The following is a 72089-nucleotide window of genomic DNA, read 5'->3' on the forward strand; positions in this document are numbered from 1 at the left end:
TGGTTGGAAACCAGAATAAATTCCAATACAATTATGACTCCATCAGGAGTTTGCCGAGTAAGTATACACAACTAGGCCTGCTAATATGCACGTTTGGTTGAAAACCAGACTAAATTGCAATGAAATTGACTCCATTAGGATTTTGCCGAGTAAGTTTCATAGTACTAACTGAAGGGGAGGAGAATACAATAAATGTTTGGGCGTGTAGATAGTCAAACCTCATACCTGCAGCATTGCCAAGTAATACACGCTGTCGCTGTTGAGGTAAATTTGGAACGGTTCTAATGTGGCCTCATTAAATTGCACTTTAAATTAGTGTAACAGTGTTCTGATTAATGTACACATTTAGCGACACTATATTTAGTATTTATTATATATAATTGCCTTGTAATGAAATGCTCATTACTCAATTCGTTAAGGAAAATTTCGCATTTCTCTAACAATTTTATAGATTTCTCTGTTCCAAGTTCTTGTTACTTATTTTACTTGAATTTGCAACTATGAAATGTTGTCTGCAGCCAAGAATTGGGAGGTGACATCCAGAAACATACTGTAGTGACAGTGGGCGACAGCATCTTTCAGTTGTCTGAAATAATTTCAGTAAAACAGATACAGGTACACACCATATTGTGTTGTTTTAACATTTGTGCTGATTATTAGAAATTTAAACTATGAAAAAAAGTATACCTGTTTCGAAAAAAACTGTGTTAAATTATATTCTTTGTTCAATTTATTTTTTACCATAAGGATTATGGAGGTAACTGAATGATAATTCAGTGAACGAAAATCAATATCACTACGTATCGAAATCTGCAGTTGTCTGTAGTTGGTTATTGCCTGTAAGTTGCCTTTGATCGGTTATTGCCTGCAAATTGTTTTCGGTTAGTTATTGTCTGCAAGTTGTCTTTGGTTAGTTATTGTCTGAAATTTGTGTTTGGTTATTGCCTGCTGGTTGTGTCAGGTCAATTATTGTCTACAACTAGTCTTTGGTTATTTATTGCCTGAAAGTTGTCTTTGGTAGTTAACATGCAAGTTAACATTAAGTGTATTAATATTGTTATGTATAAAACTTAAGATATCTAATTTTTAAAAATCACATCCTTATCTTCAGCCGATTTTCCGTCGTCTTAATTTAAAGATTAGTATTATTACCAAAATTATTATATTTTCCGGACTTCACGCTACGTGTCTTTAAAAAAGAGAGCTGCGACTACAAAATATTTTTTTTAATGAAACCCAACTACACCATCTTAATGACGTAGTTACACCTCACGTAACAATGATGTTTTAGCAACACTTGAGATACCTAGTGGCATAGTTGCAAAACAACGTTTTGTTTGCAAACAGAACTTTAGAAAACTCAACTGTCTGCGTCAATGTTAGTTTATTCTAGGAAATTTGCTCCGCTTGACTAAGAGAAACAACGTACTTGGATTTAGTTTCGAAACCGTATAAAGTAACATTGCAAAATATCATATAAGAATGATTTAATAATTCATCAAATACATTGTCAATAATATCTTACAATATTTCTCAATGTGTATATAGAAATAAATAAGCTAATACACATACTTATTTATTAAAAAAAAAAAATATCTACTTTTTCATTTATTTCTATAGATACATATTAAGGAGTATTTTAAATTGCAATGTTCTCTAAGATTGAACAAAATTTATAGATGCTCATTTTATAAATATGTTTTCAGTTGTTTGCTAATAACTTATTATGTTCTTATTAAGAAAAATTGTATTCTTATTTAAGAGAATCTAATAAACAAGTTTTCGAACGTTTGTAATAGCATAAAGTGATGGTAATTCCATTTAACTAAAGTTTAACCGTTGTAATTGATTTGCAGATGTATACTTTTTTACCAACAAGTACTGTTGGTTTTTGTAAATCAATTCATATTAACAACATTAAATTGTAGAAATGTTAAATGTCCCCTACATGATTAGCTTATGAATATATGTCGGTTACATTCAAAATCTTTAATATTAATGATATTGTTTTTCACCAAAATTATATAAAACATTCCTTAAAACCATTTCCTATAAAAACTGTACCCTGTTACAAGTCACTTATTGTTTACTATAATTTAATTAGGATTTCATTCAGAACCGAACTTTCTTTCTCTCTCGGAGCGTTTGGGAAATTCTATGAAGTTTTAAAAGAGATTTGGAACAAAAGCAATTTTATTTTAGGATTTTCTGAGAGCTGTCATTTTTAAGTTGACAGTGGACGAACGTCATATATCTAAAACCTTCAGAATAGCTAAGGGCATCCGTCACTAACCCAGGTAAGCTTCCTTCTAACAAAAGTCCTCTCTAATAAATGAAGTCTGAGTTCTAGTCGTAACTTATTTTCTGTAAATTATACAAAATAATTACTTATTGAGAACCTTGCATGGATAGCGGCAAGTTATAAACGGAGTTTCATGTACAGAAATACGTAAAGATTACACTTTATGAAAGAGAATACTGTTACTATTTCATTGAAAGAGTTTTAATAGTACAAACAGGTGTAACGTGACTGGACATCACCAGGTTAATAATAAAGTAACGTGTTATACGGATGTATGTTACACATACATAGTTCAAGATTGCACACACCATATGTAACTGTTTGTCCTGGATAATGAATGAATGGGCAGTGACGCATTTCAATCGGAAACATAACATCTATTCCGGGCGATTGTAAAACAAACTTTATCTACACACAACAAACATTAACGTTAACGTCACCATCGATGAGGTATTGGCCTACGTAAATGGCACTTAAATTTATCGACTCGTTATTAGATATGCCTTCCAATAAAGAAACTTTTTATTGAGATGTAAAATGAGCATTTCCTGAACCGATAAGAGTAGCTTATGGTTTAAAAACATTCGTTATTGCATTTACGCTATAATGACTGACTGTAATCATCCAAATGTTATTTATACCTCTTTGCAAAAACTCATTACATTAATAACGTGAAATATAACGAATATAAATTCATTATAAAAATAATGTTTATGTGTGAATTTACAAGCAAAGCCTTGTTTAAAAATTGCGTTTTAGGAGTTAGCAAAAAATTAATTCATATTACTTTACCTACAGTTTTGAAAATACATCAAACGAGATATAAAGTTTTAGTATTTTTATAAACTCACTACGAAGAAACCTCCTGTTAGTAGGTAAATTTGGTCAGTACGTTGTCCAGCGGTAATGCTGGTAAAATAGCTGCATGAATCACCTTCTGAATTTTGTTCAGTACTGTTTTCCTGTATCGATAGATTTATACTCATTTTAGATCAATTCTACTAACATTTAAACTCGTATTTGTCCATAATTCTATTATTGGGTAGCAGGAAACTAAAAAAGTACCCGGTTCTTGTTCTTGGGTTTATACGGGTTAACCCGTTACTTTAACATGTATCTCTGTTAATACATCATCCTGACTATGACTACACTAAATGAAGTCCCACACCTACTAACGCATAGTTCGTGGCTAAAGAAATGTAGGATGAGTACAAAACATATATCCCTGTAAATACATCATCCTGACTATGACTGCACTGAATGAAGTCCCACACCTACTAACGCATAGTTCGTGGCTAAAGAAATGTAGGATGAGTACAAAACATATATCCCTGTAAATACATCATCCTGACTATGACTGCACTGAATGAAGTCCCACATAACGCATAGTTCGTGGCTAAAGAAATGTAGGATGAGTACAAAACATATATCCCTGTAAATACATCATCCTGACTATGACTGCACTGAATGAAGTCCCACACCTACTAACGCATAGTTCGTGGCTAAAGAAATGTAGGATGAGTACAAAAACATATATCCCTGTAAATACATCATCCTGACTATGACTGCACTGAATGAAGTCCCACACCTACTAACGCATAGTTCGTGGCTAAAGAAATGTAGGATGAGTACAAGAAAAGAGAGATGAAATTGGTTATATATTTTATTAGTTATAAGCCTTAAGTTTCAAAGCGATATACAGTTACCGTCTCATACTATGATTCTTCTCAGAGTTAGATGTTAATCCATGTAATCGGATTGTGTTTTGAGCCTTTTAAACCAAGGTCAATAGATATTATTTTGATTATAGCCTTGCTGAACTCGAGTAGATCATTCACCGGATTAAGGTCTGCTTTTATAACTTATTATAATACATATACGGGTGAATAACTATGGTATTCGTACACCATTGGAAACATAATTAAATGCTACGTGAGGCCTGTATGTGTTTCTTTATATTAACGTAAAGTACTGTATATAGCAAAGTTGATGTAAGTAAAAAAAAGAACGTAAAGAGCAAGAGGTTGCAATTAGAATTTTTGTTGTAAAAGTTTTCATCACCTACCAAAAAAACATATAAACAAAAACATGAACAGTATACTTTATCATTATTAGTGTATAATTTATTTGTACATTTATTACGACGACATTTTGTTTTACCTAAAGACTATGAAGCTGAAGGATTAAATGTATGCACTTTGGAGACGAAGTTTCTATTTTAATTTTAGTACATTTTAGAACACTTATACACCGTGTATCGTGAATTTGAGAATCTCGCGTGTTCGTTGTAATCAATAATGAGTTTCGAGTACTACTTTAAGTTTACTCAGTAGTGCAAAGTGTTTATTTGAAATTACCACATAAAACTTTACATTTTTTTTTAAATAGACTTAATTTTCGTTATTGTAGCTGTCTTGAAATTTTAAATTTATTTTCTTAGGGTGAAACAATTCTTTCCTACTTACACTCTCAATCCATTTTTGGGACAGCCGCTTTTAAAAACCTTCGAGTTACCAGAGCAAATTTATAATATTTTTCATATAAGGTTTTGTTTAATGAGATACTTGTGCAAGGATATTATCAAATAGAATAAGTAGGAAGGTAGATACAGTGGAAAGTCTATGGAACTGAAAAAAATCGTTACTTGAAGGTTTTGAGCCTGCGCTGACCCTAACTCAATTTCTAAGTTAGACGTCTTTGGCATGAAATGACAAGAGGATGGAAAATATTGTACTCTAATTCATAACACCAAATATAAAACATATTTAAATAAATATTTTTTGCACATCTTATATTAAATTTGGCATTGTAAAACCACTTACCCGGATAGTACGTAACGTTAACTGTTAGTACATGACTATGATAGGGTGGAGAGAGTTATGAAAAGGCTCTATAGTGAGATTGTAAAATCACTTACCCGGATAGTACGTAATGTTAACTGTTAGTACATGACTATGGTGGGGTAGAGAATTATGAGAAGGCTCTATAGTGAGATTGTAAAATCACTTACCCGGATAGTACGTAACGTTAACAGTAGTACATGGACTATGGTGGGGTAGAGAGTTTATGAGAAAGGCTCTATAGTGAGATTGTAAAATCACTAGCCCGGATAGTACGTAACGTTAACAGTACATGACTGTGGTGGGGTAGAGAGTTTTATGAGAAGGCTCTATAGTGAGATTGTAAAATCACTTGCCCGAATTAGTACGTTAACGTTAACAGTACATGGACTATTGTAGGGTAGAGAATTATGAGAAGGCTCTATAGTGAGATTGTAAAATCACTTGCCCGAATAGTACGTAACGTTAACAGTACATGACTGTGGTGGGTAAAGAATTATGAGAAGGCTCTATAGTGAGATTGTAAAATCACTTACCCGGATAGTACGTAACGTTAACTGTTAGTACATGACTATGGTGGGGTTGAGAATTATGAGAAGGCTCTATAGTGAGATTGTAAAAATCACTTACCCGGATAGTACGTAATGTTAACTGTTAGTACATGACTATGGTGGGGTAGAGAATTATGAGAAGGCTCTATAGTGAGATTGTAAAATCACTTGCCCCAATAGTACGTAAAGTTAACTGTTAGTACATGACTATGGTGGGGTAGAGAATTATGAGAAGGCTCTATAGTGAGATTGTTAAATCACTTGCCCGAATAGTTCGTAACGTTAACAAGTACATGACTATGGTGGGGTTGAGAATTATGAGAAGGCTCTATAGTGAGATTGTAAAATCACTTGCCCGAATAGTACGTAACGTTAACAGTACATGACTATGGTGGGGTTGAGAATTATGAGAAGGCTCTATAGTGAGATTGTTAAAATCACTTGCCCGAATAGTTCGTAACGTTAACAGTACATGACTATGGTGGGGTTGAGAATTATGAGAAGGCTCTATAGTGAGATTGTAAAAATCACTTGCCCGAATAGTACGTAACGTTAACAGTACATGACTATGGTGGGGTTGAGAATTATGAGAAGGCCTCTATTAGTGAGATTGTAAAATCACTTGCCCCAATAGTACGTAATGTTAACTGTTTAGTACATGACTATGGTGGGGTAGAGAATTATGAGAAGGCTCTATAGTGAGATTGTTAAATCACTTGCCCGAATAGTTCGTAACGTTAACAGTACATGACTATGGTGGGGTAAGAGAATTATGAGAAGGCTCTATAGTGAGATTGTAAAATCACTTGCCCGAATAGTTCGTAACGTTAACAGTACATGACTATGGTGGGGTAGAGAATTATGAGAGGCTCTATAGTGAGATTGTAAAAATCACTTACCCGGATAGTACGTAATGTTAAACTGTTAGTACATGACTATGGTGGGGTAAAGAATTATGAGAAGGCTCTATATTGAGATTGTAAAATCACTTGCCCCAATAGTACGTAAAGTTAACTGTTAGTACATGACTATGGTGGGGTAGAGAATTATGAGAAGGCTCTATAGTGAGATTGTAAAATCACTTGTCCGGATTAGTACGTTAACGTTAACTGTTATCCAACAGTTCCCAGCCAGTGGGCTCGAGACGCGGCGGTCTATTGTGATTACAAGGTCGTCGATTTTGCCCATTATTTGTCGTACGATTGCATGTTTTTACTCTGCGTTTTCTCCACCGAAATGAGTCAAAAACATTAATTAGAATCGCTAGACACAGTTTGTCATCGCTTCTCTTGTTCTACTCAGAAATCTCGGAGATTTTGTTTTTTATGTATAACTTCGTAATAGACAAACTGAGTGTAAAAATAATTTAGTGCGTATTTGTACAACATATTGTTGGATGATGTTGTTCAATGTGATACGAATTCTAAGTTTCGTAGAGCCAATCGCAGTGTTAGTTTGGAATCGGCAGTGCTGCACGGTTTCAAGTTCTCTCATGTAAGAAATTAGCGTTGCATTAAGATAACTATAAACAGTTATATGAGGGGTTTACAGTGTGTTGCCTTCCTTGTGGTTTTTCAACTTTTATGGTAAATTGAGTCTTTACAACTACTGATATCCACCTGAACTCTAGGTGGTGCATGGATTCAGTAAGTCTTACAAAGATTAGAGGCGCGATTCTAGTTCCGTGGATTGGACTACAGGAATACTTTGTTTGAGATTATTCTACATGTAATACATGCAATATAAATATTTCGAATGGGATTAGAATCACACTTCTGGGTGTACCTATAGTGTGTTCCATCTACTATGATTGGACTGCATGATTAATTATTCATGCACAATCAGAGCAGTGACGACACCAACGATCAGCATGGCCGATTGTTAATTACGATACACTACATTTTATTTTTGAAGATAATTTGATAAAAATTAGTAGATATGTTAGAATAAAGTATTTCTTTTGTATGCTTAGTTTCATGACTGCAGCAGTTTTTTCAGTACTTCCTTGAACGTCAACGCTCAAAATATGTAAACTAATCTTATATATTTATGTTATGTTTTTATATTTTATCTTAAAAAAAAACATTAAAATATACACAATACTAAATTTTTAATTATAAAATTCGGAAATAAATAACAAAGTTATGACAGATTTATAACAGTACTCAAATTGCTAAATATGGCTCGACATGTTTATACATTAATTAAAATATATTAGACACTTATGGTTATAGAAACAGTTTTTCGATGAAGGGGAGACATTTTTATTAATTGGTCTTATTTTATTTCCACCTATAGTAATCAGAATTGCTGTCTTGGGCGACTTCTTTTCCGGAAGCGATGGACGACACGCGAGGTTCCTGAGTGCTGAAAGCCCTGAGATAAAAGCATCATCTCCTAAGGGCGACATCTGCACTGCTGCATCCCTCACCATCAATCCTCCCCCTCCACCCCTCCCACCTAGCAGTAACTCGCTGTTCGCCCTCTTCTCGTGAGAGTATGCCGCCCGCCCTTCGGTCAACGTCTTTTTAATTCCACTTCCGAGATGAATCCCCGCAGTTTCGTGGCCGTAATCGCATTTTTCGGAGTCCGCCCATTTTATCACCCGCCCCCTTTATAACTCCACGTTTGGGTTTCGTCGTAATCTTGAATGTTTCATCGAAAAGGGCTTCCGGTTCTGGTTTTCCACGACTCATTTCATCTCAGGCCCTGAGGTCATTTTCTCAATCCCGAAAAGAAGTGTCCATTATTTTCTAATTTGGCTTTTCATGGAAATTGAGGTGATTCTAGCAGTGGTTGAATGTGCCTTTATAATGCAATCTTGTTGAATCACGTCTTATCTTTAAGCTGGATGTTTCAATATTAAATTAGCTTATAAAATCGTTTATAGTAGATTTACGAGCCAAATTCAGAGCAAATCATTTCGCATTACAATTTGAGTTGTTACAATGGATGTGTTATCCATTTTTAACTGTATATAGAATTAAAAAACTAGATTTCTTATCAAATTCGAGCTTAATTTAAAATAGTCCCAAGGAAGACGCTTCGTAGAGACACCAACACAGGATTACCTATCCTATTTACGTCTCTGCACTCGTAATGCCAAATTTACTATTGTTTAGATCAGTAGTACCAGGTTGAAATTTGAAATTATGGAACACCCCAGGTGAAATTTGATATAATTTTGAAACAATGCGTTGATAATATACACTTCATTAAGATTGATTCACCAAAACCATGGTCGACAAGGGTTGATCAGGTTAGGACTTAAGTAAGTTTTACTAGGCCTCATGAAAGATTTCAATGTGGGAAACTAATTATTTTCCTTCTGGACGAGTAATTCAAAATATTACACTGAAGAGAAAAGTGCCTAGTAAGTCCTACACACGTTTAGATGGACAGTAAACTCTGACACTCTCTAATTGGGGGAAGCCTCACAGAGTATAACAGTAATTCGAGCACTCCCTCGCTTTTACAATTAATTAGTAATCTTGTGCTGTTTACCAGAATAGGGACATGTTGCGACTACACCCCCTTGTACTTATCTTGGGTGTTCAGTTCACTCCCACAAAATCCATTGTATAATATTCTGAGCGCTCAGATTTTGCACTTTCGCACTTATTAATTCTTAACATTCTTTTCTCCGGCAAACGCCAACTAGATTTTGTAACGATGAGGTTGACTCTATTCGGCGATAATTTACGAAGTAATTTTCAGACGTGTTTGTTATCACTTCATTTGGTACAGTAACTGAATCTCGATTACAATTTGGGGCATTAGTCTGTGTGTGTCTCTTCCCATATCGTGCATTGAACAGCAATCGAGTGATTTCGATCTACGGTGATACGATTATTGTTCTCGTATGTGTAGTTCTACTGTAATACTTTACAACAGCTTAAAGAGTGTAAACCATTTGCGCCGATGGTCAGAATTTTAATTAGGGTACCTTAAAGGCCGATTCAATCGATATAGCAAAGTGCGCCGATTAGGCAGTTAGTTTCTATTGTTATCGTTAGTTTCTATTGTTATCGTTATAAAAGGCGCAGGAAGAACCCGTATCTCTAGACCCGGGCGGCGCGGCTCTCCAGAACTGATGATCTAGCTCTGAGCAACGATCATTATTAAAATTTCTTACACCACGTATGAATGATGTATTTTAAGCGTGAAATATTTTAACTATCAATCAATGGTTTGCTCTGTTCGGAGTAAATTCGAAAAGAATATTTACGTAGCTCTGAAATAAAATCCTGAAAAATATGAGCGAAATTAAAATTTAATCTAAATTTATTTAGTAATTACTATATGAATAATTTCGCTGTAGTAAAATTCGATTATTTATCTTACTCATACAATTATTCCTTTTGTTACTAATTTGAAATTTAATGCATAATTAATAAAAGGTTATATTATCGTTATTACATATATTTTGGTATATAGAGTGGTTTTCCCATGATCACATTTATTTAGCGGAAGACAACGTGCAGGTCATAAGTAAAGTATAAAGCTCAGTACAGTGAATTTTTCGATCAATGTATCATGATAAACAAATAAACCTTGGTCTAACCTTATAACTGAATGGTACTTTTCATACAACTCATGTTAATCATTATTAGGATAATGTTTGATTAAATAACTCTTTTCCAAACATAACTGCTTCGTAACTGTCACTACAATTACTGTGCAGAGAACGATTATTTTACTAAATGGTTGAACAATAGATACAAAGTTAAGGATCCTCTGTAAACATTAGAGTTGGTAATAGAGCCTTTAACCCACTATGTGGTATTATAAGTCAAAATACATTGTAATTTGCTTGAATGTAAATAATAATCATAGTTTAGCTGTTATATTATATTAAATCAATTTTCAGATTTTTCAAATAATAAATAATTTATTTCTGCAATACCTAACAGGATAACAATATTTCGGACTTTTTCATATTTAGCTAGAAACATATACAATTATAACTCATATAAAACCTTCTTAATAAATACTACCCATCATCAACATAATGTAAACACATCGTTTAATACATAATTTATGGCGAAATCAATGAAATTAACAATAAATAATTATTTATTTAACTGTGAAATCTCCCTGAGATAGTCATAAAAAACAAGTAGAGTGTATTCATGTTTTGGAATATAATACTAAAGAAGTAAAATTTACTTTATACTTAAAAACATGGAATTACCAGTATTTGAATTATAATTTATTTTTAAATTGATACATTTCAACGTTTTAAATTTCTTATGCAAATTAAATACTATACGTTATATTTTATGAAGTAATATATTACTGAAAAGAACCTTGTTGCTGTCAACCGTTCTTTGTACAAAATTATATTAATTTGGCGGAACGTTTGCATGACATCAGTGAAGGGCCTCACCTTCCCCCGTACCTGAGATGTCATCAAATGTCACCCTGGTCCAGACTCTAATGGGGTAGCAGGTAGACGTCCTTCTTAGAAGGTTTCAGGTCCGTCTTTGTCACATGCCCATATAAACATATTTTTATGACTTGGCACTTAGAAAGTTAACAAAGCTTATTTTTAACAACTTAGCAACTTGTATACAATAATTAAAAGAACAGTATTCAGTTATATAATAAATCATTTTTCACACAATGTAACATTGTAATCATTGTCGACACTAACAATGGCGGCGGTATGTGTCGTCAAAGTATAAGGGACTGTCAGTTTCAGCAGTTATACTGAATTTACCTTATCATTTTATATACATAAAAATTTATTGTTTGTAAAGCAATTTTGTATTTTTTAATTTTTAACTTTCAGTGTGAATATCCCTTTCCATTCGTAATTTTGTATGTTGCAAAAGCATTTCATGTAAGTGATAAAAATATACGAAATGCAAACGTAAATAATAAATATAAGACTGATTGAATTGTACTATTTTTTTTATTAGATGTTCTTTTAGATATACGGGATGGGATGTAATAACGAAATCCGAAAATCCGAATAACGAACAAACCAATAAATAATAATTGTTATTTTGTTAACCCTTTCAACAACGGAGCCCTTCATTAGAAACTTTGGCGTCAAAAAGCCTCAGAAAATAAAAAGTATAATTATTGGTTTGTTTGTTATTCTTAACTAAATTATATTTACAAATTAGGTACTCAATAGAAGCTCGATCTTCTAGATTTCTTGTACTTTCACTACGTTATCTTCCAGTGCCCTTTCAGGTGTCTGCGGTTGTTGAGGCAAAGATCTGACAGCTTTTGAGATCCATTTATGCGGGAGTCAAAAATAACACCGAGTTAACAGATGTGGGAGCGGTGGATTGGCAGCAGTCCCGGTACACTTGGGACAAACAACCCTTTCACATGTGTGAGGGAGGAGGGCGTGGGAATCGCGGGATGGGATGGAATAACAACATGGGGGGCACGGGTTTCTGGAACAACATCGCAGTCGTCGTTATTGTATACTCCTATTAATAGAAATTGATTACAAGAACTAGATAAATGTACTCAACAAAATGGGGTGAATAAATCTAAATAGTATCGATTTAAATAGTTGACATCCCCCCTCTACACAGACGCACACATATACCACACACTACAGATATTTCTATATCTTTAGTCATTGCATATACACACACATTATTAACAGCTTAGGACATAATTAAGATATTTATTACACTATATAGGTTATAAGAATTGAAAACTTACTTAGGTTTCAAAATAATTTTACACTCGCAAATAATAATTTGTCTACTTAAAAGTAAACACGTTAGGCATTGGTAATTAAAAAGTATTTACGCAAAGACATTAACTATTAAAATTAAAGTTATTCAGAAACTTAGAACAATCTATCACACCTATTCGTAGGCTTAAATAAGATATATTGAGCTAAGCTAAGTCAAATTAATTATTTTACATATTTAAGTAGATATATGCTTAGTTACTTACCGAACAAGAGTATTTTAATTACGTAACATTGTAAAAACGTAATAAACGACAACGTTTATCATTCCAGGCATGATTATGATTCTTGAATAATTCTTTGTAAATTAAAGTCAGTGATTAGAAGTTAATTTATTCATTTCAGATTAACTGCGTTGTAATTACAGAGAAACTAAGGTTTGTTAAGATGTTGTCTGATTTTCACATATTATTATTAAATCCCATCTGGTGTATATAAAAATTTATAAAAAGATGTATTAAAATTTAATTAGTCATATAATAATTATATTTCACATAAAAATTAAATATGCTTGTATTTTATACATGTTGATTATTTACAGGGACTCTTTTACAACATAGAAAATATAAATAGAAAGGTATCTTCAACCTGAAATGAAAATATACGACTTTGCTTCACAAACAAAATTATTTTTTTATTATCAAATTATAAGCTCAATTCAGTGTATGTTTTAAAGCCGGAACTGGCAGTTCTTTATACTTTCATGACGTATTGTAAATGTCGGAAATCAAATTACATAACGCGGTACAGTTATTTACTTTTTAGAGAACTGAATATTGTTCTTTTAATTACTGTATACAAGTTGCTAAGTTGTTCTTTGAAATAAGATGTGTTAAATTTCTACTCGCTAAGTTATTAAAAACTGTTTATATAAGTATGTAACAAAATACTATTTTGTATAAAACGCAGGTTCATTTTAATAATATATTGCGTCATAATATATAACCTTTAGTATTTAATTCGCCTAATAAATTTACAACATTTACAGTCGAAATAAATGTTTTAAACAAATATTGTTAATTTTGTTTTGTTTAGAAGAGGTATACTTAAAATAAGTATTTAAATATTTACACGCTATGAATTACTTAATATTCTGGCAATTTCTTTTTTAGTGTTTACTATTGACGATACAATAATAGTGCTGTACAAATAGTAATTTTTAAATGACTTCTTTTGTATACTCCAAAAAATGAATATACTAGTTTTCACATGGCAAGAAGTTAATTTAATTTATTTCACCACAAATTCGGTGTAAAATTATTTGTTTAACTATTTGTTTAATTATTTGTAAACTTTAGTTGTTGGAAATGGATGATTTGAAAGGAATTAGTTATATTCAAAGGCCTTGTATTTGCTATTACTTTATATGTTTGTAAAATAGCGATGGAAAATGTCCGATATCTTATAATCCATGTAATCTTGTAATTAAACTATTAATATTGTAGAAATGAATAATTAATTATTTGAATAATCAGGAAATGTAACATAGTTTTGCAGTTTTTAGTTCATATTAATGATTTATAGTGGTCATACATTACTTCCCATGCTTAGTGAAATGGCTTACATGTTATTTTTACTTGCGTAAATCGTATAAGAAAAAAGACATATAAATAGACAATTTTAAAACAAAAAATAAGCTTAGTAAGTTGTTTATTAGTTTACGATTAGATTATTACAACCAAAAGGACCTTCAATTGCAACAATTACTTATATTATTTATCAAGAATGAAAGCCTTGAAAGCACATTGAGTTGCGAGAGGTGTAATCGATTTGTGTTGTTTTAACTTTCTTCAAATAAAAAATATTTTCTCAGCCCTTTGAAGGACTTGTACTCAAAGTAGTCTACAGTAGAATAGAATAATGTATTCCTCATTCCAGGAGTACACAAATGATTTTATATATTTGAGGGAATCATGAAATCATGATCAACAAAAGGACTGAAGACAAGGACGAGAAATTCTTAAATTCGTATGAAATATGACTAAAGATATAATATGTTTAAAAATCTTATATCTTTACCTCATATTTTATAAGAAAATTCGTTATTGTCATGTCCTATAATTTATATTCATTAGACTGCATATTCTTATTTTTTACCGTTATTCCTCTGACTTGGATAAAAAATTTCCAATCTTAACATTCCTATAATTCCTCGGGGAGTGATAAACCATTTTAATATTTTTCCTAGCTTCAAGGAATGTTATCTTCAACAGCTTTAGGCGACACTTAAACTAAAAGATTGAGCTCAAAACCGATTGTATCACTTGACGACAATCGATATCCGTAGTATCGAACGATAATAATCAATAGCAACTTATCAGCTGAAGGAAACAGGATTTTTCCGGACATTTGCCATCGTTAAGTGAAACAAAATATCAGTAATAATACGTTTCGAGATCTTTAATCTGATCTCTTCTTCAGGTAAATATCATTGCACCAATGCAACCCAGCATCCTGTATTGTTTAACGGTAAACGGTGTTCTGTTCTGTTCACGCCTGATCGCGCCACATCCAAGCCGGCCGCTAAGCTGTAGAGGACAGGACACGACGCTTGCAGAAACCCGTGAAAGAGAGGAAGGTCGGGTCCGCATCAACAATGTGAGGAATGCGGGGGAAGTCCGGAGTTCTAGGAAGGCCCTTACAAAGAGAAGAGAAGCAATTCATTAGAAGGCTCAGGGCTCAAGAGCGCAGCGAACAAACGAACCGGTTTCCTACCTACTCAACCCAATTCTACGTGTTCGAGCCTCATTATGTCTGACGCCAGTTACGGTGTCGGGGATATAAATAGACGGCTGTTTCGTTGCGATTAGGGGGAGGTGCGCAATATCACTAGGATTTCGCACCCCACCACCGCACCTACCCATCCATACAAATAGCCACTCCATATTACATATGGATACAAGTATTTTTATACTATTTGCATCAAAACGACTCCAGCGATAAACCTGTATGTACTCCGTGTAGTTGGACTTTGGACAACCTTTAAATTCTTAGTACATACAGTACAAACATCTGGCAAGTCAGCTCTTACAAGAAATGTATACTCACTACGCAAGTCACAGACCTATAAGTGATCTTAATGGCAAAAAGAAAATTAATTCCTGGTTCTTGCAATACTGGTATGTGTTTTTGTATAATGATATGGGTTAACATTAAATGTAATAGGTTGATTGGTTAGTTATGCTGGTTTTTAGGTTAGTTTAATATATAGTGTGCTCAACTGATTGAATTTGTAATTTAGTAATGTATTTGATTGTCTCACCTAAAGAATATCTAAAGTTAAACAGTGTTTTTTACTTTCTTCCATTTTATATATAGAAATCTTAGATACAAAGTAATAATAATTTGTATGTATTTCCAACCAAATTTTTCTATTTTGAGCATTTCCCTCCCCTTTGTAATACTTCTTGTAAATAAATTTTCAGGACCAGTGTAATGAGTAACTTTGAGGATCGAATTTTTCGAAAACCACAGTATTGAAATTATAAGGACATTTCGAGGCTTTTTCTGTTTCTGTTGTTTGCTTGCTTTAGAACATTTAAAAGTTGGTTGAAAAGAATTCATTTAAAAAATGTAGTTTTAAATGAAAAATTCCCAAAATATCAAAAATTCCATGATTTTAATTTCACGATTTGACGTACATAACATTATAGGTTAAATTCAAGTAGAAAATTTTGTGTCTATCTTGAAGAAAATCTGTAACAAAATGATAATTTTTGTTGTAGGTCTCTACTCATACACGTATTTTTATAAACCCACTCAAGTCAAAATAAGTTCTAGATACACCAGGATTTTTTCTAGAATTTGAGTGTTAATATGCGCGATTCAGAATAGTTCATCTTCTTGTGGAAATTCTCTAAATGAACAAAACGCTGGTTATGGAAATTTGGAATTATGGAGAAAAGTTTACCCTTTTATTCGTAATCGTAGTGTTATGGGAGATTTCTCATTTTAAAGATATAATAACACGCATCCAACCGGGTTTTAGTTTTTTAGTGTATACAACATTTAAATGATGAAGTACAACAGTTTGAGGTTGTTCTGGACAACCCATATAACATCGAAAACCTTGGCTAGTCTTAAATGGCAATAGCTGAAGCAGAATGGAACTTTTTTCTTCTGTGCAACACCAGCACGTGCAACGTTATACAATGCTGTTATTTCGCAACAAAGTTCGCGCATTGAAACCCCCAGTTGGCGGGCCGCGGCGGCGGATGTTTACTCGCTTGGGGCTCGGCACTACCCTCGCCCCGAAACCATTCTTATCTGGCGGTTCGCTTTGCCGCCTTCCGTGAACCCAGACCCCTGGGGTTTAGACCCCGTAAATTTATGTTTGTACAAACGTTTTTGTTGCATTTTCCTGAGTACCCCAACCTTTTTTGTTCCGGATTTGAAAACTGCGCGGCAAACAGAAACTAGTATTTGAGAAGCGCCCCTGTGCTAATGGCTATGATTACTGTAAACATTACGGAGGCAGCCATTTACATTTTTGGTGCCGTTCTTTGGAGAAGAATTCAGAAGAATTTTAGTGTTCCCTGCAAGGGTAAAATGGTCCCATTCTTTCAGAAATTCCGTCTTTTAACATTTTGTAAATACGGTAATCTTTCACTTCAATAGTTCTTTTAAATTCGGAATTAAAACTCCCTTGTTACCTCGAAACTTGAATGTCTCACCCCCGTCCACGGTGACGGCCTGGGACCCGTCCGATATTTTTTGACGAAAGGTTGACAAGTACTTGAACTGCAATACTTGAACGGGTGTTTCGAGATCCAAACCCAGCTGCGAAATAAAATAATCGCCTTTCTTTCAGTACAATACTGCGGGCATATATCATTCGTATATATTAGTAATATATACGAATAATACATATCTAATAATACAAATTCTAAAATATTAGTTTGTAATAAATCATTATTAGTTATGACAAATTGTTTGATTTTGGATTCTTAGACAAACTATCAACAATATATTTTGACCCGTACCCATTTTCCAATAATTCGTTACAGTTATAAATATGACGTATAATGGACATGAATCGATGTATTGAATTATTGACAGTAACAGTAAGACTATTATATTATATCATAAGTATATTACCAATATTATACCAACGATGGAACAAAGCGGAAGAATTTTATTTCTAGTTCAATAAAATATCCACTATCAATGTAAGCGTTATTAAGAACAATTTGGTGCTGTTAATAAACAGCAAATATAGATAATTAATACTAACGTACTGTGTTAAAAACCTGTAAGAGCAGTTTTAGTGTATACTTATACGAACTTATTCAATAGTATGATTATTTATTATTAATATAGTAATATAGTGCTGTTTTTAGTTCGTTTCAAAAAGTAATAATTAATATATATTCCAAAATAATTTTTAATTTTGTGCTCCTGAGATCGTTGAAACAGACCTTGGCGCTTAAACATAAATTTGGAGATTTAGAGTTTATGACGCATTACATTTAGATAACTTAATTTTAGTACTATAAAACTCATTAAGTGTAGAATTGCACATCCAATTGAAAAATACTTTGATTAATCATAATTAGGAAACATAACTTTACGTGTTGTTACTTTTATTTATACTATGATCATTATATTCCTATTATTTGTGTTAATTCAATCTTGATTGATGTCCCATTATCTGCTTTAGTACAAGATTTTTCGTTCGTACAAGATGTTACAGAATTGAAGATTACTTTGGCTAAACTCATGGATTCGAATACAACACAATATAAATACAATACTTGATCAACAAACATGTGAAGCAATTAGACATATTTCAAGGAGTAAATATTACAAATGCGTTAACATGTTAAATATTTTTAGTTATCGTGAAGCAATTAGACATATTTCAAGGAGTAAATATTACAAATGCGTTAACATGTTAAATATTTTTAGTTATCGTGAAGCAATTAGACATATTTCAAGGAGTAAATATTACAAATGCGTTAACATGTTAAATATTTTTAGTTATCGTGAAGCAATTAGATCCTTGTAAATTTACAAATTTCCTTGTAATATTTCAAGGAGTAAATATTACAAATGCGTTAACATGTTAAATATTTTTAGTTATCGTGAAGCAATTAGACATATTTCAAGGAGTAAATATTACAAATGCGTTAACATGTTAAATATGTTTAGTTATCGTACTAATATTTGTTTATTAAAAAGATTGCGAGTTCATGTTCCAGAAATCATAGTATTAACACCGAGCAATTATTTTTAATTAATGGAATTCTCAAGAGCCATGACGCGATTTGACTGTACAAAATATTTTGGTATAATTTTGCTGCTTTGAATGTTCTTAGCTTATTTCTAAGTGGAAACACATTGTCTGTTAATTAGATCGTTGACAAACACGAACATTAGTTAAATTATAACTAATATTGGTTTTAATAAGCTGTTGCTAATATTTACGACCTTTATACCGGTGGGTAACTTAAGTTTAGTACCATAAGAAAAATTTTAAACCTTAAAAAAATTTACACTCTTACATTTTAATGTTGAATTTTTTAAGATATCACTTTAAAAAATATACTAATACGCTTTTACGTTTTTCGATATTTTTAAAATTTTTTAGCAACATCTCTAACTTTTTCGTATTTAATAGTTTACATTGTCTAAACATTTCCACTTACAAGATAAATTAAAGAGCATTTTTATGCGTATATGTTTTTTGGGGTACCAATGAACTAACATTGAGTAATACCAATTTAATTTTCAGTGTACGCCATCTCCCATCGTAAAGGCCGCCTTAGTGAGAACCATGATTTATACCCCTAAGAACAATGTTAAACTTCAGTGTTACGCTATCTATTTTTTTGTAAAATGTATACTTTTTTAACAATTAAATGATAAATTGCAAACAAGTTTGAGATTGCTTTCTGAATAGCCTTTAGAAATATCGAAAATGACTTAAAAGCGTTTGGATTTATAATAGTAGTAGGTTAAAATAAAATAACACTTATCCCATATGTCTACGACAAAAAAATCATAATAATAGTTGATGCCGTTTAACATTGTTTTTATGGAGCTAAAATCAAGAAGGCCGTGTGTAAACTACTAATAGTGATGAACTTAGATTAAAATCAAACATGTTCTATACACAGACAGGCGTATTTCAGTCATACAAGTTATTAGTTTTTCCAGATCTTGAAATTGTAATGCATATAAAATAGTGGTCATTATACCAAGCTGACCGTCCAGGCAAAACAATTTTCCAACAAAATATGTTTCTTTAGTTATTTACTAATGGCAACAGTCCAGGCGAACTAACTACATTATTAACGGGATCTCGAACCACGAAGCATTCAGAATCCTTTCACTGCCTGATATTCCAGGAATTTCCCCGAGTCTAACCGGATTTCAAATAGCATATGTTTATGTGCTCCTATACATGGGTATTTGCTAGGACAGGACTCGCAACATATGGACTGGGATCCTTGAGTCCTTGCCAGTTTGCGGATGTTTAAATGTGGGGTTGTTAGCAACGAGATATATCTGGCACGTTCCAGCAATGTTGACTGAAGCAACTTTCCCGACAGAATAAGCCTCCTGTGGAGAGTAACAACCAGGGGACCAGAATTAGAAGGATGCGGGATCTAACCCAATTAGAAGGCTCGCTTTACACAATGGAATTAAAGCTCCGAAACTTTCCTCTTCCCTCTAAACCCACACCAAAGCCTACTGAGAGAAGGATAAGTAGACGTAGTTTCTTACAGGTACGGGTTTTTTTAAATAGTTAATATTCATTGATTTCAAAAAAGGGTTTGTTTATTTATTCAATTGCTACAGCAGGTAAATAGTTTCGAATGGTAAAAGATGGGTCAATCGTTATTTAATTTGTTTATTTTTCATAGTCATATATTCTTTTTCTAACGGCAAGGCAATACATTTTTTATCACTCCACAAAGTATTGTTTTCTGTATGTCCATGCCAAAAAAGGTCCACGGCAAACGACTGAAGATAATGATGTTGGTATATTTTTACATTATTTATCCTATATAAAATACGATTATAGGTTATAAAATATTTTTATAAAGAACGTGTAATCTTTCCGAAGTTTATAAGGAGTATGCATTTTATACAAATTTCAATATAAAAATCGTAACCTTATTCACATTTTATTTTTAAAATGTCACTTACTTAAGTCATAATACATATTAAAAGTAGTAAATCCTATTTTTGAGTCCGTTTTCATTGTCCACAGTTACAGAAAATGATTCCTTTCAATTCCAATTTCTGACGTAGTTATCTAAAACGTTTTTCTTTTTTACCAGCCTGCAGAGAAAACATCGAAAAGAACTTTCCATATCACTGTTATGAATTTAATTTTTTTTAGTACATTTAATTAGATTTAAATATGTGTAACTGCAACGTATTTGATTTGTAAAGAATAAAGTATTCTATTGATCCTTATTAACAGTAATTCGTAGGATTCGTATAAGTCAATAATAAACACGACTTTAAATGGTCGGACCATTGAATGTCTGAAAAAATTGAGCCATGAAATTATTTATAAGAATACCATATATTAATAAAAGTTGTTATACAATCTGTAACAGATCAACACCGGTCAAATTTAAATGTCAATTGGTTTACGGCAAAATTGGTAAGCGGGCATTGACGTATACCACAAACAGCTAATAAAGCAAATCAGTGCGCTGATGTATTAGTGAAAGAAAGCACATTTTCTTATTAATTTTGTTAAATCCGATCACAGGTTAAATGCGAGTGAGATTGGTAAGTGAAATGATGTTTAATTTCCAAATATAAATGTTTTAAGAAAAAACGTGATAAATTACACAAATGAGTATGGTGTGTACTGACTAGACCTCACTGAAATTAATTTTCAATCATATTATAAACTGATTTCAAATAAAGGTCCACAAATAAGTACAAACGTAAATTTGCAGTCGACAGAAATTATTAATAAAACTCAATGACGTTGGTTTTCAACACATGATAATGACCACACATAAGGGTTCACATAACATCACTTTGAACTGTAATCACGTTATATAATACAATTAAATACTTTCATATTAACTTAAATTGGGCATTTATTTGATTATTACTAAAGTAGAATAAACCTCACATTTGGAACTTTATCATATGGTATCACAAACCTTGGGAAATACACCGTAACCTAATACTTGAAGTACTGTAAATTACAACAACAACATGGGACACTTAATCAACCTAATACACCTTGAACTTCATCACACGGCTGCAATAACGTTGGGCAAATTAAAATAAACACACACAGCCGACCTACATCAACTCAGTAATAGTTTAATCAACATTTTTAAGTTATTCTCAAATATCACGTAACTGTCTAATGTAAACATTTAATTATTTAATTGGTTTTTATTTAATTTTATAAAATAGCAAATTTCAAAGGTCATGACAGTTTAACTGTCTGCCTGAGGTGGAAATAATCTCCCACTACACTGAGCTCATACTAATTTTGGAGGAGATTCGCACTCTAGAAACAATCTCCAAATTGAATGTGAGCTGTTAGCAAATTAAAGCGTAACTGAAAGTGATTGGGCGGGGAGGGTGAACTTTAATGTCTACGAGGGAGGAAAATAGAGTTGTAAAGTTGGCCATGCTGTTTTCTACAGGCTGTATATCAGTAGATTGTATCATTATGTTTTTGAACTGCATGGAGAAAGTTTCCTCCTGTTAAAAAAAACGGAAATAACTTATCTAATACGGTATCTATTTTATATTGTTACGTACTTTATATATTTTTTATTCTCATACTTTCTTTCTTAACCAAACACAAGGGTTCATAACTATATGGTGGTGATGTTTAGTAGAACATGTTTCAAATACTTTAAATATATATATATATATATATATATATATATATATATATATATATATATAATATATCTATATAAATATATATTAAATGTATCTATATATATATATATATATATATATATATATATATATATATATATATATATATATATATATATATATATATAATATGTATATGTATATCCGCGTAAAATTTATGTGCAAAAATTACAATACTGTTGCAATAAACGATAACAAACTATTATTATGAAACGATTTATATTTTGAGACACCGACATGTAAAAATAAGTACTTTAATTGGAATATGAATAAAGAAATAACATGATTAATGGAGATCAAGCAGAGCCCTGTAGATTTTTAGATCATGGCAATTTCAGCCTTTTGGCTGTAATTGTGGCCATCTAATCATAATCCATCGCGTAAAAAGCATCTTCAGTTATATCTTCTAACTCGAGAGTTGCAACATACAGACTTTACCAAAAAGCATTACCATGTAAAAAGAATTGCTTAACCTCAGTAGTTCATGACTATACGGTTTATAGTTTAAGCTACGAGAAGTGGAAAACTAGACTTAAGGAAGCTTTACTCCAGAAGTAAAGCATCTACGTATTATGAATGTTGAGCCCACCTTCAGTTCACCTTCTTCTTAGTTCAGTGTCTGGAATCTGACGCTGTCAAAAAAACTCGACTCCTGGAATCTGGAGTCATGCTCGGGTAAAGAAATCCAAAAAGAGTCTGCGGCGAAGAAGTTGAAAACGAACTCTTTATATCGTTTCGACATCAGAGACACATATACTTCAAAATATAAAAATATAGTCTAATCTTGGTCAGGAGTTATTTTTCATTGCCTCATCAGGTGCACAATAATTGCAGACTCTAGACGCTGCAGCATCTGCACTACGATGATGGTGAACTGAAGCTGGGCTCAACATTCACATTGAATCAACCCTTCCCACACTAACTACTATGTTATCTACGTACTAAATGAATTTGTTCTGATCAATCTGCATATTTTTTATATATAACACGTTAAGAGCATTTATAATTACGCCATCTAGATTTGGTATAGAAACAACTTGTTCTTTGAGATAAATCTATAGAAATAAGATTTTGTTCTACAAATAACGCAGCTATGGTGGGAAAGGTTGATTCAATACGAATGTTCAGTTTAGTTCCAGTTCACCTTCCTCTTTTTTGCAGCATCTGAAATCTGATGCGGTTGCAGACTTGACTCCTGAAATCTGAAGTCATGTTGGTGTGGATCCAAAAACAGTCGGCGACCAAGAACGAAGAATCTCAAAACGAAATTCCCTGCATCGTTTTTACTTCAGAGAAACCCAGACTACAAAAAGTAATGCAAATCTAGGTGAAGAGGCATTCTAATTGTCTGATCAGGTGTACAATTGAATGCACTAATATGACGATCCCAAAGCACAACCGAGTCTTCTACAAATAACGCTGGTGTTGGAAGGGTTAATTCAATACGAATTTCGAGTTTAGCTCCAGCTCACCTTCCTCTTACGTGCAGCATCTGAAATCTGAAGTTTTTGGATCCTTTCAGACAAACATAATTTCAGATTTCAGGTGTCAAGTCTGCAACAGCATCTGCAAGAGGAAGGTGAACTTGAGCTAAACTCAATAAGCTTTTGTTATTCGAATTAATTCAGGTGAAAACAAAATGTTCTCTTTAAAACCCTACATGTGATAAGGTAGGCAAAGAGGACATGCCCCTATAATAAAATATTCAAGATTTAAATAACGAATTCAAGCTCTCGATTGACCACAAATGGCCTAACCATTCAAGACAAAATTCAGATTTCGTTTGTATTACATAGATACTACCTTCAGTCACTCCAATAATCCACAGTTCCCACCAGTCGCTTCGTTCGATTTTACGTGTTGGGTTGGACGTTGGAATGTAATATTCCATTCGGACCCAAAATCGAAAATAACAGCATACGTCATGATTATCATTAAAACAGAAATAAACACGAATCTAGCACTATCGTAGCCATATGGTCCCATTAGTCAGATGGAATCACGAAATTCTTCTCCTATTCGTAATAGCATAGACATTACTGTAGATGCGCGCCTATGTGATTGCTTTCGGATACCGACCCGGAGGTATATTAGAGGCAAAGCTATAAACTACAGCAATACAATGGCCTCCCTGGCCAGCGGCAAGACGGTCGCGGTCCTAGCATTATTTACATATATCTATACAACAAAGAATATTTCCACAATGGCTTGTAACAATAATCGTCCAGGAGACGAGAACCAGTAGGCATTTTAAAATGCTAACAAACAAAAATGCAAACAACGTAGATTTTCGTGAAATCGATACAGGATTTTCCACTAACAAAACAATTTATCTCGTGCTGTACGTTTCTGGTGGAGATCGAATTGGGAGTGTTATAGACACTTTTCAAACTTCAAACGAGAAATTTGTTAAAAACTCTTTGTTTTTAGCTTGACACACAGAAAGACATATCCTCAAAAACGTAGTTAAGGATAGATATTTACCATATGTATATAAATTAAATTAACAAATCACAATCCTTAAATAAAATTTAAATACTCGTTCAACAAACAAAAAAGAAGATAAAAAATACATTCCTTACTATTTATTATTTAAGACAGTTTGAAGAATGTTATACACACGTTCTAAACACTCCATACCTTTGACCTTTACTAAATAATGCACAAAAAAGAAGGTTAAACTATCCCCCTTCTATCGTATGGCTTATAACATGAAATATATTGGATCACCAAAACTCAAATCCTCGTTAAAACGCTGGACTTAATACCCATTTAAACATTTGTGTATTAACGTAGAATGAAGAAATAATGTTTTATTACCGTGTTAGAATTTAGTAGATAGTTATAAATACAGTGCGAATGGATAGATGATTCAAAGAGACAACATTTCTTGTTTACTAACAGTTGTAAGTAATTAGATGACAACCCCCTCATTATAACAGAGAAAGTGCATTATTACACGTATAGTTAGTTCTAGGGCTGTAGCCAGGAGCGAGATCCGGACAAGGGTCCAGCAGGTTTTATGGCACAGACCCTATTTAATTGCTCACCCAAAAGACGGATAAGGTCCTAGCACCTCAATCACCTGCCCTTGGCAATTTTCTCTTTACTCTCATTAGCTTGAGGTGTGGTGGGGGGATGGCTGAGGGGTGTGAGGAAGAAGACTGACGAATACCAAACAGCGTTATAGGGCGTCAGGTTCGGCTGGACCTCTGGACCTAATGAGGTAGTGGACTATGAAAAGAAGTTCGTTACAAATTCAACTGCGCAACTGATGAATTTTCAATGGGCAGTATAAGTCACATGTAAATTTTTGACATACTTTCGTTTATATTTATAATTTAGGAATTAAAAAATAGCATAAATATCAAACTCTTTGAATTTTTAATTTGCGAATACTTGATTCCATAATTAACAAGCCTATGTTGGATAATATAAATTCGGATAAGGCGAAATATGCTTACTAGTATTGATGTCTAAATAATTAATAGCGGCTTCACATATACACGCCACAGCTGGGGTCGGCGTTCCATATTGATATAAATAGCTATAGAATGTCCATACACTTTTAAAGAAAAGTAAACTAATAGCATAATAGTATCCATAGCACTAAGTCTAACTTGGTGTGTAAGGTATGCAAAATAATACACATTTATTTGTTAAAACATACAAATATTTCGGTGCATGTACAACAAAGTAATACGACTTCCAGCGGCATACAGCAGACACTCCAGACACCCATAACATTCGCAGAAGACATATTGTATTCTGAAGGAAACAGGATTTTCCGGACATTTGCCATCGTTCAGTGATACAAAATATCAGTATCACTACGTTTCGAGAACTGCAATCCGATCTCTTCTTCAGGTAAATAACTAATAATTACAAACCTAGTTTGCAGTTGAGATTACAGATCTCGAAACGTAGTGTTACTGATTGCTTGTATCACTTAACGATGGCAAATGTCCGGAAAATCCTGTTTCCTTCACAATCCTTCCATTGTCACACAAAAACAAACTTCAAACAAAGGATATTGTATTCAGGCAGTATGATTGTCATGCTATAGTTATGTATAAAACCAATCATAAAAACTCTAATTTAACTAACATTCTGTTATAAAATTGTATATGCCAATAACGTCTGGATAACTTAAAAGTCGGTTCTTACAATCAACTTCGGATAGCCGCGTTTCGGTTAATCGTGTATATTGGTTGGATACAATTTCCAAGTAAAAATTGATTGAAACATTCATTGATCCTGTACCAAATCTTCATTGATCGAGTTTTAAGAGTGGAATATCATATTATCTAACCGGATAAAATGATACTGTGCTATAATATGACTATAAATTATTATTGTGTGGCGTAAAGATTGCTTCATGTGTGAATACTCTCACTAATTTTCCCCCCTCCCTTGCCTTACTAACTGCTCTCTCAGCAGGTACCCTATCCGCTTCTACCATGTCGGCTAGCAATCTACCTGATATAAAAAATAGCCAGGTATAGACTGGGCTCGTCTCCTATAATCCCATTATTAGTTTCCAAGAGTCTGATGTCGTGGCAGGTAGACAAGACTATGAAGAGATTCTCTCCAGATTCCTTCCTCATCATCTCAAGATCAGTCCACTGATGCAAGGAGTTTGGACTTTGGATCTGAGTTAGACAGGGACAGGTTTAAATCCTGTTTGTGTCCATTGCGCTTTTTATCAGTACCACCGACCTTGTTCTCTACCAACTTTCTCCTTTATTCTGTTTGATAAGATCCTCGCAAAAACCAGTGGGCCAGAGATGCCCACAACCTAGAGGACGGGTAGAATAAGGCGAAAAAGGGTATCGGCTTCTTCTTAAAAAATTAATAATAATAATTTATGTGGTCGCAAATCTGTCGTTCCCCGACAAAAACTGAGCACATGTCTAAGTATCAAGTTTCAACAAACGCATGAGTACAGACCTGTTTCATGACAGATTTTCGAACAAAGCTTTGGTATCTACCTGGCAGCAGAAAATATATAATACAAGTCAATAAAAATCCCAGCAATGGCAGTACTAGGGCACACCGTTGAAACACGCTGTAATCAGGTGTTATAGTGAGACTTCTGTGAGTTATCTCTTTAATAGTTTCGATAAAGACTCAGCGTTGCCTAAACAAGAGATTTTTATAAGATACTTGACAGATTAAATTTTATTACAAATGAGTAAAACTGATTGATGTCGTATTTATAATATATGTTGTTTTCAGAGGTGATTGTCTTTTTTCTCTAATGGGATTTTCAAAATCTATTGAAAAATGGCACGTGTTTCAAAAATAAGCATACTTGAAGAGCTTTTTTGTTAATATTTTGTATTTTATTAAAATATAGGCTGTAACATAAAATGGTTATATTGCATTTAGGGAATTCTGAAGTATCATGGACCCTAAGAAGGGAAAAAAGCTTGTTAAGTGTAATTCTTATTAAAATTCTTATTAATCTTCAAATTTTTAATCTTTATTCTAAAATAAAAATTAAGTCCAAAGAAAATGTTGTTATTATAAATAAGAATTATTTCTTTTTTAGACTAGTTTTATCCATGTTTCCCAAGGAGAAAAAGATTCTATAAAATTATGTCCATATATCAACAAAAAATAAAAAGGTAGTTTCTGCATGCATTAGGCCCTGTTTAAGACTTAGAATAGGTAGTAAGTGTTCCGGCAATCACTTGTAGGAGGGAGTACGTGTGTAACAATCTATAATCCTTTAGGGTACCAGCTGTCCATACAGAGTACAATCATACCCACTTCTTAAATGATAAGTTTTAAGTTTTTTCACGAATAAATGCTGAGGGGCAAAGAAATAAATGTAGGCCATCACCATGGGTTTCTTCATATTTTGCAAAATCTGACCGGTGTTTAATATTTTATGAAGCTCTGTAGGAAGCAGATTCAGATGTTCCTGACCAGAATTCCCCAAAGACAGGGCACAGTACCTCTCAGAGATCCGATGAATCCAGAGGAAAGCTGCAAGTACTCAGTGAATACCTAGAGCAATTGCTGCAAATCAATCCTGACCAACAGTTTCTGAGTTTGGACTCCTAGAAGTTAGGTTGGCTGGAAGGTAATATATTGTATGTAATAGGCCAAGAATATTCAGGGGCCCGGTGATTCTATGCTAAAACATCAAACATATTTCGTACTACGACAGAAATATACCTTGATCTTGTCCTAAAAGGTCTGGTTGTAACAGCATTTCTCTTACTTAAAATTATAAAATTTTAAAAATCTCATTTAAATTAATTTCTTATTATGCATTAGTAAGCAGTTGTATACAATATCGGTGTTTATATTACAACTGTATCTCTTATGTTTAAGTAGTCTGTCAAAGACGGTGGATGTTTTCTCACAAATAAAGTCAATCTTGGACGCATAGAGTTTTTTCTGACTTGATGGTACTTAGGGTGGAGCTCATGTTATTCTTCGCATACTCTTCTCAACATGGTAAACAGTAGGATTTACAAGGGCGAACAAACTCCACAAATCCATATTATTTGATCTCGGAGTTACCGAAATATATATCAGGACGGGTTAATTAATGAATGTACAGAATAAAGGTTGCCTGTCTGTCTGTCTGACGGCGGGGAGAGACATTTGCCCGATGTGGGTCGACTAAATGTCAACTGGTTTCGCGAAATCACAGCGATTACCGAAAACCGGAACATTGGAACTGGACCAGCCCAGGCTAGGCGGGACTGGTGGACCCGTGAACCTTGTCAGCGGAATGTTTGGAATAAAAATGTAGGTGACACAAGAGGGAAGATGTAGATAGCGTACGGTTCAAGCTTGGAATTTTCACAGGAAATATTTATGACCAAGACTAATACTGTCTGGTGAACTTGAAGGTCCAGATGAACCACTACCTGTATATCCTGCCACTCTAGACAGTTTATGACGGCAGCCCTTTCACATTATTAGTATGGAAATTATGATTATTGGTTATTCGGGGCGTAAAGGAATAGTATTTTTATATACTAATGGGCAGAGATGCATTGTTTTAAATCAAACCGTTGAATAATTATAAGGCCTTTTGGTACGGTGAATTTTGGACAGCTCTGTATAGATCAAGAGAAAAAAAGAGAGACAAGCGCTCTAATAGTCTTCTTTGTTATCATTAATATGGATTATTTAAATATTAAACCCGTAGTACAGATACTTTATTACTTCAAATTTATTACAAATTGCTGGAGTCTAAAATTTGATTCTTCTCTCCCGAAATCCTAAACCTTTTCTAGGAAGTTAAGCAAGTTTGTTATAATCGTGATTAGGTTCTTTGGCATCAGTCATGGGAGGGGGGGGGGGTTGAGAGACAGCAAAGTTTCTATCATAGCCTTCACTGATAGCTCTGCATCAGTTTCAGTCCGAACATGAACAATTTTGGAAACTAGGATACTTTGTAATCACGTTAAAACATAAAATCTGTAATTTTGCTGTACTTGTATTTTGCTAGATAAAGTAGCATCTATTGCGAAAAACAATAGAATTTAACCATACAATATAAAGTCTCTGTAATAGTTATTGTTTAAAGGTTGATATAACTTTTATGCATTAAAGTTCGTATTCCTTGATATACAATTTTTTATGCTAGTTCGTAATGCTCACTATTAAAAAAAACATAAAAGTTTTAAGTGAAAATTGAACAAGTTTGAAAAGGTACTTTTAACCATGGTTTTGTAGAATCAAGCGTTTAAATTCTACGAGCTTCAGAGAACGATGGTGTGAGTGCGATTTGATGACTGATTAATATGGCTAAATATGTTCCGAATATAACATTTGAAATGTCATGGGAACATATGCTAAATGCCAAATGTCGCAACGGACATCTCCAGAACATACACGGCGACGACGACGGTCTCGAACGCCATATGATAACGGGAAGTCCGTCCCGCCAATTCCTCGACCTTGGAGGGTAATTGTTGCATAATTACATGACCGGAAGTGAGGCAAAAAGGAACAACTGGCGAGTGACTGCCCTAGTTGAGCATCTGCCTTCTCAAGGTCTCCATCCGAGTTTCTTTGTGCAGTTCTTGTTGTCACTTACGTGCGATGTTGTTTCAGATGTGGTTTGCTTCTCACAGGAATCAGAGACTGGGTCATTCGTATCCTCAACTCATAAGAGACAGGAAACCTTCAATAGGTTGTTTGAAAAGGTGATTTCTTTTAGTGATGAGGAAACTTTACATGTTGTCTGTAATGAATCTGAAAGGTATTGAAAAACCCTTGGCAGGTATGACCTTCTAAATAGTTCGACAAGGATTACAATGAAAAAATGTTCGTATTTCACTTCATAACTAAAATTATAGCAATGTTGAATCTGACTCTAGAACTAATAAATATGTTGCTATCGCCGGATGCAGCAAAACGACCTTGAGTCGCTCCCCATAAGAACAATGCAAAATTTCGTGCTGTCTTTTAAGAAGGGGTTTACCCTTTTTTTATCGTAACGTTATGGCTGGTGTCTTATTTTAAATATATGATTAATAGGAATCCAAACGTTGCTTAGTGTAGTATATTCAGAAATAAATCTCAAACTTTGTTGTAATATATTGTTTAAATATTGAAAAACGTATACACCTTTCAAATAGTTTCTTCATTTTTTTAAAGTAAAGAAACATTTTTTTACTACAGCCGGCTTATTTACGGTTTATACCAGATCTAACATGCCCCTCCACTTAGGTGAAGCCCAGGGCTATTTAATACATACATTTATGAGACATATGGAATCTTAATATATTAAAGTACGAGTACTGATGAATTCAATATTCAATTGTATTTGTTTTAACCTCAGTGCTAATTTATCAAAAACTAATCATAATTATATTATCATTTTATAAACACAGCCATCTGAAACTAGTCAAATTGTTTAAAGAAATGTACAAAATTGAAAAAATGCGTACCTGAATATTTTACAATATCCCAAGTATATAGATTACTTGTAAAACAAGCCTACAAGCATGAAAATCATAACTTAGTCGGTACTTGTAAAAACCGTCACTAGTGCAACAATGATATGTACAAAAGGTTAAAACAATTATTATAAGTATTAGAGAATAACAAAGTAAATAATCATGTATTGACATTAACAACATAGAAAAGGGTCTACGACAAAAATTGCAATAATTTGCTATATAATAAATGAAAGTTACCCAATAATATAATAAATGATAGTTACCCAATAAAAAAGGGTTAAACAGTCAATAGAAATTCGCAAGACGTAAGAAAATATATGGAGAGTAGATAACTCCGAACAAGAGCCCAAGCAGGATGCCATGACGTCATCTACAGTCTACGGAAGAGGAGAGTTAACTCAACCGCTGACCTCATTGACCAACAGTTGATGTTTACTGATGACCAATTCAGACGAAGGGCTCAACATTTGTCAATGTCATTGGCAACTCAAAATTGATAATTTTAACTCATACATTCTGTTTTAAGAACTATATAGAACGTCTAGTCGTTAAAATAGAATGTACTAGTTAAAATTAATTATTTACATCTCCGTAAATCAATTATTAAACTAGTTTGTAGTACGCCTCACGCGTGATAGGCTTCGCTGAGGTTGCATGCAAAACTCTGAGTTTGCGGCTCATCTCATTCTCGGTAGCTCCCACGAACTGATAATCTTGCGGACAATCATACTGAAAACATGAGAAATTTCAAAATCAGCCTACTGAGTGAAAAGTTTCAATGAAGTTCAGCCAAATTCCATGGCTGGACATGCACCATCATAAAAAATCTTTTTTGTCTATGTAGCAATGGAGTTTCTTGCAAACTCTCGATATATCTTGCCACATGATACACTAATATGTTTGTTCATTAAGTTGCATTTCATAGCAGTGTTTAAATAATAAAAGTCCACACACAGTCATCAAAAAATTATGAATATGTTAGGAGTAAGGTACATGATATTTTACTCAGTTTGTTTACAAATCTATTAGGCTAATTCTGATACTTCCTCGTTGTAATTATAAATTATTACCCCATAAGACTAATATTAAACATAAGAACATAAGCATGCGTCCCACAACATATTTTTTTTATTTCCAATAAAACACGTTGTAAAATTCGCAGAGATCTTAGGATAAAACATTCTAGGAAAAAATCATTCTTTAAGCGATATCAATAGTCAATAAGATAAATACAGCCTAACTATAGCCACAAACATGTTTCAATCTTATGGGCATATCAGTAAGTTACCTGATCCTTAACGGATAAAACTTTCAGGAAAATAGAATATGGAAAACTAAAACTTACTACACTTACAATTGGGTAACGTACAACTGCTCTTTTTAAACAGAGGTCGAACTAGTTTACACTTAAAGTATATTATTAAATCAATTATAAAAATATGTCATGTTCGCAAGATACGAATGTAATTAACGTGGTTTAAAATTATTTTATCGTAAACCAAAGTAGCTCAACCATGGAATTACACCTGTGTATACCAAACAACCATTCAACCTTATTAACTGAGTTCACTTGAACAGTTAAGATCTAATTATAACTACCAAACTTCAATACCTCCTATTTTAAGTGTTTTGCAGTTTTTAAAACGAAGTAGTTTATTTTAATAAACACTTGGCAGTCATTTTTTGCTTCTTGTTAATTCATCAACTGAAATGGTAAACATCGATTCAAAAAGAAAATAAATGTATGAAGAAGATTCCAAGTGGAAGAAGGAATATGAGTTCGTTGACATTAAAAATGACTATTCCAGTATGTTTCTTACGAATCAATTATATTTTTATTAGCTCGATGATATCAAGCAAAATAATTAATTATCTTCACTTCGACTAAACTATATGCCGTGCAACCAGTAGTAAATTGGCCTCTATAATTCAACCACATTTTCTGTATTCAATTCAAAATAATATTTCATAATTTAATAGTCCTTTAAAACACCATATAAATAAGTATATAATGCATTCACGATTTGTTGCAATTAATTTCTCTTAGGTCACTAAAGTAGATAAGATTAAAAGATAGCTTTATTCGCAAAAATATCTATGTTTCCTTAATATCATGTACAGACTAATCAGAAATTGTTTACCAAACTCAGCGGATTTATTAATTTCAAAAATAAAACAAGCACGATTCGCGGTTTAATTTATATTCTCCATATTGCATGTTTTTCTCTTTATGTGTTTATCACAATATTTCATTCCCAATAGGAAAATGTTCTAAAGTATCCGTTTTATATTGTTGTACAATTAAAGTTAACTAATTATTTGTTTAATAATGATGGGTTATGATACTATTATAAAATTTTAACGGTCCTTTTTACATGCATACGTTTTGTTGCCAATATATCACATGCAAAACCAATACATTATACGTATCAAAATGTTTGCATAAAAACCGTCTTACTATTTTTTCCGTAAATTTGACCATCATTTTAGCCTAATAAGCTTTAATATTTGTAAATGGACTACGCATGTGAGTATTAAATATTTGTAATACCAAACTGATAGTAGCAAATCTGTTAGAATTATTTTTACTGAACTATCACAACATATTTAAAATAGGCAAAATCCTTACTATATCTTATAACGATGTAATTATTTTTAACAATGGGTTGTTTTATAGCATTTTGACATAGAATAAACAAGGATTTTCAAACTCTTTTTGTTTTTTGTGTCTGTTTTTTCCCTTTTTTTAGCATCAGCGCCCACTATAAATGGGTACCACAACATTGAATTTATACACTTACAGACAAATCATTTATAATTTGACTGCCATCCATTATGGTGCCCGTGTAAGCGACGAAACCCTCGCAATTTCGCTCCTGAAAAGCCGGCCAAATATTTAATCTACATTCGGTTCGCTCCCCAAAACTCCCCCCCCCCGCGCCACTCGTCCCCCAGAACCGATGAGTCCTCACAATGTAGGGTAAAAGTTGAGCAGGGAATGAACAATAGAATGGTTGAACAGACTAAGGAAGGCTAACAATAAGCGGCCTGTTGTTATAATCCCAAACCTCAACTACGGGACATCTGTTGGAGAAATGTTGCTGAAAACATCCTTCACCGTTTATCTGTATCCATAATAACAAGTATCAAATATAAATTGTGATGGTGTTGACAAAAGTAAAGCCAAGTTTAAACAGTTACTGGAAAGCTCTCTTTTGTTTGCAATAATTGCTGATTCAACAAGACTCCAAGAGTGGTGAAAGGACTATGGAAACAATAAGAAAATTTAAAATGTATTCAAGATTGGCAAACAGCAGGATTTAGAATCATTGTCAAATGCTACTTTAATTTAACAACAAGTTTCATTTATAATATATTTAGTTTGGGTCAGATAAATTAAATAGAGCTTATTTCATATACAATGTAATGCGTAATTCGTTGAGATCCAGTCTGGATCGAAATAAGAAATCATTAAAACCGACCACAAAATCAAAGTCACTCTTAGGTATATTGAAGAACGTAGGTATGTATGGTGGGATAGGTTGATTCAATATCCCACCACCATCCTACATGAGATAAAATGAAGAAACTTATATCTGCATTCTGCAGAGCTACATATGTTGCAGGAATTTCCACTGCGTAATTAGATTGTAGATACATTGGGACCAAGATTGGGAGCCATTTGCAATCTTCCCATTCTTTGAAGGCTATTTCGCTACAAGATTTTAGATGTTGAAAAGTAACACGTGCTATATTTTGCTATATGGGTATATCTTGAAAAGCCTTATCTAATGTGCAATATTTCGAAAATCTCCAATGTTTTTTTCTTTCAAACTTCGTGGGTTCTATAGACACATTGTTGTTTGGTACTTTGGAATCAAATCAACTCGTGTCTTTCGAAAACCACGTACAACTCTCTGGAACACAGAGGTTAATCCACCTATGAAATCACAGATATAAAAAACCTTTCTGATACAGTAGTAAAAATGTTTAAAAACTGTTGAGAAGTCTGCATTGCTGAATTTATCTAATTTATTTAGAATGTAAAATGGCTTCGGAACATTCACGTGAGTGAGTTCTAGCCCAGTTGAATAGTCATGCATTATAGGCTCAGAACTACATCACTGACTAGATAGTGCTGCAGACATCACGTTGTCAATCTGTCAACTACACTCCCTTGGCACTTTTTTCCCGTTTGTCCAGAAGGGTATAGCACCCATCGTCTGCCAGCTGGGGGTAGAGTTTCCTCTTCAGTGAATGCTCAATATCCTGTACCTACAGGAGACCGCCAACCCTCCAATACTCTTTTATAATATATAACATTTACTGGCAATTCTACAGTTTTACAAACTGATATTCGAGAGGGCCTTTGAAAACCTATCCTAATAATCCCTTTATTAGTGACAATGGAATTAAGGGGGGCGGTCATAAGTAAATAACAGGGCTGGCCACGGGGACGGCAATCAATTTGGGGGTTTGGGGCCCGCATGGGGTAGGACGAACAGCGGGGGGGCGGCCGTGCAGGGGGCAGGGGATACCTGATTTTGTGGTTTTATAGCAATATTATACACTAATACACGGATGTAATCGTGCCTGATATCTTCTTTACTGAGTGTGAATTGAACACGTAATGTGTGGTACAGTGATGTAAACGTACCGCCTGATGGTTGTTTAAGATAACAATGCTCTATTGTGTATGTTGGACAGTGCAATATTGATCAATAAACAAAAGCATAGACATAAATGGGATACCGTGCTTTAGTCCAAACTTTTAAGACTTTGACATCTTTCGTGGGATAAACCTTATTCGTACTTGTTTAACGCTTGGAGGTTCGATCATAAACAAAGGTAGGATTTCGTAACCCCATGTCGCGTAACAGGCTTCGCTAAGATTGCATGCAAATATCAGATATACAACTTATTGTATCCTCGAAATATCCTGCGGGTAGATAGACAGACATACAATCATACAGAAAATACATTTAAACAAAAGTTACGCTAGGCCAAATTCCTTGATTGGACATGCACCATCAAAGAACACATTCTTTCCCGTTTGGAAATGAAGTTTCATTCATACTTCATGTAAACATATTTCTCGAGATATCTTGCAACATGACATATTTACACTTTTGCTCAATTTAGTTAGGTTTTATAGTAGTATTTAAATAATATTACAACGCAAGAGAGCGTTGAAATCAAGTCTTATCACCAACTTTTAACATTGACTTTCCACTCTATTATTTTTCGGTTTATTCTTTAAATAAACTTTCAGACGTTGAAATATCGAATGATTTACTCAGTTTGTTTATACATTTATTTGTTTCAATGTTCTTGTTGCCATCATGGTTTCCCGAAAGACCGATGTAAATATTCGCTAAGCTTCAGCCAAAACCCATGGAGTGACAACCATCATCATCGTATTCAGTGTTTCTTCTTTAAAAATGTAACTTTATGCAAAATCTCAAGTCTATAGGGCCTTTAGTTTTCGATATATCGTGCGGACAGGACAGACAGACAGAAATGAAAATATCTCGAGTGATAGGCTTCGCTAAATCTCAGCCAATTAGTTATATTTTTACACGAAGCTGATTAGTCGGCATTAACTTTTTTCTGACTTACTGTAATATTATTAAATTTATTACGTAACATTTCACAATCAATAAGATTGCATTGTAGATAGTTGAAAGGTCACTAAGCAATGACCTAAAGATTTACTGTAACGTCCTATAGGAGAGGCATTCTTTCTATAAATGTCTCTGTTGTAGATCAACCCTTTTCCCCGATTGTTTTGTTGGTGTGCAAACCAGCCAATCGTATAATAGTGGACTTATTAGAGCACCATGATGAGTCACAGAATGAGGGTTCCCAGCCTATCTAACTCTATTTCCTTCGGAGATGGAGCTTCCAGACTATGTGCTTCTCTTGCAGAGAATTTACATAGCAAACTTGATTTCCTGACATCGCAGATCGTCAGTACATTACATTATCATATGTACATTTGTACTATTATTATATGTACAGTATATAAATTTGACTCCCATGATTTAGAACGAAATATATTTTATTATCTTGTACAGATAAATCTTAGTTTCATTGTCTTACTAAGAACAGATGTTGAAAGAGATATAGATATGTAACTAAATTTGTACTCTCGTTTGAGCCAGATTTAATACCCAACTCCCAGGTGTTAAAAACCACTAACTAAACATAAGTTTATTTTGAGACAGGCATTTTCCCAACCGGATTAAAGACCTCAAATTTCATTCCAGTTTTTGTTTTTTAAGAAAACCCTTGCTTGACTAATAATTATAGGCTAATTTCAATTTTGCCTGTTTTTAGTAAAATTCTTGAAAATGTGTTTCTTAAAAGATTGTCAAACCTTACGAAGCGATTTGATATATTTTCTTCAAAACCTTTGGTTTTCCCAAAGGTTTGTCTACGATCGATTTAATAAATTCTCTTGTGGACGTAGTAGTGGTGGTGTGTTTCTTAATCCATCCAACGCCTTCAACAGCGTTCGTCAAGCAAGTTCGTGAGCTGGAATGTTACGGTGTACATAGACTGCCACATACGTGGATTAGGTACTTCCTTAAAACATATATCAATGTGTTCATGTTGGAAATTTAACCTGTACGAGAGTAAGAATGATTCTTTGTGTCCCTCAGGGATTAGTCCTCGGCCCAGTTCTCTTTTTTTCTTTTTTTTATTACATTCCAACGGCAAAAAAGCCAAAGTACAAGCGGGTAGTATATTTAAATATCAACTGAAAGAAAGAAACAATGAGTTAAATAACAATAAAGTTGACAGTGACAATCTAACAAAACAACTACATAAATTTTTCATATAACAATTAATAATACAAGTAACAGTAACAACAAATAGCATAATACATAACAACAAAGCAGTAAACTATTCAGTAAGACAACAATCAATATGAGGGGTAACAAGCATAACAATGAAATAAATTACTATAACATGTAAAGATTAGAAATTGTGTTTCTACTCAGGACCGCGGAGGGATGCCAGCACTCTTCCCCGGATGGTCGAAGCACTGTCGTGAAAAAGATCGACAAGGTGGCAGAAGTTATTTCCCAGCCTCATCATTCGGGCGAGGGGACCATGGAAGTCATAATCACGCCGAGAGTGACGCCTGCCGAACAGATCACGCGACCGAGTAGCTGAAGGAATGCGGATATCCACTTGTGCGAGGAGAGAAGGACAATCCAGCAGACCATTCAGCAATTTGGCAAGGAACAGGACATCTGCAGCCTTTCGTCTGGCTAGGAGATCTGGTAGGAGTAGCTCGTTCTGCAGATCCGCGAGAGGAACCTCCCTGAATTGATGTCCCCGCCTCGTTCCCACCAGCCTTAAGAACCTCCTCTGGACAGCCTCGAGTTTCCGGATGAGAGTCAAGTGGTAGGGTGTCCAAACGGGGCTAGCATATTCCAGTAGTTGCCGCACAAAGGAAGAATAAAGCGTTTTTAAAACAACAGGGCTCGTCATGCCACGAGTCGACCTTGAGATGAACCCCAACATCCTGTATGCCCGTCTGCACAGATCATCCACGTGAGCGTTAAAGGAGAAATCAGCAGAGAAGGTAACACCCAAGTCCCTCACCGTGAACACCCTATCCAGAGCTCGGCCATCCAAGGTGTACTGGAAATAGCGTGGGTCGCGCAACCGGCCAAAGGTCATCACAGAGCACTTGGAAGAGTTCAACTTCATGTTGTTTGTATTGCACCAATCAAGGACACTATTAAGGCTAGTCTGCAACCTTGCAAAATCATCTGGGTGAGAGATTACTGTGAAGATCTTGACATCATCTGCGAAGAGAAGGGCCTCTACTAGCAGGATGGACGTAAGGTCGTTGATGAATGCAGTGAATAAGTAAGGGCCGAGCAAGGAGCCTTGTGGTACACCCGAGGTTTGAGGAAATTCTCTGGATATAGAGCCCGGCAGTTTCACCCTCAAGCGTCGGTCCCGCAGGTAATCATGGAGCCATGAGAGCAGTGGGCCATGGATCCCATAAGCTTTCAGCTTACATATGAGGATAGAGTGATCGACTTTGTCAAACGCCTTGGCGAAATCAACGAAGGCCACATCCAACTGCCTCCCTTCCCTCATTGCTGATAATATGGCATCCTCAAATACCAGTAAATTGGTTACTGTAGATCTAGAGGAGGTGAATCCATGCTGATTAGGGCAAGTCAGAGACCTCACAAATGGTTTGAGACGAGAGAGAATAAGCATTTCAAACACCTTCCCAAGTGCAGAGAGAATTGTGATTGGTCTATAGTTCTCCACTTTCGAGGGGCTGCCACCCTTTAATATTGGGACAATATGCCCCACTTTAAAAGTATCTGGAAATTTTCCAAGCAAAATAGATGTGTTAAATAGGAAGGTCAAGGGGTGGGCCAAGAGGTTGCTGCAGTGTTGTAGAAGGGACGGTGTGATGCTATCGGGGCCGGCACCCTTCCTCACGTCGAGCCCCCTGAGGACCCCCAAGACTTCCGAGGCCGAGAAGGAGATACTTGCCAAGGAAGAAGCGGAATTAAAATCAAAGGGAGGGCATGCAGTTGCAGGCTGTGAGAAAACAGATGAAAAGAATTCGGAGAACAAATTAACCCTTTCCTGCGGATCGAGTGAGGAACGATCGCCAAGAGTTACAATAGATGGTATACCAGATGTTTCTCCAGAGGAACGAGCAAAACTCCAGAAACTGTTTGGATTATGCGGGATTGAGTTCTCTATGTGGATCAAGTAATTTCTGTAACAAGTCCGGCTGAGTATCTTGCAAGCATGACGTAATGCACAGAAGCGTGAGTAGGCTGATGGTTGAAATGACTGCTTATAACGCTTATGTGCAATCTTCTTCTGTATCACCAGATTAATCAACTCCCTGGAGAACCATTTCGGGAAGGGTGAAGTCCCAATTCGTTTTTGTGGACTGCATTTAATACAAATGTTGCCAAGAATTGCAACCATTTTATTGAAATTCTCCTGGATGTTAGGTTGCTCATAAATGAAGGAAAGATCCACTTCAGAAAGCATATCTGAAGCCGCTTGAAGGTTGCATTTACGAAGATTTGGGAAAGTGACGTATCTAGCAGGAAGAGTCCCTCTCATGACAGGCAGAGAAAAAGATAACGGAGGGTGATGAGGGTCAGCTTCAACCAATGGGTCATCAGCATTGTAGACGGATACAATGCTGACTTACGTAAATATCCTGAACAGATATATTCACATTGGGTATCTTGTTCTGTATGCAGACGACACTGTGTACGATTAAAATCTTAAAGCAACCTGGATTCCATAACTTTCGTGGAAATAAAATCAAGCATTTAATTCTTTACCGAAAAACATCTTGCTGCCAACAGTAAAAATCTAACTTCATCAACTTTAGTTTTCAACAAGAACAAAGTGGGAATTCCCTTGCAATGATGTTGGAAAACTCTTTACTGGAGGAAGTTAGCTAAAATATGCAAATATTATAGCAAAAATATAAAATAAAATAAGTTGATTTTACCACATTCCTGCGTATGGATCTCGATAGAGGGTTGACGTGAAGTAAACATGTTTATTTACTGCCTTGCTTAACTTTTGCTCATCAGAAATCTTAAAAATGGCCTGTTTTGGTCTTGTATACATATACTTTGGAATGACGTTTGGAGCGTATGTGCAAAATAAAAATTTGGAAGAGCCTTTAGGCTGGCAGCCAGTACGAAATCCAGGATTAAAGGAGGATATAAATAAGGCCAAAATGAGCGGAAATGTCAGAAAAAATCCTCAAATGACTCAAAACAACTGCATTGGTGGAATTTTTTGTAGAAACACTGTCCAAAATGGCGTGCCAAATCAGCCCTCTATCCAGGTTTATGCCAAGGAACTTGATTGGCATTTCACAAATGACATGAAAAATCATTTGAAATTCACCCTAGAGGTTTTTTTATAGTCAGGGCTGCTCTCAGAGTGAAATCCAGGATGAGAGGAGGATATACATAAAGTCCAAATAAGTGGAAAATGTCAGAAAAAAACTCAGAAAAAAACAAAAATGACATGACAAATTATGTGAATTCACCCTGGAGGATATTTTCGAGCCAGGGCTGCTCCCAGTCGTGTGCGGAATAAATTCTTGGTCTAGGCCGTGCGTATCGAAACGCATGACGCAAGCGCACGCATGTTTTCTCTTTGACAACCGCATTCGCCGCTCGCGTCACTCGAACGCCTCATTGACTCTGCCGCGTGTCATTATTCCGCTAGTCTGATGACTTTTTGCGCCAGTTTCATTTGTTGGAGCTACTAGAACCGCAAAGAACCACTTATTGTCATTTCTTGGCTTCTTTTCATGGTGAAATTTGTTTTTGGAGTATTCCTGGAGCTCGCAATAAAAATATGCAAATATTATAGCAAAAATATAAAATAAAATAGTATTGTTGTAATTAACTCTTCTTTAATAATCTAACGACTGGTACCTAATGCTGATATGGGTATGATCCGGCTGGAACTCTCTAAGTTGCCTCCATACAGTTTTTTAAGATCCTAGGGATTTGGGAAGATCCAAAAAGCATCAAAACTTCAGGATCCCTTTTCTTTCCAAATCCTATCTTCTTGCTAAAAATCGAACGCTTATAAAAAATAAAAGTCTCTCCAGATCTCCTGACGGTAATTTTTTGACTATAAATAAGATAATAAATATTTTTACGATCTCAATTTCAATAGGGTATGCAGGCAAGACCAACAAATCTTCTTAAAAAAACGCAAAGTTTTGTATATAACTGTTCACACGTTAGCGTCCAGTTATTAAATTAGAAACTAACAACTGACGAATTAAAGTTTTCTTAAGCTCTAATCTCGAACATGCCTAAAAAGGTATGCGAGACATTAGCAACAATGTTTCTGTACTTGGCCAGTAATATAACTGAACGGTAAATATAAACATAACATTTATATTTGTAACTATTCGATGTAAAGTTACTATATTAAGTAAAATACTTACATATATATTAGTTTTTGAAAAAAAAAAATAGCATGGTATACGAGCCATATAAAGATAACCAAGTGACATTTGGAGCCAAGGAGATCTCGTGCCGCCACCACGTTGCCATATCCAAGACCGGATTCCTGTGGTTCCGACTCTACATAAAAACACTTGGTTACAATTATTGGACCATCAAATAGTGGATAATTTATACCGGTAGAATACCTTGCAATATCATCAGTGATTTTTAAAAGTTCAGCGCCTTTTTATATTAACGGCATCATAAAATTCACAGTAGCTGTTAAAACGTTAGTATGTCAGCCTTTAGAAAAGATATTTATCTTGTCTGTAGAAAATCGAAGTAGAACCACTTATTCAACCCAAGAATCGACCTTGTGCAAGACTAGGTCTCACCATATTAGAATGAAAGGTTTATATTTGCAACCTTTCTAGATACAAGCAAGATATATATCATTGCATACATATTATACAACATATAAAAACATATACAACCTTTGGATTATACGAACAGTATATATTATCATCATGGTAAATAATACAAACGATAGTAATTATGTTAATACTTTCATGAAATATTAACAATATATACAGTCATTAAACATGTGAAAATCGGTAAGATTAATAAGAAACTATGTAACTATTGGTTTATTTACTTTTGTCAATCAGACAAAATGACAAAGTGGTCATCCTATAAGTAAGACCTTTATTGATTTCGATATTAATGGTCAATACAGAATTTATAATTCTTTTTTTAGGGGATTAAAGGACAAATCCATTTCTTAGGATGGTGACTAAACCATTAAGAAATCAACGTTGTGGAAATTTTGAAAACCCACGTAATTTTTGGAGTAACGTATTTTCGCTTCCAATGATGGGAAGATGAAGGAAATTGAATATAAATCCATAGAGAAATAAATAATGTAGATTATTTTCTATTGAAAGAGTATAGGCGCTTTTAATTGTGTGCCTGTAGTACGTAGGGACGAAGGCACTTCACTTTCTTTTAATAGGGACAACTTAATGTAAATAACGATTAGTTACAGTTCTGCCAATTTTCGTTGAAAAACTATGTAAAGAATATTGTATACCAGAAACATAAAAATACAATATCAGAAATATCATTAGGATATCCAGGACTAATGAAATATGAAGAGCCACCCTCGTCTTCCCTGCACCTATATTGCTATGGTAACATCGACCTTACTTACCACACTTAAACGGTTCATTCCAAAAAATGCATGTATGTCCACTACAACCACTCCTATTATTCCAAATTGTGTGTATGTTTTCCTTTCCAGAAGATACTGATATAATTTGAAGTTAATCTTTATTCTTCAAGAAATAATTAAGTGTTAGCATCTCACCCACTTTTATTTTACAATAAAAAACCTTTACAACAGCACCCTCATTTAGATTTCAAGAGACTCCTCCCAAGTAGCCAAGTAGTCTGTAACTGTATCTGCTATAACTTCTATCTTATTCCTCATAGATTTCCCCTATACCACGTCCAAAATCTCATGAACTCCTCAAATGCCATTGGGTACCTTTGTGCAAGGAATTAAATGTCCAGCATCTCTTATCAGCACTGTTTATTGGGAGGAATTCCATCTCGATCTGCATCCTCCGATCTCTTATTGTACCAGGCCTGAAATCTTGTGGTTCGAACTGGAGGATGTAATGACTGCACAACTTTAACAAGAATCAGTGTTTTGTATCGAAACACTGGGCCTGAGGGGCTTCAATCAACAAGAAGGGAAACTAAAACATCGTTTTCGGTAGTCAAATTCAAGATTGAGAAATTTTTAAGTCTGGCAGGTTTACTATAAGCATTATCCGATTTGTAAGTTTTATACAAGCCATAAGTTCTGGAAGACCTATTCGACTTCAATAATGGTTTTTGGGAGCAATCTCCACACTTTATGCAGTTGCCGTCTCCAATCTCTTGTGTGGTGTGTACATCTTTATGAGCAGTGGTCATAACATCATTGATGTTTGGCATTAGCTACATGTTTTGACGTGAAGCTGTTATCTGGCGATGAAGCCGTGGTAGTTGATTTGTTATACTTCATGCTTGATTTTGTTTTAGTATTTGAAGCCTGAAGAAGACATCAGATACAAATAATCGAAACGTCATGTTTCCATTTTACCACATTATCGATGGTAAATATCCGTAACCTCATAAATATCCGTTACGAGTATTCTTCTTTGTAATTGGTTTTCCATTTACGTGTTGGATATATGATATTTTGGACAAACAATATTTCGGACAAAACCATATGCCACCCTCAGCTCTGACCCTTGCAGCGCCCACATCACGGTTCTCACGCCCCTCACATGGGGGCTCATTCAGATTTCACAGATCCGAGGCAAACTGAGCAGAACTGACGGATGGTCCTTGTGCCTCGTTTATCGCATTAGTTTTCTGACCAGACAACCGGACTCATTAAATAGATAAGACTGAATAGTCCCTTGAAATAGGAATAGTTGAATAGGAATAAACTGATAGCGTTCGCAAACACAAATTTATTGACAATCGTTGACTTTCCTTATCTGTGCAATATAATGAATAATATAAGGAAATAAATATAATAGTTTGGACTGGGAAATAAATCGTGCCATCTAGTATAAAATCGAATTTTAATTATGAAGATTATAGTCATAAATCTTTGCGATTCTACGACGTAGATGGAAAAATCACAAATCAGTGTAATATAAACGCATTTTGATGATACAATTTCTTAATAGTAAATAATAAATTAGTTGTTCTGGGTATGCAGACAGAGTGTTGCAGGAAAACGGTAATTATAAATTGCATCCTGCCACAGATAAATGGTACAGATTGTAAATAACATTCGCGGTTTTGATTGCTCTGCAAACCCTCAATAAGATGAATTAGATATGAAAGTACCCAGCCCAATTAAAATAAATTTGAATTGAAATGTTGAATAACTGAATAAAGTAGCAATGATAAACAAGGAAAATTTAATGGGTAAAATAACCAACATGAAGTACGTAAAAAACAAAATGATGATAAATTACAAAGAATAATTATTCAAATTTTTTTATATTAGAGCTTTAATGTGAAATAAGGCATTAAGACCAACTACAAGTTTGCAACCAAATTCTCGTTATAATAATAAAATGTACTGTATTATATTATATACATAGACAGGTACACAAGATTTGAATATAGGCAGTGAGAAACCTATAGAGCGAGAAGAAACAGGTTGAATCTACCTTCTCACCATAGCTTCGTTGTGTGAAGAAAACGGTGCACACTTCTGAAACATCGTAGTGCACTCAATTGTACACCTGATGAGACAATGAGAATACCTCTTCAACTAGATTGCACTATATTATGTAGTCTAGATGTCTCTCTGATGTTAAAAATATTTAAAGAGTTCACTTTGGTCTTAGTCGCCAACTATCTTTTGGATCTCTTCAGACGAACATGATTCCAGATTCCAGGAATCAAGTCTGTGGCAGCGTTAGATTTCAGACACTGCACTAAGAGGAAGGTGATCTAGAACTAAACTCAGTATTTACATTGATTCAACCCTTCCCACCACAGCTACATTAAGTGTGGAAAACGTGGTTGTCCCACCGTAATAAGAACATTATATAGTATAAAATTACATATTATAATATATTTTATCTTCAATACATAATGTCCACAAGTTTCCTTTGAACAGAAATTACAAACGTGTATTCTACAAATCACAATTGTCTGATCTGTTGCAAGTAAGTTAGGTAAAAAAGGTTAGAAATCAGCTTGAATATTTTTAAAATTTAATATATCTTATCACCGCAAATCAGGACAGATTGTTTTCGCTTGAAAGATGTGTGTCAAGAGTATAACTACATAGTCCATTTCTAACAAATTTCTTTCATTTCAAGTTTTAAAAATTTTTTGGAAGCTTACTATTAAAAGGATGTACGATTTAAATAGATAATAGGAATTGGGAAAAGTTGTATTTTTATCTGGTACAACAGAAAACAAGATTCTTTGTAAACAAAAGCGCATAAACTGAAACAATTCGATAACATGGATACTAACACACGAAGTTGACAATTTAACGCTTATCCATCAAAAAATAAATACATACCAGAATCTAGCACAAGTAAAACAAAACAGTTTTAACTTTCAAGCTGTCATATGTATCGACTACAATGATATTTATTTAAACATTATTTTACTTATTTTTGAGCATCTAAAGAAGGTGTTTGTTTATTTGTTTATCAAAATATTTACTTACTCTTGTACATTTTTCATAAGACGCTTTTTTATTTGTTCAGTTTGTCAAAATAATGATGCGTCAGCTACAAAAATCCTATACGAACGTTTCTACAGATATTTTAGAACATAAACACAAAGTTCAACAACACACCTTTTAAAACCGTTGAATGAAACTTGCACAAGGAATCGCTTATACGCTAGGGGCTTACGTCTTCCCTGTAGTACACCAGTTATTCAATAACCAGTCTTGAAAGCACGAGCACTGCCGTAGTAAATTCACATTGACGAGATCACAAGGGATGTCAACAGGTGGGGGGAGAGCGCCCCCCCTTGTAAAAATTATAAATCAATCGAGAACCGCTCGATGGCACGGCACTCCCACTTACCTGGGAGATTTACATGGTCGGGATTTATGGGCAGTTTTCACTTTCAGTCCACTGTATCGAGTTATTTATGGGGCTGTGAAAGAGAAAACAGCTGCTCAGGGGTGAGGGAGAGGAAGAAGAAGTAAACCGCTAGATGCCCTACGTAATCGCCCAGCTGTTCTTTATCTACGAGATAAGAACACCAAAATAAATTAAAGTTTTCCATTGTATAACCTTGATAAAGAAATCGTGATTTAAATACTAATAATTGTGCAATTATATGAGATTCCATTAATTCAAACCGAGTCTTTCCGGTAGCCTTTTTTAGAAGCCATAAACTAACAATTATTTGGTAGCTTCATGATAATCCTTTATGCACTATGCACTGAATACACTATCAACATTTATCGCAGACTTAACAACAAAAACAATTCGTTTGTTCACCGTCGGAATAAATTGGTTGAAATCTGATTTCCCCGAAGTGATTAAAATTGAATTAGCCTTCAACAACCAATTCAACGGATTGGAAAATAATAATATAAATAATCACGTCGACGTCCTCATAGCCTTTTTTGTGTTCATACATAATTCATCCCACTTTGTGAGAAAAATATCTTTGGTGGTTTAACTGTCAATAAGCAGTGAATTTTCAAAACAGAGTTATTTGTTCTCTTCTTCTGTGTCTTTTTAGCAGTTAAGATGTGTACACCAACTTTAAGAACGGAGGTTATCAATGATTTATTTTAGCAAACTCTGAACCAGATTTTATAACTCTTTTTCATTTGAAAACGAATGCTTCTACAGTAGTAGCACAAAACTCTTGTGCATATGTTGTCTTTTAACCTTTTTATCTTATCGTGGAAGGAGTATTTGGAAAATATTTTATAGATTAAACTACAACTATGAGAAGACTCTTATTAACCCTAGCACTGGCTAAAGACTATCTGTGTACCGTGTTCCCCTGTTGGCAAAAGGTTCGTCGCAGGTCTTTTGATCAAGGTTTTTAAATATCGTATTTATTGGCATCCGAACACAGCTTATGACGGAATCTATATATCAAAACACACTGAGTATTTTTATACGTGAGGTTTATATAAACAAACAATTATATAAATACTATAAATCGTTCATACTCTGTACAGAAGTCATAAAAGTCAGATAACATATTTACGTTTAGTCTGGGTATCTAGATCTCTACGTTGTAATTAACACACAACTTCATTTTTCGTAAATTCAATAAAAGATCGCACTAAAAAAATGTATCGATAGCCGCGATAATTTTGGCTGAGATTTAATGCATCAAAGGGTTAAACGTACCATATAATGGTTTTAATTGGTTTTAGCTTCAAATATTGCAAACGAATCTTCAGACATGAATGAAAAGGTCAGCAAATAATAATATACATTATACAAGCTAAATGTATTATAATGGTAAATATTTTGTAAAATAAAGGTCTTATATTTAATAAAACACAAACATAGTTCACCTTAAGAAATAGTACACATCTCACAAATCACAAATCTTACGTTAAAATGAAATCCAGCCAAGCACTCCTCAACTGAGTAGAATCATCCCTGAACTAGATGTTCTCTTAAGATATCTACTTAGTTTTCTCTGGATAATTGCTTTTAGAGATCTCTATTAGGATTGCTAAACCATTAAATCACATCAATAGGTTACTTTACGTTATACATTATATTTATCATGTATCAACATTGGCAGCATAATATGATTCTAAATTTGCCACGTAAGTAAGAAAGACAAAATCCTAACGTGTTATTTTAGTTAGTAATCCAACAAAATAGTTTGTAGTTCATTTTTTATGATAGACATTTTCATAATTTCTATCTGTGTTCTTATTTGTTTTTTTATCACCTCCCCTTCTTTAATAAGAGTAAGTACACTATTCCAAAGTCCACAACCCGGAGTAGTGCTACATTCAGACTAGTTTTAAGTTTTACTGTTTTCCATCTCGTTTTAATCCCCCTTGTTCCTATCACTTATTTTCCTACTCGCCTCCCTTCCTTCTTCCTAAATCTGTCCAAATCATCCCCGCATGTTTAATCTTGTCATGCAAAATTTACACATACAAATCCTACTAAAAACTCGCTAAAATCAAATTTGAAATCACCCCTCCAAGGGGTGCGGAGGGGAGGGACGGGACCGTAAACAAATCGTAAAAGTCACCAGTTCGGCTCAATCAAATTCGGGGTTGGACTCAAATTTGACATTTTTATCGGGGACATAAAATGGGCGTTGGATGGGCTGGTCCCAAAACCCTCCCCCTCCCCCTTACCTGTCCGGGAGAAGTGTTTATGGAGCGAAGTCATATTTGTGGTTCGGACTGGGGATGGAATCGGGGTGAATAAAAAACTGGTTAAATTTCAAAACGCCATTGAGACCTCTTATTCTTCCCGGGTACCCTACATCATAGGGCCGTGCTGTATAATTTTGTGGCGTTTCAATTAAATTAACAGAGGACTTTAAGTTTATGGGTGTAAAACACCCCTTAGCTCGATAGGCAGAAACTGGTGGTCTATAATGTTCATTATTAGCTTCTGGCCTCTTTTCTACAAGTGGCTTTACAACAGCTGTTTCTCCCTTCAAAATCACAGGTGCAAGTAAGAATATTAAATTGAGCAATAGTCTGTTAATATTTCTATAACAATTTATAAAACACAGTCATTAGCATCACATTAAAACCTTCAGACGAGAAGCTATTGTTGAAATCTTTCCACCTCAACGAAAAGCTCTTTTCAAATGCTTATTCGACGAGCTTCCGATGTGCTTTGATCTTTTCATACACACATTGTCTGTAATAGTAATCTCACGCCCAAATGATTTACATCATTATTTGAGAACATGTACATATTTGATTATCAGACCTTTCATAAAAATGTACTAATAAATAAAATGTTTTTATCTTTACTATATCCTATCGACTTACTGTAATATTTTTTGAACTAGTTTTTCTAATTGAAATAATTTGCATTGTCTCGTTAAAAGTCGTTATCTATACTTTTGTAACCCCTATCTTCTCATTAACTGTGCCTCACGTTTTGTCATCTATCATATTAACTATCCACAGCATCATTGCCACCATCTCTTCCTTCATGTAATTGATTCCTTCCTTAAAATTATTACACCCTTCCCCTTCCTTAGTTAAATTAAATTAAAAGAGAATTAAAACAGTCTCGTCCTCTACTACCTAATTCGTCTTCTAGATAAAACACTGCTCTGTCTTTCCTTATCTCGTCCTCTTATCCCTGTAAAATTTGAATTCAACATTACAATATCTTATCTTTTTGATATCTGTTACGATAAACTGTGTCTTTATCATAGTCTTCTTAAGTTATTTTTATTTCATGGCTTCTCCTAACATTATTAAAGTTACATGTTACAAACTATCTTGTTTTACAAATCCCATTACTTAGTTTGTTGTCTTGAATAACTTTCTATATACACTTGCCTTACTTTTAGTACTGTATAATAAAGTTAGCACTTGCTAAAACATAGCGGACTCAAACTGGGTTATCTAAAAAGATTTACTTAGCATTAAAATTAATGTTTGAATTCTAGTTAAGCTAAATTAAATATTTTGGTTTGCATTATAAGTCAGATGATGCAAGATCTTTCGCGTGAATAAAACAAGAAAAAACATACTGTAAAGGTTATTTATTTTGAATTCGAGATTCTAGTTCGTTTTTCGATTATTATTTTTTGTCTTAAGGATGTTTTTCCTAATCCGTGCTGTTTATCAATTCACATACATACTTTATAAATTTAAAATGTTTTCCATATACTCTGTTCAATTTTTAATTACATACAAATAAGGAATTAATACAAATCTTCAAAAAATTACTAGTGCTAAGGCAGTTGTTAGAGTGTACCAATTATGCCATGACTAACAATTAGCTTAAATTAATAAATCATTTAAAATCGATGAAGGAGCAACCACTTCAGAACAATTATGGTAGATCTCAAACTCTCCAATGACCAACAAGGTTCAAAATTACGAGGAAAGGATGGGTCTTCTCATATTATCCTCTGTGGAAGATCCACATTCTTTTATTATTATTAGTCACTTTTAATATCTTGAAAACTGTAGTAGCTTTATTATTTATTGGCTTATTAGTACAATAATAGATAGTGGTTTAAAAATTCTTGTGCTTTGTAGGTTGAATTCTGAAGAAGAACCAAAAATATAGGTAAAATCATTTCCGAAAAGGTTTAGAACACAGCCAAGGCAGATGGTATTACGTCCGTTATCACACAGTGATAGGGGAGGACAGAGGTAACCCCAGCCTTGTCGCTTACCGCACGTGCCCAACGGTCTACTTTTAATTTTCAGTCTTCAGCTGCTCTTTTCTTCCCTCTCCAAGGGGTGAAACTTGTAGCATGCAGTTAGCCTTGCCAGAGCCCGGAGTGGCTATATAGCACCCATCGCCGCGCCGCGTCCTCCTGCATTACATGGTCGGTTAGAATTTAAATATTAGGGGAGATCTGAGATTGCACTTAAATCCGATGTTCCGGAGATAACACAGCAGCAGAACTGGTCAGAGGAAGAATTTTACGCTTTAAAACATATTTACATGGCGATCTTCTTCACCCATTCCTTCTTTGGTCCTGGAGATTGAGCTGAGAATGGGGTTGCTGATAAGACAAGAATCACTCTAAAATTAGAAGATTTTTCAAGACTACCTTCAGTGTGGAGGTCTGCAATCAGAATCATATTGCATATCTTTAGACAGTCCTCTGCTCTTGAGGGAGGCCACTAAAGCCGAATCAAGAAAATCAACTATTTCCTTATTTTTATGTGATTTAAAACGTAAAGGAGGAAATGAAGAACATTTTAAATGTAATAAAGTACGGGGGTGAATTGATAAATCCCACAAATTTTAAGACAGCTGGGGCTACAAGTAATAACAAATACAGAGAATCGATGTTTACAATAACGTCTGCAATGCATTTTTCTTGTGTAATCTCAAAAATCTTGTGTCAAATGTGGTATTGGAGACAGAAATATTTCATTTAACCTAGACAGAGTTCAACCCAATTTGAGTTCGTTATGGTTTATCAATAGCCATATTTATTTTACGGTCGAAAAAGTAAGAAAAGTGTATACATAAAGTGAGTTAGAAAAGAAAATAAACTAACAATAGGATATGTTAAATAAATATGATACTGTACTTTGGAAACTGATGTCTTGTTGCAACATGAAAACACATTTAGACTTTCCTCGGGACGAGCTAGAGCCCCTTGTATATCGAAATTCATATAGAGGGTTCCATATTGGCATGTATGCATTCAGGTTCTTCCTCCCCCAAAAATGAGTAAATTAGTTTTTCATATATACATTTTGTAATCAAATTGTTTTGAGCAGTTTGATTCATTCGCTTACAAGTTTTTAATATTGTTATCGAGTTTAATTCCAATATTAAAAATGTATTGATAATATTTATTACAATTAAAGTGCTATTTAATTTGCTACTTACTACGTGTTATACAAATACTAGAATCAAATTCATGTACAATAATGAACTATTATAATTATAATAATTTTAATCTTCACACCACAGCAATCTTCTTTACCAGACAAGGAATTTAAAAAAGTAACAAAGTAATTTACCTGAAAATTATAGTTGGTTGAAAATATCTGATTTGGTACGACAGACAGAAATCTTTTTATATTGCTCTAAAATTTATATGTGTTATAATACTTTTCTACACTATATTTCTATTAATCGACGTGAAGCCACAAAAACGTTTTAAAATGGAATTTACTAACGTGCGGTACTTGAACAGTAACTACACAATAAGTTCTATATTGCCAATGTCTGTTCGTATCCTATACACTGTTGATACAGAACAGTAGTTAAAAACATATAGTGCTCGTAGTTCCTTTGTTAATGGTATGTAATAGTATAGTACGTGTGTTACTTCGAAGTACTTGAAGTAACAGTAGATTCTTATAACTGACACAATAACAAACGTTGAGATAATATTAACAATTCAGAAATAACAATTGCAAAAATAACAGTAGTACTGAGACAAACGACTATTATGACTTAACAATGATGATTGGAACAATAGTAGGCATTAAGACACGGTCATGTATTCCTTCACAGTTTTTGCGATAGGAGAAAAAGTTCAGTTAAAACAATAAAACTGTTTACTTTGTTAAAAAAATTATTAAAGGAATGCAATTTTCTTAAATTGTATTAAGTAAAAACATCTAATTTAAATAAGTAGGTAATACACTAAAACATGCAAAAGTTATAAATCTAATTTTCATTCGTTTTTTCTGATTACAAAATTATCTAAATTTGCTAATTTAAATGCCTGTAGTGTCAAGTGGAGTGATTAAAAGGTTGTGATTCCTTTTCTGTGTTCAGGAAAGTTATTTAGGATGCATTCAAAGGTTATGAAGTTTACATAAAAATATATTTTTAAACCCCAAAACCTATTGTACCACCTTCAAAAACAGGATAACCCCGCGTACATAGCTAATAATCAAATTTTAAAGGATCATAATATAAAAGTCAAGGAGGTGGTTTTGCGCATTCCCAATTTGTATAGGTTGGGAAGAAATTATAATGTAAAATATTAATTACTATAATTATTGATGTAAATAATAACATATATAATTAATACATTATTATTAGTTATTATTGTTTATTACTTATTATTATTGTTGTTATGTTTTATAGTTGAAAAACATGAAGTAATTATAATATGACCGGCATTCGGAAGAAATTATAAGGTAAAATATGAATTATTAAAATTATTGATATAAATAATAGCATTTATAATTAATACATTATTATTGGTTATTATTGTTTATTACTTATTATTATTGTTGTTGTGTTTTATAGTTGAAAAACATGAAGTAATTATAATATGACGGACAATTCGAAGAAATTATAATGTAAAATATGAATTATTAAAATTATTGATATAAATAATAGCATTTATAATTAATACATTATTATTGGTTATTATTGTTTATTACTTATTATTATTGTTGTTATGTTTTATAGTTGAAAAACATGAAGTAATTATAATATGACCGGCATTCGGAAGAAATTATAAGGTAAAATATGAATTATTATAATTATTGATATAAATAATAACATTTATAATTAATACATTATTATTAGTTATTATTGTTTATTAGTTAATATTATTGGTTTTTTTGCTTTATAGTTTAAAAACATTAAGTAATTATAATGAGACAGGCAAAGTACGTGTATTTCATGAGTGACTGGTAGTGTTGAAACTCCAGTTCCAGCCCGGACAGGACCCTTCTTAACATTTTCTTTGGTACTTTAACAGCTTGTACTAAGCGCGGTTAGGCAATTCTTGTGAACATGGAAAGTAAGACCGTAGCACAGTTCACTTCAGTTTCTCGCCATCTTCATTTTCTCAGACAGGAAAAGCGGATAGGCACCTTAATTATATTCAATCTTGAAATTAAATGCTGAATAAATTTAAAGATAAATATTTATTTTGTTTCTCGTCTGTAATCATTTTTATTAAGAACAATGTTATTTCCAGTAGAATTTGGCATATAAGAAATTCAATTTGAGCAACTAATTTTCTTACAAGTTTTTACTCTAAATTTATCTGTTAATCCTTGTGTGAGAAATCGTTGTTGTGAATTATCCAAAACCTAAAGCTAATTTTGTATTTCCATGATGGCAGAATTCCAAAACCTAAAATATTCCCCTCCTTTTTCCAGAATTACTCCAGGAATTAATTTTACCTTTGAAACTGTTCTTAGAATATCCCCTTACCCTTAACCAAACTGTTATTGGAATGTGTCTTTGTGCATGCATGAACTTATATATTAACCCACATTTCACCCAATTAACATCAAAGAATCCTTCATAACATTCTCCAACTGTCACAAGTTTTAGAGCATCTAACATTTTTTCAATATGATGATCATAATCATGGGTGACTGGTGCGATTCGGATCTTGCTTCCAGAATGTCCTTGAGTTCTGACTGGAGTTTTCTTTAAGTTTTATGGTTTAATACTGAACTAAAGGGGTCATCAAGAAGAAAAATTAACAACAACCGCTAGTTTTGTTCATGTTCGGGGTTCATTAGTGTGCTATATACTTTTTTCATTCTATTTATTTATTGCACTATAACACTAGACTTTGGTACATTATAATGTGTTATTCAAACTGTAAATACATAGTTTTTATATTCTTTGTTCTAAATTCAAAATTAAACCTGATTCAATGCATAAACTTCATTTAACGTCTCTGGCCCTATTATATTTATAATCTTTTTTTTTCAAAATAATCTGCCCGAATGAGTAATATTTAGTGTTCGAAAAAAAAAGCTTTATGTACAAGTCAACTTCATGTGTTATCTGTTAGGATGCCATTGAAATTAGAGATTTATTCTTTATATTTTTTATTGATTTTGAAAACTGATTTTACGTAAGACTCTTTATAGTTTATTGGTAATACGTTATAAATACGATTGCCAATATGCAGTGGGTTTATTTCAAGCAGGCTACCTTAATGGATTAAAAATGTCGTTTTCTAACCACTTATTTGGGTTATTTCCAGCTTAAAATGTATAATACTTGTTTTAGATTGGTTGGGATTGGACTTGAAGCAATCATTAACTTGGTTAAATGTTCCTTTAATAGAGTAGAATTAGAAACATGGAAGAGGCATTTCTGTTAAAATTTCACTCGTATCGTCAGCATATCAAATGAGGTTTGTATTTGGTATTACCAAGGGCAAATCATTAATATAGATTAGAAAAAGAGTTTAATTAGTCTTAACACTGAACCTTGAGGAACACCATGTAACTCTTTTACCATTTAACTGAATTTTTATTGGTTAAGTGCAAGATTTGTATTTCTGTTTTTCTGAAACCAAACTGCTCACCACACAGGACCCTATTAAGCTCCAAAAACTTCTGCAATCAGAACTGAATAGCTGTTTCAAAGATTTTGGATGCTTTTCTTAACCATTACAAAGAAATGGATCTGTAATTGATCATCTTTTCGAGAAATTGTTTTTGATAGTACCATTAAAGATTCGTAGAAATACAATATGTTTGACTTAAACAAGATAAGTCAATGTTGGTTCAAAATACAGTCATTGCCGTAGGTTCAAAATCAGTGCGTTTCCTAACATACATTTTTTAGTATTATACATGTTTTTATCGTTAGGTGGCAGTGTTTAGGAGTTGATCTCTGTAAAGCAAGCTGTTTTCTAAGGAAATATATGAAAATTGTTTAACGATTTCAAGCCTTTTTATAAAAACTCCTGTTTTTTAATTTTGTGACGTAGGAATTTTGTATAATTAGACGATATAATTCTTGATACAGACTTCACAAAATATCTGTATGCGTGTTGAATTTTTTTAGTTTAATATTATTTTAGCAGATTCGTGGATGCAATCAGAATGAAGAGGAATGGATTCTTAATAAATAATGACAATTAAATAGGTGAATGTATTGTACTAAAATGAAGTTACCCGGAAAAATATTAGTCTAGTGGCATTTTGTTATGTGGCACTTCTGTAATCGTTCATACCATCCAAAATGTCCAAAGACTGAAATTCTGGATGAATCCAGGCGAGCGCGGGCAAGGGCTTGTCTACAGCCCTCGAGAGCAAAGAGAAGAGGAGAGCAGAGACGGGGAGAGGACCCAGAGCTGTTTTTGTGGGGTTCAGGTGTGTTGTAAGTAGATGGGGGGAGGGGGTAGGTCGAGAGAGGGGTTCGGGGGGTAATTCAAAGAAACACTACAATAGGAACGCGATCGTGAGAAACCCTAGGGGGCTTCTTGGGGACAGTCTCTTTCAAAAGTAAAAACTGCGCAAAAAGTGGTCCTGTTTAATTTAGGAGAATTCCGCCTCAAACAGAGCTTGCGCTATTCACCAGAGGGAAAGCTCCAGGACCTTTTAGGTACAGCGAGGTGGGAGGTATTGAGAATGATTTGAGGAAAAAATATGAGTGGAGTATAAAAGAACGGCTATTAAAGACCAAGTTATTTTAGTGGGCATAACTATTTTTAAGTCTCAAAGACAAATATTTAGTTACCGCGGAGTATCAAACTTTTGTATAAAAATCTAAGTGGTATAGTTTGAATATGATACATTTTGAGTCTGATAATATAGTTCCTAACACAGGAGATATGGGGCTTGGTAGAGGATATTGCCTTCATCACAAAATTACCATAAACAGAGTAATTACAATAAGAAGACAGTAAGTAATTCCTGCTTTGCAGCAGTAACAATATCAATTGCTTCCAACCTGAAGATATCTCAGCACCCAAGTGGCACGACAGTGGAATAATTAATGTGGACAAATTTCTCAGGTGACCGCCCACCCCTAAGGGTAAGGTTGCAGGGGAAGGGTGGTTGACAAGGTGGTCAGGGGTGGTTGCATGGATGGGTGGTCACAAGGCACTTGGAAGTGAACCTCATTACAAGCTCGTTGACCAAATTAGCAGGGACAGGAACGAGTGTCTATATGTGGCAATGGTTACTGGGTTGCAGTTTACAGACCGATTTCACTGTCTCCTTGTTTTTGAAAGGGATAGAAAATGACATTATTAACCTAATAGCCTATAGAGAGATAAGAATTCCATTATAATGGCAGTTCTAGAGAAAACAACAAATGTATCTTTGTATGATTTAACTACACAGTAAGTGATTTCTATTTTATAATGCCCCTTTAGTAGCCTACATGCTTATAATTAGGAGAATATGACTGATACTACTGCTTTGGCCTGGGTAGCATTTGAACCTGTTTCCCTAATCCCGACTATATAATATCGTCGCCGGTATGTACTTATAAAAAACGACAAGGACAAATCAAAAATGTGTGCGGAATGTCTCTGCTCAGTATTTAGACATCAAATACCGACCTAATGAAAAATTTTAGGTGGTTCAACTTATCCGAAATTATCCTAAATGGGTTTGGTCCCTTGAAATTTGCATAATCAAGTCTCTAGTGTATTAATAAAAGCAGTAAGAAACGAATTGATCACATTTGCAACTCCGAATAGATTAAGACATCTAAGCGAAAATCAAAAAGTAAAATTCAGTGACAGTTTAAAATATTTATTTTGAGAGGTAGAGTGGTGCAAACGTAACTATGAGAATTTTTTTACAAGCTATGACACGGAAATGCATAAAAGCACAAAGTACGTTACCGTGTAAGCTCCCTCAATTGAACACAGTATCGGGATTCAAGACCACCAAACACAAATTGTGTATCCGTTACTGATTAATGAAAAATCGAGGTAATGTAATAAGTCATGATTGCAATACTTAATTGCAAGTGAATAGGCCCCAAATATAATTAAATGGCAGCTGATGGTTAAAATAATAAACCTAATGAAAGCAGCTATAGATGGTCCTCCGTTTTACCATCGTAGTATCCATGACAAAGCGGCGGAACCCCGAAACTGTGTCAGAAAAATAATACAATTCTTCAACAAGTTTATAATCTAAAGTAATAGCCTGACACAGCCCATATTAATATACTCAGGTATATAAATATAACTTACTATCTTCTTGTAAGTACTGCGTGTATATGTGTATCCATATGGCTACAAGAGACTGTTATCAAAGAATTAATACCAGGTAGTTTAAGACAAATTGCTAATTTCATGAATTTTTAGTCTTAAGAATTGAAATAAAAATATTTTATTGGATATATTACGGAAAAATTTACATTATTTTTTCACCCAATCCCAAGAGCAACGAGAAACAGTTCAAACTAGTGCAGTTAATCTTTCGGCCAGGAACTTTTTTCCCTTTGTCATAAAGATATTTTCCAATGCCATAAAAACCTGTTGGAATCGCCAATTTCAAATTTGTATCCCCATATCGTGCTTAATTAACTCATAGTTAAATTTACTAGTTAAGTATTTTATCACAATGACACTCGATTGAGAGATATTCACAAAGATGACCGACGTTTCGGACACTACGTTTCGAGACTTGAAATGTGATTATTCCTCAGGTGGATAACTAACCTAACCCATAACTACAATTTAGGTTGCATCATAACAAGGCGCGGTGACACGCATACGCCAGGCATTGCAACTCCTTGCTATGATTTGTTCTTTGTGAAACCTTTCATTGTGTAGTTTTTGTAACCAATGAAACATTTTTTGAAAACTTATTGTATATATTTAAAAAAAAATACAAGCTCGATCTTTCTCCCCTCCCCTCATGAAATAATGAGGATTCGTGGGTTTGGCTCCCAAATTGAAATCTTGTATACGTCACTGGTTCAACAAATATAACACCTACGAGTATATCCAGAACGTTATGCTCTAGTAAAAATTCTATAGAACTATAATTGACGACCACCAAAGCTATTAGAACTGCTCGTTAAACTGCAACACAATATTGTTATAATTGCAACAGTATGATCGGATTCCAGCAATCATTATTTTCTATATCCATTTTCATTCCTAAGCGTTCAGGTTTCCATTACCCAATTAATAACAATAATGACCGCTTTTACTCCATATTATGTAGCATGTGCTGTTACACATTATAATTGGATTTACATTACGAACACAATCTATGCAGTTTATCTTGATTTGAGCGGCTTGATCTTTCAGCAAATTTTATTTGTTGGTCGTTTCCACTTCAATATCACTGAATTTTCTGAATTATATTCGACTATGTCTCCTCCCGTAATTCACTCGGAAATGTATCTTTTATATCCATACAAAAAAAGAAACAACATATAGTTTTTGTATGTTTGATCTTATAGCCATGTAACTTCATATAATAAAATTTGTTGCATCTTTGTGACGTAGTTTCATTTTCATAAGTGATTAAATTATTACTTTCTACACTGCTTGAATTTAGTTATGAATTAAAACAGAGCATTTTAGTATTACTTATTTTTAATTATCTTTACATCATTCAATTTTGATTTTGTTCTAAAATTTACATCGTATATTAGTACTATTTTGATTGCAAGCTCGAATGAAGATGGACTCGGTTCTCACACACAGGCTTTTGCCACAGAATACTTTCTCGTGTATTCTATTGGCACTATATTTGTATATGTGTAAATGAGATAAATAAATGAAATAGAATATTTCTATCCACCTATACAGACTAGCATGTAAACTAAACAACAACTAAACTAAACAGTAAACAGTGTTTAGGTACAGGAAATGGGTTGTAAATTTTCAATGGGCTGTGTGTGATTCACAAGATTTTGTTATATGGTGATAATGGTGTTATCACCTTGATCATTCAGTGAGCTATACCGTCGACGTCAATACCTGTTGATCCTCTTTAGTATGTTCCACATTTTACGTTACTACTAAAGGAGACTATTTTGTCACATTTTGGTCGTCACAAAAATTGGGTCAGAAGAGATGTTTTTGTATTTTTCACAGCTGTAAGTCGCTTAGAGTTGCAGCTGCACGGATTGCGCCTCTGGACCTGTTCGAACCTGCCCGGACACTGAAAGAACCAGCAGGTAGGCAGATGCTGCCACTGAATAGATGCTGAGACGTATTGTGTAGGTGTGCCTGCTTCACTTGCGTGTAGTCCGCGGTCTGACGTAAACATCCCCCGAGCCAATATCTCCACCCCGGCCAGACTGCGGCTAAAGCTGCCGTCCCCTCCCTATGAAATGAAACGTTATTAGTTTTATGGATGAGTTCTGTTGAACTTATCTTGCGCTGTGGGACTCTGTATTGATTCCTTTATAGTTATTGGTTTGAGGAATCCTGATGGATATTCTGTCTGAGCGTTGATGCGAAATGTAGTTCGTGTTACGAAGTGTCACTAGATGTGCGCGAAGAATGCATTGAAATAGGTCTACATCTGCCTAATTTCCTGTTCCCTTCTTAAATTATCTGATAAGTATTAACCCTCAACAAATCTCAAGTATAAATATTTTCTCTCATACAAACTTTACTAAAGAAAACCATTTTAAGCAGCAAGGTTAAAAACAAGCAACGAATAAATGATGACTAAAAGTGAATTTCGATCATTCATAGTTGTATCTTTTTCATACACAAGGAAAATAGCTCATTAGTATATTCAGTGTATTTCAATTAACAAAAAGTTCATGCCAATTAGTAAACAATTACTATAAAATTTCTAGAAACCGAGACTGCAAGGCAATTTGCATTGTAGGCTATAAGCACACATATTACTTGAAATCGCCACATTCAACGAATTTGTACTAAGGCAGAAATTTATCGCTCGCCATTGTATAGTTTTCGTGGATGTCGAAATGTGAGTATATCGAAAGAGCCCCGGAATCCGAAGTCTTGTTCGTTTGAAGAGATCCGAAAAATATCGGAGATGAAGAAGTTCAAAACGAAGTCTTTAAATCGGTTCGACGTTAGCGACACCTAGACTGAAAAATATAAAATATAGTGTAATCTAGGTGAAGAAGTACTCTCACAGGCTCACCAGATGCACAAGAGTGCACTAAGATGTTTCTGAAATGATCTCTAGTTACTGTGGAGCAACAGATATGGTGGGAAGGATCAATTCAATATGAATGTCGAGTTTAGCATCAGTTCACCTTCCTTTCAGTGCGGCGTCCAGAATCTGCATTAAAATTACAATAAAAGACGCTACATCAATAAAACATATATCCATACATCCTTACAAGAAACATTGGAATTGAAAATGGTGTACATATGCAAACATTATGAACTTCAAGAGGAAAATTATAAATGAAAACCTTTAAGAGAATCCCACACTATTAATTCGGTATTTATTGGTGTCCTTAACTAATCTTTTTATATTTATAGTCCATGTATATACAATTTCAGGCTGGTTAAGCAATTTTTCATACAAAAATATTTCAAAAATAGTATTATGTTGAGGTTTAGTACTTTTGTACGAATACGCATAGCCCGAAAACCAAGAACAAATCAAAAGTACAAAAACAGAAAAAAACCAGCCCAGCTGAGTGAGAGAAGAAGAAGAAAAGAGGGTCATGGAAGGGGAGATATAAGTAGCCGGACAATTTAAAAATAAGTATACGTTTATTTAGTGCATATTGCTAGGTCAACTTTGTAGGCCTACTTTCGAAAATCGACTTTGATTGAAAAACTTTAAATTAGAGAATAAATGTACTTCAAGCAGGTTAAAGGCGTTTGTTACATGAATGTACGCGTTTTATAGGTCAGTTTAAACCTGTTTTAATTTTCAAAAAAGCCTTTTTCTGAAATAATGAGCCAAAATGATGGCAGATCCCACAATGGGATGAGCTACGTCTTTTTAGTAACGACGGAAAGTGATGAGCTGGTGGTATCTGAGGTTTCCAGAGGAAGACCATCAGTAGCCTAGACAGTAGACATATCTGTTTTTGTGGTCGAGTCTGGTCAGGCAGGAAGTGTCGGCAGGGAAGTTATAACTCTTGTCCAAGAAGACAAAAACAGTTGTCGGCTATTATCACTTGAGCTGGGAACATGTGTTGTTGATAGGTTGGTGAGGGTCACCGCTATGCCTTGAACCATCTCATCGTCCCACCCAAGATGTGGGTGTCTTGACAATATTGGGAAGCATTGTCAGTAAAAACATGACATGAAAATAAATATCCCTAATGTTATATGGAATTACTGATAAAACTAATTATAAATGTTGAAAAATATTACTATTGAATTTTAGGCAAAATGGACAATAAAGATATCATCTCTTAAATTGTATATAATCAGTTCGTATACTATTGCTTGTCTTCGTTAACTTAGCCATCACATCCTAAGAATATTATTTTATATTGGCCAAGTCTAAATTTATTCATCATTAATACTGATTGAACATTTTATTTCAATACAAAAATCTGTTTTAATGCAACATAAAAATATACTTACTATAATACTCTCTACATAATTATGTACAGAAATGGCTTGAATAAAATTCTGATTAAAATTTGATGGTGTAATAGGAATTTGCCAGAGGATATTTATTTATTTCACTTCCAACGGTAAACCCAATATTTAACAATAGCAAAAGAAGATCTATTAATATCAACATAATCATTTTGTGTTAAATTAGAATAGTAAACCGGTGACAACAGTACAAAATAATCTTAGCAAAAAGGCATAAGTATAGCAATGAGTTAATAAGTAACAATGATAAATATATGATAATTAATAATAACACAGTAATAAGTTATAGTAACAAGTAACTGATAACATAAAATATTCGTATAAAATGTGAAATTAAAATGTAATTCTTTATATAATAAAAATTCAAAATAAATATATGTATACATATAAAATAGGTATAACAAGAAAACAGTGAGAGTGAACTACAAGCCCAAAACAACAGACAATAAAACAAGAGTAAAAATATTACAGACTGCGATATTGATTGACTGTTAATCATATTTATCAAACCATTTGATGAACAAGTCTGGTTAGGTCTTTTCATCAAGTCGCGCATGAAATTTTCGTAAGATTTCATGAGATCTAATCGAAGATCTTCATGTGGAAGGCCGCATTGTAAAGGAGCTACAAACAAAGCAGCGCTTGTGAAGAAGTCCAACATCACTATAATCATTCCATACCAAAATCGCCTTTGTCAAAGGAATCTTCCAGCTCGCCCACGACCTTGGATCACCGTACCCTTGTTACCCGCCAGTAGCCTGGACCAGGACACTGTAGAAACAGAAACCCCCGCGAATCCCAACGACATATGATACCCTTGAACATTCCATCAGACGCCGAAGAGCGGCTACCTTGCCGTAGACGTATCACACATATCTGCTCCTTTACATTCTAGACCCTTTTAATTTTTTTATTCCCCTTGAATAAAGGCAACAGTTTCTTTTATCGCCACGTTACGAGGCTAATAAAAGCCCTGAATGCGCAGGTTTTAAGTGAAAAGTATTCCCTTATTTGTTTATTCATTTACACATTATAATTATTTTCTTCTATTACAATAATCCATTAATAGTAAAATACTTTCTATTTTGGATTTGCTATTTCTCCTATGTTTAGGATGTTTCGTTGACGATTGTTGGTAAACAGTGGTAACAAGGTATTACACACATTTACCAACATTAAGGGTAACACTAATGTTCGACGTAACAATAATATTAAGGGGAAATCAACGTCTTTGCCAACTGATCTTTTTGAGGGCGCAAAACCTAAAACACGTAACAAAACACAAAATCTAGTACTGAAATACAGCAATGCCAATCTAAAAGACGGGAAATTTGTATATTGTATCCATAATCAAGTTGAATAAAGACAAACTACCAAAATACCAATAGTGCAAAAACAAAACAAAATTCGAAACTGTAATCAATAGCAGTTTTCTAACTTTTATTATTTCTATTTGTAAGTAAACCCGGATCCTTAGTGTTTATAATTTTTTAATGTAAGTTTTTTATATAAAAAGGTATCTTTACTTGAAAAAAATGTGTAAACAGAAAAAAAATTATTATGTTATTTTCCGTATGGTACATTTGATAATATGGTAAATTTGAAAAGCAAAGCAATGGAGCGGTAATGCAACCTGGGTAAATTAAAATTCCTTAATACTTAACTATAATTATTTTCGTTGGAATCATTTTAGCTGTGTGATTAATTAGGCTCAGATCAATGAGATAATTACACCGAGTGATGTTCATAGTAAATTTGTATAATAGTCTACTCCGTCACAAATTTTCTAACTTTTATTATTTCTATTTGTAAGTGAACACGGATCCTTAGTGTTTATAATTTTTTAATGTAAGTTTTTTATATAAAAAGGTATCTTTACTTGAAAAAATGTGTAAACAGAAAAAAAATTATTATGTTATTTTCCGTATGGTACATTTGATAATATGGTAAATTTGAAAAGCAAAGCAATGGAGCGGTAATGCAACCTGGGTAAATTAAAATTCCTTAATACTTAACTATAATTATTTTCGTTGGAATCATTTTAGCTGTGTGATTAATTAGGCTCAGATCAATGAGATAACTAAATACACCGAGCGATGTTCATAGTAAATTTGTATAATAGTCTACTCCGTCACAAATATAGCCGGTACCGCAGGAGCGAACTAATCCAGGCGATGCCTTCCTCAGCGCCTTGGCATTACATCTTAATTCTCGAAGACAAGGGAGAACCAGAACAAAAAGACAGCTCCAGCTTTTATATTCAAAACTGGATTTAGGTGACATCCAGGGCCACATAGACGACGGGCAGACGTCCTTGAATACAGAATGAATGAACCGAAGCCACAATGAAGCGCCGCTCTTACCGTCTCGGGTTTCCGAGTTTATGGCCTTCCAACACTGAGAGAAGAACTTGGGACCAGGAGCTGAGAATTCCTGATTTACTTCAGTGGATATAGTGTGCTTCGTTTCTCGCGGGGCTCCTGCTTAGGCATAGCCACAGACGTCAGTAATAATTGGACATGTATGAAGTTTGTTTTTGACGATGGAAGGATTGTGAAGGTAACAGGATTATCCGGACATTTTCTATCATTCAGTGATATAATACAATAGTAACACTACGTTTCGAGATCTGCAATCATTACCTTGAAGAAGGGATCAGATTGCAGATTTCGAAACGTAGTGTTACTGATTGTATTGTATCACTAAACGATGGCAAATGTCCGGAAAATCCTGGAAATGTATGGTTTTTAAAATAACCCGTTCAGTATGTAGCTGTTGCCTATATTTGAAGTACAAGAAGAAATAATAATAATAGGTCCATAATTACGTTGTTATTTTTCTGCGATAACTCTTGATAGATAAATCTTAGAGACTTGGAACTTGGTACATTATCTCGTCTTGGTCCAAAGAATAACTCCAAGCCAAAGGACAGTCCGTCCGTCAATGCAATTACTCTATCAGTACATTCTGTCAGACCCTTCTAATTTCCGCTGTACCTGATTATTTGCGTTATTGTTCCACGCCACTGTTATTTTACTCCAATGTTGGTCATATGACGAATCAAAAATAAGTGAAGGACTGATTGATGCTGTGTTGAAATGTAGCTGATTTCTTTGTTTAAAGTTTGTTTTTGAGGATGAAAGGTTTGAGAGGATAACAGGACTTCGGACATTTGCCATCGTTATATGTTACAAAAGGTATAGCGCAACGTGGCTGATTTGCTTCACCGTAAGGAATTTCAATCAAGGATATGATCAAAAGAGAAAGATCAAAAGGAGGTTTATCGGTATGGAAGAAGGCAAAAAAAGACCAAGTTTACCCTAATCACGTGAGCGTTCCATTTGAACAACGTTGTCCCTTTCACCTCTCCACTAATACTAGTCTTTTATAGCCAAGTAAATCCAAATAAAACATTAGAGAAATATATAGGACATAAAAACACCACTTCCTCCTTTCACAATCAGACAGGCATGACTAAACATTCCAGCATGCCGTGTTTATCTCATATTATATTTCTGATTACCTCTGTTTTGCTAATAAAATTAAAATATAGTCCGTTATTACAGGAGAAATGAGATATTCACACACTGACTTCTTCTTCGCCATTCCCCCCCCCCTGTTATTCCAACATTAGCAGTTTTAAATTCTTTGTTACAAATTGTTTGAAATAAATTTAAAAGGTTTGTATTTGGACTTTATTGTACTTTTGATAGGCCAAATAAACCAAAAATGTGCGTTTGACTAAAGCATACACATTGGCACATTATTGAAGCATTTTCACAGTGAGTGACCTCCTCCTCCCTATTCCACTCTAATTTTTGTTTCTGTAACCAAAGAGTTTTATAAAAGACACCGTTGGGGTAGACTGAATGTTCATTTAGACTACCGAAACTGCTACGACTGTCGATGACCAAATTACTTTGGTGACTAAGAAACTCGTCAGAACCTCTGGCAAGCACTTATATTTACTTTGTATGCAACTCTGTATGGATTTAACTTTGTTTATTTGTTCAGAAGAATTGAAACTTTAAAACCCCTTGGCAATGGTGGTATATTTACTTTATTGTGACTATTATTAGACATCAGACATCATGTAGTAGCCGCTTAAATTGTATAAGCATTCTATATACTTTACACTTCTTTTTGCAAATAATAAATAATTGATATAATAGCAAAAACAAAAACTTAAAAGAGTGCAAAATATTCGTTGTTAATTTCTGACGATGAATGATAAGGAAGACCAACAGGATTACAGCCAAATGGTTTCGTTGTGTGTTAGAACAGAAACGTTGTTTCAAGATATGGTATCTGCTTTCTTCTTCAGGCTCAAATTAGAAATCATAAGGTTTAGCATACTAAACGGTGAAGCATATTGCGAATTACAGACCTCTCAGTCAAAGCTGGAAGCAAAACATTAAACGTCAAAAATATAAACGGAAATTCCAAGCCAGAGTTGCGTCGTGTTATTCACATTTTCTGATCATCAGTTAATGTATAGCACAATCATCAAGGCAAACATCCTTAGATGCCCCTGTGGAAGTTGAACGGTCAGTAAGTGAATCAATTTGTACACTCACGGACCGAAATGGTTCGCCACTCCCGACTCTATTGATCTGGTGAGACTTGCTGTAGAAATACTTAGAATGAGCGTAAAGCAATAACATTTAACAATGAAGGCTAGTCCAAGGTTATTATGCACGGGTAGAACATAAAGATAGAGACTGAGTTTATTGCTAGAGAGACCTTGGTTGGGCGCCCCTCCCCGCCACCTCTGTACAAGAGCTTGAACTTTGAACGATCTCCTGACTGTTATTTACGTGTAATTTGTAGTAGTCCAAGAAAATAACTGGTAGAACAAGAATCATCTTATACAACACGTCTCGGTTACTTGAGGATCATAAAATATATGATCTATACGCATATGTTGTGGTGGAGTATATGATGATAGAGTCCTTTCAAGAGGTCAGAATAAGACAAACTCGTAAAAAATGCAAGAAAACTATGATTCCTGACCTCCTGAATATGTTTAGTTTTGTCCCAAAAACTAAAGACTCCGAGAGTAATGCCAAAGGTTTTCAAAAACTTTTCACAACGAGACTGCTTTCAGTGTCTCAATAGATCCATATTATAACCTTACGTACACTTTGATCTGATAGGTTTGGAGATCACGAATGAATTCAGATAGGCTTCTGTACATAGCTGGCAATAAGAGGCCTAACAATGACCGGCCGTGCTCCTACCACAATCTAGCCATTTTTATTACCTAATGAGTCTACAAATTTATTGTGGATTATGAATTTTGATCGCCTGAACACAAAACCGGTCTGACATCGCGAATCCGTTGTGTAATGGACTTGGAATGTCCATAACACGCCAGAAATGGACACGGGACGAGGATTGGCCATTTCTCAAAACTGTCGCCAACAAAATGTATCAAAAGCCATACTTGCATAAAATATTATTTGTTTAATCATAGCTATTTTGCACCAAAATTACATCTCAGACATTTTTAGAACTGAAGCTAAATTTTATGTAGAAGAAACAAAAATTTTTAGTAAGACAGGTAGTTTTATTTTAGCTCATATGAGTAACGGTAATTTTAAAAATGCGTATGCTTTGCAAAATTCTACCATTTGAACATTATGTACAGATTACGAGATGGAAATGAGTACATGTTTCTGCAAACCTATTTGTGGAAACTAGAAATGAATACAATAATCTCTAACCAATATTGGCGGCCGATGGATGATTTGGAATAGCACCATGATTGAAACGGATTATATGCATGTTGTAAATATTATTGTTAGCAGGTGTATTAAAAAGAACTCCCAACATTAAAACTCGTCATGGAATAGACCTTAGACATGCACTTCACTTAGGGTAATAATATCACATTTTAAATCTCAGTAGCCTACATCTCAATCTTGGGTCTATTCATTGCATTATAAGGAACTTCAACAATCGGCATTCAACTTCTCTCTAAGAGTTCGTTAACAATTCAGGAGACTCGGATACCATGGCAACTATTATATGCCTAAGAGTAATTCCCCCGCCGAGATGGAAATTCATGATGTTCCTGACTCCTTGTAAACTGGGAGCATATTCTGGGAGTTATAATTAAAACTAGTTTTTCTATAAAGTTAGTTTCCTTCCTACATGGCCACTAATATCAACAATTCTTTCGTTAATACGACCTAATCTGCACAGACATGAAGAAATTTGGTCTATTAATTTGTGCACATATAGATAAAAGCAATGTAGGTAATATTGATTGCTCTAGTGACAGAAAAAATAATCAACGTGCCATGCTGTAAGGGTGCCACAAACCACCCTTTTCCTTGATTTTAACTAAAGACTCAATCTTCTCAATAACGTATAGCTGAAGCAAAAATTAAAGAAATAAATTGGTTTATTGTTTGTTCTCACTGCGAATATTACAATAACCGCTAGACAATTTCTCATTTTAAAATACGTTTTCCCTTAAATGAGTGAAGGTTACTATCTATTGTATGTCATGTTAAATTTTAGTATTTTGATATACAATTGTTTGGCAACGAAATAAAATAACTACACGACGTTTTTGACATGTTCCTTGTAATTTAATGTATGAGTATAGAACTTGGGATAAGGTATACATATAAAGAACAAATATAAACGAGCAGAAGTGGAATATCTTGTACGGTTTGATATAATGTACTTTTTGTTGATAAAAACACGGTTTACGAAGAATAAGATTATATGACATGTTTGAAAAACGCCTGTAATTTTATTTATAGTTATTAAAATCTACTCATTTTGGTACCAAAATTATTCTAAATATATTTGTATATGCAAATAAAAATGTCAACCTTGACTAAATTACCATAACCCAAAAGTATCCACACATAATCGAGGCATAGATTTTAATGACTTAAAAATTTTCAAGAAAACAATCGCTGTCCCATCCAGAATGAAAACATTCACAATTATTTCTTTATCTTCGATTCTTTGATCTTAGACAAGAAATAAAAAGTTACTTATTTCCATTATATATTTAACTAAATATATAATATTATGTAATGTCTAAATAGTGTAATATATTTACTTGTCAAGATTTTCGTAGAATTAGAACACATATATTGTTGTCTGTTACGTATTTTACAGTAAACAAGGTCTGGAGCAGGTTGCCATTATACAATTTTCGTGATTGAATACCAGGAAAGAAGTCCAATGATCTATCTATGCATTCAATGCTAATATGATATATCCTAGATAATTTCTTAACGTAATAATTATCGACCTATTGCACTCTCTTACAATGATCTATGCACTTAATGGTAATGTGGTATATCCTACCTAGATAATGAAAAACATTTCTAAACATAATAATTCTCGACCTATTACACTCTATTACAATGAACAAAAATATTTCCATCTTTTTAGTATTATGTTGGCATAAACATTTGTCCGTACAGGTAATTCCCTTCACTTCTCCGCAAACATAACAATAAAGCTATGTATTTAAATAACGATTAGATAGTGATTCGTGACATTTATTACATACACAATACATGGAGCGCTAAGGAGCGCTATAAAGGTTTTTTATAAAGTTTTCTATAAAAACGTATAAAAAATTAACAAATGTATTTTATTACTAAAACAGCATATTGTTGAAAATCAAGAATACATAGTTATGTAATTTTACTTCAAAAAATTAATTATACAAACAACACAAAAATATAGTTTTATGATTTGCGGTTTTCGTGATTTTGGCTTATTAATGCAGAGTTTAACTGAAACGGGTATTAAATTCTCAGTACTTTTAATATTTTATGATTAAAATACCAATTTTACGGTGCATACACGTATTAAATTATAAAAAACCTCTTTTATAAGTACTCTTAGTCACAAAGAATGTATAACATTTTTTTTTAATTCTGCCTTAGTTGTTGGGCCTTATATACTGAATGCAAAATTATATTAGCTTTTAGGAGTGACAGAATAATTAATTAGTTAATAAAAACCGACTTTCTACTTTATACTGAAGTTTAAGAATTTTATTACTTGAATATAGTCCGTTATTTCAAAAGTTTTACCCTATGTTTTGGTTGACAACAATGACCGGGTGACTAAACGATATGCACGGATTAAGTCGACGCAGGTGTTTTGGCAATTCCTAACAGGATTATTCTTCTTGGTGATTCGACGCGATTAAGCGACTGAGGACCACCGCCGCACCCCAAGACGCGCTAGCGGCCGAGGCAGGGTGGCTCACAATGGCGCACGTGAGCCCTCCAGGAGGAGCAGCTGAAGACCGGCGGTAGGCCCACTCCTCTGAGACAATGGTCCAGAACAGAAGAGCTCCGGGAGATCGAGACCGAGACCTTCCTTACACCCGAACTCGTGTTCACATCAGGGAGCTGCTCTCAGCACAATCGTGCCTGTTGCACTCCCACTGGATATCGATCGTTATTGTCCCTTCTTCATTCTCAAGAATAACTTTCGCAACTGGGATCATAGAACATCTGGAGGCTGCAGAAACTGTATCACTCAGCCAACTGTATCAATTCTATATTAGGCTGGGGTAAATTGTCATTCATACAACGTTTAAGATCTGAAAGAATTTTACTTTGATGAAATATAGTGTTTGAAAATAGTGATTGCGGGTGGGCCCAGGTAGTTTTAAACCAACTTACACGCAGATCCACCCCTCGCCGACATACAAGGTTGAGGCATTAACACGGGCTGCATTCCCGCCCTATCAGTTACTTAGTGTAACTCCTTAATCAAACTTAGACATTTGATATTAATAATTGTATTATTTTAGTGATATATACATTGTAAAAATCATTACAATGATCAATAACATCAAGACAAATGATATCGCATACTGCACTGAAATTGTCAGTGTAGTACCCTTGTGTAGCACACTTCATTATGATGAATGGATATAACTCTATCAGTTCTACTGTAACTCTGCATCAACAAATGATATCGCATAATGCACTGAAATTGTCAGTGTAGTACCCTTATGTAGCACACTTCATTGTGATGAATGGATATAACTCTATCAGTTCTACTGTAACTCTGCATCAACATGAGTGACTGTCTGACACACATGGCAACCAGCATCAGATGTATACGCACCGTCGTGTAGTACACATCATTATGATGTGTAGGGTGAACATTATGCAGTCGATGGTAATTCTGCATCAACAAGAGTGACAGTCTGACACACGTGGCAACCAGCATCAGATCTATATGCACCGTCGTGTAGTACACATCATTATGATGTGTAGGGTGAACATTATGCAGTCGATGGTAATTCTGCATCAACAAGAGTGACAGTCTGACACACGTGGTAACCAGCATCAGATCTACACGTACCGTCGTGAAGCATACATCA

Source organism: Homalodisca vitripennis, chromosome 2, assembly GCF_021130785.1.
Source record: "Homalodisca vitripennis isolate AUS2020 chromosome 2, UT_GWSS_2.1, whole genome shotgun sequence".
Classification (NCBI taxonomy): domain Eukaryota; kingdom Metazoa; phylum Arthropoda; class Insecta; order Hemiptera; family Cicadellidae; genus Homalodisca; species Homalodisca vitripennis.